Below are 71,033 nucleotides of genomic sequence, written 5' to 3' on the forward strand. Positions count from 1 at the left end.
CTCACACACTAAATTCTGCTTTATACACACACAAACTACAGCAACACTTCGGGGGATTTGTGTGTAGTGTGTATGTTTTTCGCCTAGCAAGCAAATGCAGGTGCAAATCTAGCCTCTGAATCACAGTTGCACGTGCATTTTTGAAAATAGCATCAGCTTAACTTTTTAGAAACCAACAAGCAATTCTCTAGCAACAATGAACACAATAGCCACACCCTAGCAACCTTCTACAACACACATCTTGGTGTGGACATCCACCTCAATTTTCTGTAAGAGTGGGCGTGGCCGTTTGTAAATTTTATGGGTCTGGCTTCCGGCCTCATCTGCATCCAGCTATTTTTAACTGTACAAAACAGCTGGTTTTGCTGCATAATATTGCATATTGGTGTGTCTTACCAAATTATTCTAATGTATTATCTTAATTATGAACACGCTGGTTTGTAGTGCAAACTGCTTTACCCTTTACTGCATGTTATTCTTCTCCATATTTTCCTCTAGCAGCTAATGAACCGGAAGTCTCGCCCATAGGCTTACTTCCGCGTTAAAGAATAAGGTAAATTCAAAAAACAGTAGGCAAAAACCACCTGGATGACCTACTAGCCTACTTCTGGAGTGTGCATCTGTTGGACACTTTATGGAGTCAAGCAATTTGGCGGAAGTATGCCCGAGTTTCATTCATATTGTTTATATTCACATTATATAAAACTATTTAACGGTTGCGACGTTTCAAAATAAATGTAGTACCTACAGGACAGTATGCGATTTTGGATGCAGATATTGTGTCCAAACAGCTGATAAAACGACTCTTTTTTTCCTCACTGCCAGGGCATAAATAAATAAATAAATAGTTTTGTGTGCGTGTATTGTTAAAAAAAAAAAAACAATATACATAAAATTTTATTTTTTTGCATTAAAAAAAAAACATGACCTCAGTTTATTAAATGAATTCAGCAAATGGTGCCCAGTTATCATATCAGACAAAGAGATTATTTAGCAGCGGGGAAAAAAAATCAACATCTGTTAGTCAGAACAAATAATGGGACTAGAATTTTTGACTTTTAATTTGATGTCGATATTACGTCTATTTCATTCATCACACTAGAAATGGAAAATCAAGTTGAGCGCACTGCATTACAGTACACAGGTTACATTTTTTTTTTTTTTTTTTTTTTTTTTTTTTTGCAGTTTGCAGTTTGCAGTTTTCATAGTATACTTACTTTACAGTTTAGGAAGTGCCAAAGGCTATTCCAATGTAAAGAACAGACCCATTTTGCATTGTTTTCCTGTTTCGATATGTGATCTGCTAAACTTAATATATTGTATTTAAGGAAAACAGAGAGCACTGCCGAGTTTAGCTGATTTTACGTGACAAGACTTTTGCAAACTTCTGAAAGAAGACTTAGCCTACATGTCATCCATATGTATGTTTTCTCTTAAGGAGAATATTTGCTGACTTACATGCGCATATGTTCTCAAAGCTATGCTTAATGTTTTTTTAATTACGTCTTAATGTTTTAATTCCAACATGTAACCCTGTAACCTCAGCTTTATATTCTCTTTCAACTGCATGCCTGTAGTCTCTCTCTCACACACATACGCGCACACACATTTTAGGCCTGGAAAATTAATGAGTTCTCATTCATAACCCAGACAGAGAGAGCTATATTCACCCTCCGATGCTTTATTGACTGATTTCATTTATTTGCAGGAGATGGATTGGAGGTAAGCAGGCGGCCTCCGCGCCACGTTCTCCGCTCGGCTCTGCCGCGCAATGCATTGTGGAGGGTCAGCGTTCGCCTCTCTCGTCAGCGTGTGACAAATTAGCTAACGAGGAACGGCCTTCGCATTTCCACAAACTAATTAACCCGGCAGGTACTGAGACAAATTATAATATTTATGTAATATCATCTCGCATCTGTTTGCAAGGAGCACATCCGTACGTATCACCTGATCTCTCTTTTAGATGCTAGCGCAACCTGCCTTCTCACTTATTACACGTTCAAACAAACGGTAAAACCATTTCTATTTTATAAATATGGTTCTTGATTTTTAAACAATGACAGGATGATTGCAGAGCTCAGGCAGTGTTGATAATAATGCATAATATGCAATGCCTCATGTCATCGCTTTTAACCTCATATAGGCTAATTTGGGCCACAAGGTAAGAAGATTTGGCATTTTTTTTCTGGTATAAACGCAACAGCACTCTAGCATTATGATTTAATGACCAAATGTAATCAAATTCATGCAGATAATTCCATAACAATTAAATATGCGTTTTTGCGAATTAAATCCTAATAATAATAACTATTATTATTGTTGTTGTTGTTATTATGCCTATTGTTGTTATTATAAAAGCTAAAATATATTTAAGTGAGCTTACACGTAAAAATCCTTTATTTTTGCGCTATAGATTTATGAATTATGAATATTATTCAGCAGTTATTACGCCGTATATACATGATTGTAGTATTATCGCGGTGGTCTGGACGACAGACAGTGATGGCGCGGTCTTGATATTGTATTTGGCTGAGTCCTGATTTCTCATCTATGAGGTCATAATGCCAAGAGCCCGAGAGCCAATCAGATAGCGAGTTAATGTCAACCCCTGCAACATCTCCAAACGAGAGGAAAAATGTAGTGTTGGGAGAGATAATGACTCGAATTAATAACACTTAATAGTAATTTTCAATAATAAGCCATTAGCAGACATTTATATATATATATATATATATATATATATATATATATATATATATATATATATATATATGATGATGATCGCCCGCAATATTCCCAAAAACAACAGAAGATGCGAGGTGTCAATAATGACATATTGAAAATGATTTTATTCGTTAATTTACATTCAATCGTTATAAACATGTTCAGGAAACAAAACAGCCGTTAAGAAGAAGATCAAACATTTAAGAAATTTATATTGGTATAAGCACATACATTAACTTAGAACATATCACAAACTGACCGAATGGGAACAAGTTAAGAATGCTTTATCTACACAAAACATCCTATATAACAGCATATAACAAAGTCATACTTTTCTTTTTAAATGACATTTCCCCGTTGTGGTGTTGTTGTTTACCTTGGTCGGCACATGCAGTCAAGTTTCTTAATTCTTTTTGAGATATTTTCCTTTCTTTCTTCCACCGTTTCATAAAACAGTCATAAAATTTGAACGAATTCTTCCGTGATAATAATGATAGTAATAATAATAAAAACGAGTGCACCGTCTCTCGCCTTGTTTCTCGAAAGCAAACGAATACATGTGCAGATTGTTTTCTGTCCATGTTGCTGACATTTTTTAATCTGCAAAACGAAAGTGCTAATAAATAAAAATAAATTATTAAATAAATAGGACATAAATAAATAAACTTTGTTTTTGTTTTTTTGTTTTTCAGCCTATGATGCTTTAGGTTTTATTTCCATCAGGTGCGCACAGTTCATGTTTACTACAGGACAGTCGTATCCTTAGACTTCCTTGTGCGTCACAGGGCCAGAAATGACGGGAGGACGAGAAACAGGAGGTGAACCACGTCAAAGTATTAGGTGAAACTCATGGACACTGTGTGCTCAAGCGCTTTGCGGCGCAGGGACGCGATGCTCGTCCCTCTCCAGACGTCAGTGTCCGGGGAGCTACACAGCTGAGGCGAGCCGGTCACGTTGGTGGGGCCAGAGAGCGACGCGGGCACCATACCGGGGAAGGTGGGTTGGTAGAGGTGGGACTGGAGGCCGGAGCCGTTGGAGGACATGTTGGACAGGCTCATGGAGTTGGGTGGTGGTCCGGCGCCCAGGCTGCACTGGGATAGAGACTGTGCCATGGCTTGTTGTCGGCCTAGGGCGGGCGGTAACTGCAGCTGTGACACTCCCGGCATCCCGGCCGCCGCCCAGCGGGTGTCATTAGCGTGAAAAGAGCACAGGCTGTCGCCCATGGCTGCCGCGGCCGCCGCGGCGGAGGGGAACTGCGGTAGCCCGTGGTGAGTGGGCAGCAAAGTGCCGGGAGCTCTGAACACGTTGGTGGTCTTCTTGCGCTTCTTCCATTTGGCGCGTCGGTTCTGAAACCAAACCTGCGCAAGAGGGAACAACAAGAGCTGTCAGAAATGCGTACACTGCACTAGAATAAAGTGTGCATTTAATAAGTGTAATCAACTATATGTGACCATGGACCACAAAACCAGTCATAAGGGAACGTTTTTGTGAAGTTGATATTTATACATCACCTGAAATCTGAATAATAAGCTTTACATTGATGCATGGCTTGTTAGGATAGAACAATATTTGGCCGAGATACAACAATTTCAGTATATGGAATCTGAGGTTGCAAAAAATCAAAATATTGAGAAAATTGCCTTTAAAGTTGAAAATGAATTTCTTAGCAATGCATAGTACTAATCAAAAATTACGTTTTGATATATTTACGGTAGGAAATTTACAAAATATCTTAATGGAACATGATCTTTACTTAATATCCTAATGATTTTTGGCATAAAAGAAAAATCTATATTTTTGACCCATACGATAATAATAATATATAATATATATAATAACATACCCGTGCTACTTATGACTGATGTTGTGGTCCAGGATCACATATAACATGGCGTCCAATATTGCTTAATGAGAAATTGTGTGTGTTTTTATCATTTATGTTCACTAAAATTAAACTAACATGCAATAAATAAATACTCGTTCTAAAATAAACACACACCTAAAGTTTTTGATGTCACATTATGGATTCTTAAGAATCAATCAATGTTTTGATTTCTTGGTTTTAAAACGAATTGTTCTAAGGATGCTAAAGAAATACAGATACACAAAAATATGTTGTATAAAATACAGATGCACAAAAATGTTGCACAGAAAATATAGATGCACAAAAATATAAGTTGCACAAAAAAATACAGATGCACAAAAATATAAGATGAGCAAAAAAAAAAAAACAAACAAAAAAAAAACAACAACAACAGAAAAATATTCAGATGCATTGTTTATTCGTTTGTTTGCATGCTATTAGTGACATCAAAACTTAAAATGTGTAACATCTCAATTAACACTAGTTTTATTCAAGTCAAAGATATTATTTAACCATTAAATCAACCTGAATTCATTAATTTATACTCTAAGGTTAGAAAAACCAAGAAACCAAAACATTGATTGAACCAAAAAAAAAAAAAAAAAAAAATGATTGGAGTACATTTAAAATACTTATTTCAGTGTTACTTGCTGTTTCTTTGTAATTAATTGTGTGCTAATTTTAAATGGTTAAATTAGGTAGAAATGGCAATTGCAGGTTGTCACTTTTGTCTCTATAGCCATCGTTGTTTTTATTTTAATATTTTTGTTTTTCTTCTTTTGCTTCTATCATTGATAAACGTCTGGACAACACAAAATGGCACTGTTAATGCTGCTTTAAATGATACGGAATCATAATATTTAGACTCTCCATTATTACGTGCTCGATTTTACAACAGCAGGGCGTAAAAAGGCCCACCCTGGGCCGTAAAAGGCTCACACGGTGTTTATTTCCCGAGGTCCTTCAGGTTTATAGAGATCTCAGGCGCGCTCACAATGATTAACGAGCAGATTTTGACCCAACGAAAAGGGGAGAAAAAATGTGGAGGGGTTCATATTAGATCCCCGAATCCCACTCCACGCAGCCAGCCGTGAAATCCGGCCTCAAATGCATTACACTTCAGAGGATAAAAGAAAATGCAATTTCTCATACCATTAAAAAAAGACAGAGCGCCATCCGCGCACTCGCCATTAAGACGTGCACGCTGACAGACCTATTTCACGAGAGCGCGAAACATTCACGCAAGATCACTGCGCGGTCAGCACGTCACTAATTTCGTTTTTATGTAAATAAAATAGTTAGGGCCTGCTAATTATGATGGTTATTATTTTACGCGGAACAGTCTTACGCATTGAGCTTAATAAGCCTGTTAAGTTATAAATAATTCTGAAATTGGTTAATAATAATGGTCTTGGTTTTATTGCACTAATAAACTCGAAAAGCTATACATATATAATGAGCCTCTATAGATCACGGAGAGAGCGCTGGAATGTCGCGCGTCCTACATTTATCTCGCGGGTTCATTTACCGCTGCATTTGCGACTGACCACCAATCACAAGAGCAGCGAGAGTCATAATCTTATAAAAGTGATTAAGAAATCGGTCTGCTCCGATGGCTGAGATAACAATAATGGTATTGTAAAAGGAAGATGACCTGAACAATCAAATAATCATGAGAAGCGCGCCGCGCTTTAAATGGACGCAGTTTCAAGAGCCAAGAAAATGTTGCTATAGAAACGTAACCCGAATCAAACACGAACAGGCCTAATAATCTGTAACAGCAATTTAATTGTAATGCTAAAAGAATATAAAATAAAACCTGTAAGACGGTGGTGCATAAAGCTATACGAAACACGATTTTACACAAATAAAGCGAGATTCGTGAGACTGGGATTAATATGTTTGTATTATTTTAAACCACAAACAAAATTAGAAACTATATGCTGCTACCACTATATTATTTAAAAATTTACTATTAAAATTAATTTTACAGTTATGACAGTTTTGTAGACATTATTTACAATTTATTTCTTTGTCTTTTTTATTGACAGAGCTTATTCGGAGATCACCACAACGAAGAGCGTTTTCATAAATAATTTTAGTATTTTTATGCAAGTATTTTTGTGCTCATGTTCCATCGACAAATTTTAAATCTCGACTCATTCTGTAAACTAACAGAAACGTGATTCTCATTACTTTAAATAAATAAAATATGCTGCATTTTGAAATAAAAAAATATAACGCGTTATCATTTCGTTCTTTTAGACTTCGTATTTTATAAACAGTATTTAGGCTATTCTAGCTAAATTATCTAAACGTGCATTTGACATGGAAAATATAATGCGGATAATAATAACATATATTGCTTTCAATTGATCGATTTGCCTTATTCGTTTCAAACATAATTGCAGCCTACAATAACGCATGATATTTAATGAAATCATCCCCCATATATACTGCACAGAAATAACACAATGTTAATGTCGATTTAACACCAATGACAATCTGAAACCTCAGCCGACCGGTCTCCACCGGACTCACCTGCACGCGTGATTCCGTCAAGCCGATCCGAAGCGCCAGCTCCTCCCGCATGAAGATGTCCGGATAGTGGGTTTTGGCGAAGCTGCGTTCCAGCTCGTTAAGCTGAGCCGGAGTAAAGCGAGTCCGGTGGCGTTTCTGTTTCTGACTCTGCTGGCTGCCGGACTGGGTGGGGTTCTGTTGCTGCTGCTGTTGCTTCTCCTGTTCCTTACTGTTCACCGCTACACCCGGCGGATTGGATCCAGCACTGTTGATATCGTCTCCCGGGAGAAGGGTGGCCCCTTCCACCGCGTCGGAGACCGGGGCGAGTTCTCCGGGGTGGCCCGGGTCAGTTCCGCCGCCACCCAGCCTGCATTTCAAAGCCTCCCTGTGACCCAGAAGCTCGGCCGCGGCATCCTTCATCCCTGAAGCAGAGAAAACAGGTGGAAACTGAGTGAGCTCAAAATCAACACCGAGCATCGCTGAAAAAGAGAGAAGCGTTAGTTCAGTTAGTGCAGTTCTTATGCAAAAACTACCATTGTCGCTAAAGTGCAAATAATGGTGAAAAACTAGCTCACAGCAATAACAACAACACAGCAGAATGTCATCTTTTAAAATAGCTAATTCCATTTGATTCCCCTCAATATCTTGGAAAACGACTAAATCAAATTACTGCGTAATATAATAATAATGATTACTTTTCCAATGAATTAGTTCGCTTAAATCGAATTAAGATAAAATAAGAGACAAATTGTCAATTTTCTCTGCTTGATTTAGATGAGAAGAGTCCTCCAGCTTACAGTAGAGTTGCAGACCGGAGTTTGGCGTTGATAACTCACCGAGGCGAGCATCCAGCAGGTCGGCGTGCGAAAGCATCGCGCACCGCTCCAGGGCGAAATGCTTTTCCAAAAAAATCTCTATGACTTTAAACTATTTAAAAAATATATATGGCCTAAATGAAAGCAAATTCGGTTTGTGGTTAAAAAGGAGGTTCCTTGCATTATAATGTCCTTTAGAGGAACTGGGAGGCGCTTAATAGTTGAATGAACCCATGAGCTCCTTCAAATGAGAGCCAATCAGCGTTGAAGCCTGGAGGTGTCAGAAACGCGAGAGCCTCTCTTGCTGCCCTCCCAAGTTCATTTCTCCTCGTTTTTGATCCCGACTCCCAAATTATAACCTTTAAAATGACCTCTTTCAGAAGAAACTCCCTCAGAATTGGTTTAATTGAGCGTGATGCCACAATCGTTGATGGGGCCCTGATTATTTGAGGAGAAACAGCGAATTAAAGTATTGTTATATAAACGTGTCATCCTTATCAGAGCCATATGCTTTAGTAATGGCTTCCCGAAGTTTATTACTGGACTCGACGATTAAACCGAACTCATTTGCTCGCGCTTTACGCGCGTCCGTTATAAAGTTGCCCGAGATTTTCCAGTTTTGTCACTTAATCGTTAGGGATAATTTCGCGTTTCCTCATAGACGAGGAAGAAAAAAAGGCCTTCGTGTCGTGCCATGTCCAACTCTCGCCTTTTGGAGACGAAGTGAACCTCTTCTAATGTTTCTAGTAGCCCGGGGCAGCCAACAACAAAGTTTAGATTAGCCATATATCTCAAACCAGGGTAATTTTCAACATCATTAGGCTTTTATGTAATTAGTGCCAAATCTATAAGCTTTTTATTACGATTATTAGCGAGATCAGTATAAATTAGGGCTGATTTAGTAGTGTTTAGGCCCGACTGTCACGGCGGGAGGAACTTGGAGTAAATGATATGTGAGCAAATTAGGTGCATAATTCGGTGGAAAGTCAGAGTCAGAAATGTGCTTCCAAGGCTGATGCGCGGAGACACAGGGAAACCCCCACGAAAGCAAAGGGGGAGTGCGAGGACTTTCGCACCGAAATAGATACATTTAGACTTTAAACACTCTGCGTTGACAAATTGTATTCGTTGCATTGATTTTTCATCCAATTGCCCCAAATTAACTTGATTTATTTCATGCAAAGAACACTCGAGTGCCAGGGCAGCCCGTCTAACCCGCCAATGAACGAACCTGCATTTACACCAATTAACACAATAGCTTTTGTCACACGCAGGAGCCGATGAAAAATATCAGCGCAAACAGACTCTAAGCAGATGTCAGTGGGATGCTTTAAAGAACTCCTTTATTTGCAGGAGTGAATGGTGTCCTTTCAGCGCGCACAAAGGACGCGTCCGAGCGAGAAACTTTCGACTCTTTTCTGACAAGCCACCAATCTGCTGGTAAGCACAAGAGCGCTCGCTTCCAGACGCCCGGTCAGACGCGACTCCTGACTCGCCGGGGAAATGTATATGCCTCGCTGAAAATGAGGAAAGGAAGAGAGTGCGGATTCAATTTGGAAACAATTGTTCTTGCGCTGCGTTTTGATATCCGAAATGTCAGAGAAGGCGAACGAGGCACCGGCCGCGTAATGGAAGATCTCGGGTTTGTGTTCATCTCACACTTTGCTTTTGGCCAGGAAATAGACTGGGGGGCTTTTTTTTTTTTTTTTTTTTGAATTGGGATGTGGATGTGGCTTTATATAAATCGAACGCTCTTGTGTTGTTTTATCTTGCCGGAGTTGTAATAATTTTATTCTACACGCTTAAAAACAAAGGTTCTTCGGTGGTTCTATTCGAACAACTCCAACTTGAGTTGAGTTCTAAGCGGAACCTTTATTTTTCTTTATTTCGTGTACGATATTTTTTTCACATGCATGAACTAACACTGCATCACCTCAACAATAACGATCATGCGAAATCATTACATTGTTCTGAAACAGTTGCCGCGTGATTGATAGCGCGCTTCATTTTATGACTTTTCAATAGCTCGATCCTTTTATAGCTGCACAAACAGAAGTGAATCACTCTTGTGGAGGCGCACGGTCATATTTAACGGACTAAAAGTGCGACAGACGCCTAACGATGCTTTCAGGGGACATATGAATGAAGGGCTGCCCTGCACTTCATAAAATATGAACAAATATAGCGTGCAAGCTGTGACCCTCAATTAAAACTCTTACATCGTCTTACTGCTTGCTTTTGTCTTTATTCGGTATTTTTGTGCGCCTCGGATCAAGTGTTTTTTCCCCTAATAAATAAGTTTTAGATTGTTGCACACAAACGGAGCAAGGGCTGAAAACTGGCTGGCTCGAAATACATTGGCTTGCTCTAATGCAATTCATTCCGTCTGTTTACCTCGTACAAAATGTACAGATTGAATTTCTGTACACCAATACCCGGCCTGCAGCCAGCAAGGGGATTTCAAGCTTTATTTGTGAAACGCGAAGCGAAGCAAAACATTTTATTAAATGCATTTGAGGGGGATACACAACTGTTTCCTGACCTCACCAGTAATGAAAAAGAAAAAAAAATCTCTAGGTCCTCTGAGCTGCAGCAAAAGGTGGCGATCACAACTAAAGTTCAGGAATCAACTCTATAAAAACCTATAAAACGAAACACGACCAGCACAGTACTGAAATTTAGCATTGAAGAAAACGTGCAACAATGCAAATAATAATGAAAACAATACAAATAACAACATTTATTATATATTTACACTGTGGTGTACACATGATGCACACAAAACATGTAAACATATAATATAAAACCAGTAATTATATTTGTTATTGTATCACTAAACAATTAGACCAACAGTCAGAGAATCTAAAAAAAATTTGCCAAATAATTAAACATTAAAAACTGATTTAACGCACTCAAAACTATAAGATCTGATTATAAATTCAAAGACGTTCAAAATTGATAAAGTAGTTTGAAGTTAAAACAAACATAGTCTTACTATGCATAACCTCGTAACAGTTTTAACAGTTAATACTGTTTTTATATTTAATATACATGGCAATGTCTTTGTGATAATAATTATAATAGTAGTAGTAGTAACTTATTTATAATATGTACTAATTTTCTAAGATAAAATGTATTTTATAAGTCCTTTGCGCGCCGGGATTACAGAAGTTATGCATCAGTGATACTGTGTGTGTCACGAGAGAGAGAGAAAGAGAGGAAGAGAGAGAAGGAGGGTAATTTGGGAGGTGATTCAGAAGCAAAGCTGAGTTGCATCTCTCTCTCCCACCAGATAGCGATAACAAGCTCGCATCAATCTTACACTGCATATAAATAAAAATAGACAAACAAACAAACTCGCGCCCTGCAAGTTAATGCGGCGCATCTGAGTGGAAAGTAGACATTTTCACGCGCTCTGGAGATGAGGAGTGACTTTTAATAAAATCACAAGAAAAACAAATGTAATTCTGAACGCGGTCTGGAGCTGAGAGAATTCGGCTCCCTCACTCCTCAATGCGGAGGGATTTGCAGCGAGGCTTTTGTTTGACTGTCACCATCTCAATGGCCTTCATATCCACCATCACATCTGGCCCACATGGTGCACTGACGCGAAAGACACATTTCCACACATAATACAAGATTTTCCCTTTTCCACCAACACACAATGACGCGTATCCCGGTGTTAATTAAAAATACTACAGATTAATAATCACTAACCCTAACCAACTGCGCATAAGAAAGACTATTACAGGCTACTATTATAGATTATATCATTATCTATATATTACAGATTACAATAAAGAAGTTATTTATTTTTCTGAATGATTTCTGATAACTCTAAAATAAAACAACCATATAAAATTAAACAATAAAACCACCATAAAGTCATTTTTTTGCATTGAAAATTAACTGGTGGACGAAAAAAAGTTTATATGGGCACTACTTTTCCCTTCAGGGACGGATAAAGGAGGTTTTGTCAGATTTATCCAACGTCTAGATACATTTTCAGCTATTTTGCCTCCAAAGTCGCATAATTGTTAATTGTTACAGCATTCCTGCTCTTAAAATACAGCTTTTTGGGTTACACCTTACCGGGGTCATTAGTTAACTACATGTCTTAACATGAACTAAGAAAAAACACTAATGTACAGCATAATAATGCATTATTAAAATCGCAAAAGTAGTTTATGTTAACATTAGTTAATGCACAGTGAACAACTGTATTTTTCATGAACTAATATTAACAAAGATTAATATACGGTGTAACAAATATATTGTTCATTGTTCGTTTATGTTAGTTAATACATTAACTAATGTTAACTAATGACACCATATTAGTAAGTGTTACCGCTTTTTTATTTTGGAAAAATTATGTCGTGTGTTTATAACTTACAAATACACGTCATATAATTTTTTCCAAAAGAGCAATACTCTAATAAAAATTGTAAACATGTCCCCAAAAATTAGGCACATTTTTCACCAATTTTGCCCCAAATGGCTAGGTTTGAAAAATAATAAAATGATATAAAAAGCATTATGTAGCATATTTATATTCCCACTGACTGCAATTATTATTAAATTAGAACATCAATAACATAAACTTTGGCATATTCGGTCATAATATGCAGTTTATTATTATTAATAATGTTATATATATAATTTAAAAAATATTATTATTATTAATTTTCGGGAAAATATTTTAAAACCACTTTTCAATCTGAGAACGTCCACAAAACGAGGTTTTGTGAAATTAGCCACTTTTTGAGTACATTTTCAGCGATTTTACTCCTAATGACACGCAAATACACACGTTTGTTGCTTCACTTCTCTTTTTATACTATATCTATAGCTCGCACTAACATTTCTGCTTTTTCAAATTTGAATGAAAACACACTTATTAGTGATTTTAGGTCTTACTGTCCTTTTGGGGACATTGGGTCCACACAACATAGACAAAACCTGCTAAACACCTATACACGTTCCCCATAACGCCTTCTTTCTCCGCACATGCAGTTCCACGGCGGAATGTGATTCACGGGGCGTCTATATTCACTCAATTAGAGAATTCTAAAGAGAAAATCGATCGTCCATCTGCAGAAATGCCAGTTTAACAAATTAGATTCTTGTTTCGTGCAGGTGATGCGGTGACAGTCGGGGGGATTAAAGGTAATAAGTTGTTGTGTTTTAGCCGAAGGAGGAGGAGGAGGAGGGGGGTGATGAAGAATCCCCACCTCTCTCCCCCCTATCCATCAGGTGCTCGGTTCCTCCGGTCGCGCGAGCAGGCTCAGGTAGCGCGCGCCCGCCGCCGCATCTCATGCTCCAATTAGAGGCGCTGCCCTCCGAACGGACTCGATTAGACCGTGATTTATCCGAAAGAAATATAATTATGGCTCCAAATAAAATAATCAGCATTGAAGAGCGATTTCCTTAACGAGATGGAGCGGTTGGGTGTCACGGAGTGGCGGCGCCTCATTAGCGCTATAATGAGGCTTCGGGGTGAACCCGATAATTATCGAAATCTGTAGAATGAAGACCAAGCCAAATGGAACCCGAATTCATCTGCTCGTTCGGCTTTCAAAAAAATCCCCGAAACACATTTTAAAACACGCCGAATTAGGCGGAACTATATAGACTTAACAGGAAACGCGATTGTGGGATGAACCTGACAGAAATCCGTTCAATTATTTGTGTCAGTGAGGAAACACCCATTGAAAAGGACAAACATTTAAACAACTCCTAACCACAACAGTGCAACGCTACTGGGGAATGCCCAGAGAAAAAGATGTCTGCGTTATACACAGCAAGATATGCATATATAAGGCTTCCTAAGGGAAGTTCTTCAGAGAGCCAAAATGGTGCCTCGTACATCTTTTTATTTTTACGTATGGACCAAAAAAAAAAAAAAAAAAAAAGATTTCAACCACACAAAAATGTAAAAATAAATAAATAAATAAACTAATAATAATAATAATAATAATAATAATAATAACATGCAATTAAAAGTCATGTGCAAATAAATAAAAAACAAATTATAATTAGAGCTGGAAAACGATGAATCACGATTAATCGCATTTAAAATAAAAGTTTATCTTTACATATTGTATATACATATATATGTGCGTGTGTGTGTACTGGGTATATTTATTATGCATATATAAATATACACACATACATATTTAAAAATATGTGTATGTATATATATTTATACTTATATATAATTTATACTATATTATTATTAAGGAAAAAATGTAACATTTTTCCTTAACATATACGTGTATTTATATAAAGGATACACAATACACACACATACAGTATGTAAACAAATTAACTTTTTGAACGCGATTAATCACGATTAATCGTTTTGCAGCCCTACAAAATAAACAAAATATATTTATTCGCGATGAATCCCATCCAAAATAAAAGTTTTGTTTGCATATGTGTGTACTGTATATATATATATATATATATATATATATATATATATATATATATATATGTGTGTTTTTTTTTCTAAAATATATACACGTGTATTTATATATACACATAAATACGTGTATATTTATTATGTATGAAACTCATACAGTATATGTTTTGGAAATATTTACATGTATATTTTTCTAGTCATAATTATATATATATATATATATGTATATGTTATATTAAATATTTTATATATAACCAATTCCAAAATAACCATTATTACTGGCTCAAAGATGATTTAAAAAATTCATATCCACCATAAAGTGTCCAAACATTTTAATCTTTATTTAAACAGTATATCTGTCATTTTACTAAAATTATAAAATATCTTGCTTGAAAACTGTGGTTATGCCATCTTAAAGATGAATGCCACTTGGTTTGATTAACTTATATATTATGTTTGATTTTGTTATTGAATGCAACAACATTCACCGACATTTAAGTTTAATTATCCGAATAGTTTTGGGCCACTTTAAATAGAAAATTCATAACCATACAGACTATTAAACAGTTGACCCCTGCATTTAATACTGCATATTTTGAGAAAAAAATATCAGACTTGTAAGATATCAAATGCATTAAAGAAAGCAGTAAGGACTTATTGAAAAGGAAATTTCTCCATTTACCTTGACAACGCTGATTGCAGTATCTAAAAGACTGGGAAAAGCTTGATGCAATCCCTACCAGAGGATCAAAAACAGGCCCTTCAATAATATCTAATATCCATAGCTAATACAAAATGAAAAAGACATTCACAGCCTACAAAATACACCCTGAATTCAAATCATTATGTTGCACTGCAGAATATGCAGTTGTTATTCCAGCAAATAGGTCAAAGCATGTGCAAGCCAACTGCAGCACGTGCTTGCATGAGAGAATCTGGCCAGCGGAGGTCAGTGTCCTTTCAGAAGAGCTGGAAATGTATTCTCATCATATATTAGCTTTTCATGCTATACCTGTCTCCCTCTGCATGCATGCAGCAAAGCAAAGCCTGTCCATGTGACTGACGTCCAGGTTCAAATTCTGCATTAATTACTGCAGTCCTAGGAGGAAGGGAAACATATGGTATCTTATATCAAAAGGCCAGTGTTTTAAATATGAATTCAGGTTTGTGTAGTCACACATACCTTCTGCAGGAAGAAGCTCTAATATACTGAAAATATAGAGCTGAACAAAAAACATCAATATTCAATAACTATATGCATGAAGGACTTCCTGTGTATCAATAAAGAAACAAGGGTTTGAAGTAGTAAAAAGAAACTTTATTTCATGATGGTGTCAATTTGATCACAGAAGGCTAGAAAGAAAACGGTGCCTTTAAAATAATGAATCAATACAAAAATCTATGAGATGCAAAGGTAAGCAACCAGTTAACACGTCGCATTGCTTCTGAAAGGCTAAACAAGTCAGAACAAATGGAATGGACACTTGGGATGTCAGTGTGTACGTTAGCGTCTGTGGGTGTTTATTCGCTTGTGTCCATCATCCTTCCAGCTTGACTGAATCTAAAACAGTTCTGGCCTCCTTGTATTCTTCTGTTTCAGCCAGTTCCTCTTCTGTTTCCTGAAAATAAAAATGGTTTGAAGTCATGTATCTGGAGTCTTAATGAGTACGAGTAATATTTGGTTAATTAAAAACCAAATATGAATAATGAACAAATAACATGAAGAAAATGATGCATTGGTTACAGAATTTAATGAACTGATCATAATTACTACAATACCTATTACGCATTTGCTTCTTATCCAAAATACTAATATATTTTAAGATCACAGTGTGTTTTTTAAAATCATGATTAAACCAAACCTCAGATTTCGAGATGCACTGCAACATTTAACAAAATACACTTGTATAAACAACCATCTCGTATATTTAACTGGCTTAAATGACATAAATTCGAACCTGAAGTCTACAGAGTGGGAGTTTTCCATCCACGAGTTAGTAAATCAGATCACAGTAACACAATGAAAGACTAACTACATCACCAAAAACAGCTAATCCACTCAGTGAACCTGTCAGATAATCACACACACACACTCACACACACAAGCACCTCAGACAAACAAATACACTCACACACGTAACACAGTGTGAAAATGTAATGGAGGCAGTGAGAGGAGTAGGTCATATCAATGCTAATCGATCGACGACGGTTTCTATGGAGGCCATTGCCGTGACAACATTACTAATGAACTGAAATGAGTGCGGTGTGTGTGAAGCCTCACTGAGCTGTTTCTGCTGCTGCGGCAGCTGATGGTAAGTTTTACTCTGACACAAAAAAGAAATGATTTTTATTGAAACACATAAATAGGAGCAATTGCAGTGAGTTTTGAAATGCACCTGTGCTATCACAGCTTCGTTTGCTGTTAATTAATGTGACTCCTGTAATCGTCTACTTCCTCTAAACGCCAACAAACAGGAAGCAGATGGCACACTGTCTTCCTTGTACTGATGTTTTTCTCTCACACATAAACCTGCAATGTCAAGGTGTCTTGTGGTTTGCACTGATCCACACGACTGTGCACAAAAATCCTCCTGTACTGCCAATATTTGGGGTATTAATGACTTTTCTAGACAAAATCACCCTCAGGCAATCCAAGATGTAGATGAGTTTGATCAGAAGAGATTTGGAGAAATGTAGCATTAGATCACTTGCTCACCAATGGAGTGAATGGGTGCCGTCAGAATCCAAACAGCTGATAAAAAAAATCTCAATAATTCACAAGTAATCCACACCACTCCAGTCCATCAACAAAAAAACTACATGTTTGTAACTTATTTGAACTTCAAACTCCAGTGAAAAATCATTTTGTCTGAACCAGGAGAGAAATATGCACAGATCAAGCACAGTTTACAAGTGAAAACAGCCCAAAACAGTTCTAAACAAATATGATGGCTCATTTTTATGTGAAAGGACAACAAGGGATAGACTTTGCCACTGGAGGAAGTGTTATAAGCATTATTATGGACACATGTTTTGGATAGAACAATAGATTTGTTTATTACAAACACGTAGCTTTTCACTTCATGGGACATTAACTGATGGACTGGAGTGGTGTGGATTAATTGTGGATTAGTGTGATGTTTTTATCAGCTGTTTGGACTCTCATTCTGACGGCACCCATTAACTGCAGAGGATCCATTACAGAGCAACGTCACAGTTCTGAGAAGTAAACTCACAATTCTAAGAAATAAAATAAATTCTGAGAAATAAAATAAATTGAGAAATAAAATCAGAACTGCAAAATATAAACTCACAATTCTGACTTTTTTCCTCAGAATTACAATACAAACTCTTATTATAAATTCTGACTTATTTCCCTCAAAACTGCGATATAAACTCACAACTGCAAATTATAACATCACAATTCTGAGAAATAAGCTCACAATTCAAAGTAAAACCAATTTTGAAAAAAAAAAAAAAAAAAAAAATTTCACAATTCTGAGAAATAAAGTCCGAATTGTGAGATTTTTTTTCCTCAGAATTGTGATATAAACTCGCAACTGCAAGTTATAAAGTCAGAATTGCAAGACAATTCGATTTATATGAAAAACTAGCAATTCTGAGAACATCAGATGAGAACACAGACTTTATAATTCACAATTGCAAGTTTATATCTCACAATTCTAAGAAATTTTTTTTTAAGATATAAACTCACATTTTCAAGAAAAAAGTCTGAATTGTGAATTTCTACCTAGCAACTCTGACTTCATTTCTCGCAATTGTGAGTTCATACCACGCAATTCTGAGAAGAAAAAAGTATTGAGTTTATATCTCACAATTCTGAGAGAAAAGTCAGAATTGTGCAATAAAAAGTCGAAATAACCTTTTTTATTTTTTATTCAGTGGTGGAACTTACTATGGGCTTCAATACCACTTCTTAAATAGTGCCAAACCTTTCAGGTAGGTCAACACCTGAAACACTGTGCGCGTTTGATATTCTCACCAACAGTTGCTGCAGGTCAGCGTGGGCCATGGCTAAACGACGATGGCAGTCAGGGATCATCATTCTTGACTCTTGCAACACCTCCATCTGTTAAAAACACGTTTATGAGATGTTACTGCCTCTGTACTGCTACAAAAGTCTTATTTCACATAAAAACAATCTAGAAATTCTCTCAACGTGCATTTTATATGTCTGTATTACTTCATTAAGTATTTAAAGGAGCTCACTGGACAATGCTAAACTACTTGACCACTACACCACCCTCAGTAACTGTCATCAGATATGAAGATGAGAAAATCATGACAGAATTGTAAATTGTGTGAAAACCAGTCCTTTAAAACACAGCTGTATATGCATTCACTCCAGACAGAAGGTGAAGAAGAGATAGAACATGGGCCACTACTCCTTGAGAACCTCTAAATTAGCAGCATGTGTTGTTAATTACAAAACTCCTCTAAAGTTACATAACGTCATTAATTTTGCATCAGCACATTAAAACTCATTAAACTCGCCCTGATTTCACCCACAGCGCTGCCATACTGAATCAGCTCTGTCTCTTTCACCGCTACCAAAGCAATTTCTTTTACACAGCAGAAAAACCGACCAGCGCCGGCAGTCTAGCGTTCAGATATTAACACTGATGACTTACTCTCTTTACAGTCTGAGAGTGTTCTACACGTAAGGCCCAAAATTAACTCTTGCCAAGTGCCAAATGTGACTAAAACTGATTTTTCAGTAACTGTATTATAATAAGCTCTAAATAAATGTAACCCTGGACCATAAAATCTCTTAAGTAGCACGGGTATATCTGTAGCAATAGCCAAAAAACACATTGTATGGGTCAAGATTATCGATTTTCCATTTTTCTTTTATATCAAAAATCATTAGGCTATTAAAGGAACACTGCACTTTTTTTGAAAATAGGCCTAATTTTCAAACTCCCCTAGAGTTAAACTTGAGTTTTACTGTTTCGAATCCATCCATCCGATTTCCGGGTCTGGCGGTAACACTTTTAGCATAGCTTAGCATAGATCACTGAATCAGATTAGACCGTTAGCATCTCGCTCAAAAATGACCAAATATTTTCGATATTTTTCCTATTTAAAACTTGACTCTTCTTCATCTACAAAAACAGACGAAAAATGACAAGTTGCGATTTTCTAGGTCGATACGGCTAGGAACTATACTCTCATTTCAGCGTAATAATCAAGGAACTTTGCTGCCGTACCATGGGTGCAGCAGGCGTCAACTCTGCTGGCTGCAACTCTGCATCTACACAAAGTTAGTGCCGGTCACTTTCAGGCACTGAATATCATTTCGCCTGCTGCACCCATTGTACGGCAGCAAAGTTCCATGATTACGCCGGAATAAGAGTATAGTTCGTAGTCATCTCAGCCTAGAAAATCACAACTTTTCATTTTCCGTCAGTCTTAGTACACGATGTAACTACAGAAGAGTCAAGTTTTAAATAGGAAGAATATCGTCATTATATATGGTCATTTTTGAGCGAGATTCTATCAGTCTAATCAGATTCAATGATCTATGCTAAGCTATTCTAAAAGTGCTACCGCCAGACCCGGAGAACGGCTGAATGGATTCGAAAACAGTAAACTCAACTGTTTAACTCTAGGGGAGTTGGACAATGAGCCTATTTTCAAAAAAAGTGGAGTGTTCCTTTAAGTAAAGATATTTTGTAAATTTCCTACTGTGAATATATATCAAAACTTACTTTTTTTAGTAATATGCATTGCTAAGAACTTGATTTGGACAACTTTAAAGGCAATTTTCTCAATATTTAGATTTTTCTGCACCCTCAGATTCCAGATTTTCAAATAGTTGCATCTCGGCCAAATATTGTCCTATCGTAACAAACCATACATCAATGAAAAGGTTCTTTATTCAGCTTTCAGGCATATAAATCTAAATAAATTAACCCTTATGACTGAGTTTTGGTCCAGGGTCACAAATGTATCATCATCGTCAATTTACTTCAGTGGAATTTTTACCATCATGAGTTTATCTAAGGTGGCAAATTTTTTTTGTTGTTGCTGTCATGTAGAATATTTCTCACAGAAAGCCACCAAAACAGAAGAATCAGTGTAATATTTTAAATTAAAAACAGATAAACAGGTCCCTGAATGGAATTGCCTACCAATGCATTTTCCATCAGTTCTGGGCCTCAAACATAGTAGTTTTATGGACTTTTAAATGAGTCAGTCTCATCAGGTTTCTCAACAGGGCAGGTGTTGTTTCAGGTAGTTTATTCTTCTTACCTGTTTCTTGATTAAATACTCGTCTCCTGCCTCTGCCTTGAGACGCTCAATCTTCTCTTCCTGCTGCTTCGCCTCCTTTATGTACAACACCTCCTCTTTGGCCAAACTGAGAGAGAGGGAAACAAGAATGAGAACGGATAACAAGAGGTGAGTTTTTCTCAAAAAATATTCAATACTTATTTATCCAACCGATGCTGTCAAGAATTTACCGCCATGAAGTCAAACAACTAGCTAACTTTAAGATCTCAGATTTAAATAAAAGACTTTTAAAGGAGTAGTTTACTTCCAGAACTAAAATTTACAGATAATGTACTCACCCCACTGTCATCCGAGATGTTCATGCCTTTCAGCTTCAAAGGGCTCTAAACGATCCCACCTGACGAATAAGGGTCTTTATATACTTATATACTTTAACCTCAAATGCTCATCTTGTCTAGCTCTGTCATGCACATGCGTACTCTGTGTAATCCGGGTCAATACAGTTAGGAAAACTCCCATCTCCTTCTCCCTCAATTTCTACATCACTGCAGAAGTACCAACCCAGTGGTTACAAAATGAACATGCATAGGTGGTCAAATGCCTTTTACAAAAAAAGGTAAAATAGCGGACTGTAGGACTATTTTGATGTTGGAGGAGAAAACGAGATGGGAGTTTTTCTACCTACCCTAACTGTACTGACCCGGATTACACAGAAAACGCATGCACATTGCAGAGCTAGACAAGATGAGCATTTGAGGTTAAGTAGTGCATACAATTTTTTTTTTTTTTTTAAATGACCGTTCATTTCGCTAGATAAGGCCCTTATTCCTTGTCTGGGATCGTTTTAGAGCCTTTTGAAGCTGGATTTAAACTGCATTTTGGATGTTCAAACTCACAGGCACCATTGAAGTCCACTATATGGAGATAATTCCTGAAATGTTTTTCTCAAAAAACATAATTTTTTTACGACTGAAGAAAGAAAGGCATGAACATCTTGGATGACAATGGGGTGATTACATTATCTGTAAATTTTTGTTCTGGAAGTGAACTACTCCTTTAAGGGCCTTTAAATATCTTTGACATCACTAATCTTTCTTTTTTAATTGTATTTTACACAAATAGTGCATAGTATAGGCTGATATACATAATACAACACAAAGATCATAACTAAGACACAGACAATACTGTGGAAATTAAATACACTGTCATTTATCAGTTTGGGGTCAGTAAGATTTTTTTTTTTAAGAAATTAATACGTTTATCAAGCAAGGATGCATTAAATTGCTTAAAAGTTTTTATTTAAACTGCTGTTCTTTTGAAAATTCTATTCATCCTAGGGAAAAATGTACCACTGTTTCTGCAAAAAATATTAATATACAAAATTGAAAATAAAAAGAAATGTTTCTTGAACACAAATCAGCATGTTAGAATTATTTCTGAAAGATCATATGAAACTGAAGACTGGAGTAATGGTGCTGATAATTCAGCTTTGCATCACAGAAATAAGTTACATTTTAAAATATATTTGAATAGAAAATGGTTATTTTAAACAATACTAATATTTTACAATAGTACTATTTTTACAGCATTTATGATCTAATATAAATGCTGCTTTGGGGAGCATAAAATATCAGTAAAAAAACATAAAAATTCGATTCCAAACTCTTGAACACTACACACTTATACAAAACAAAACATCTTTGAAAGATGTTAACATACGTCTTTAAAACTCCCTACAGAATTACAACCCATACTGTATCCTACTGTAAACACATCCTTCCTAGTTCTCTAGTCTCTTCCCCAATGATATCTACTGTCAATCTCAGAAAAGCTGCATGCTTGTTAGCCGCGGCGCTAAACTGCATCAGCTACTTCCTGATCGCTACGCTAATCTGTCTTTTAACTGCATCTGTCTCCGTCTCCGTCTCCCTCGCACACACTCACAAAGACACTGTACTGCCCCTACTAGGATTAATTGATCATCAATTTAGTCCCTAATTTGGACCAAGTCAGGTGGCAAATGGGCCACTTTTGCTTGATTGTTAGTGAAAACGCAGAGCGAGTACATTGATAAATTTTGATTATTTATCAATTATGGCCAAATGAACTAAACGCACTGAATAAATTCGCGGCCTGATTGCCGTAATGGAGTTTGAAAATATCACTATTGATAATGATTCTAGCTAATAGCCGCTTTCCGTCTGCGGCCTGCTCGCTTGTCGGGACGACATGGCGTTGCGGAATTCATTTTTCATAAAATCAGCCGTGTATGTGTGTGTGTGTTAGACAGAGAAAGAGAGAGAGCACGAGACACTTCTCCATTAATCAAACACACTGCCAGCCCGGGCCGCGTGCCGTAAGATTCGTCTCCGCCTGCGACAATATGTCATATTTTACGTCAATTACGCCGGTTTTAACAGGCTTCAATCACGACGCCCTGGTGCAATTCTCAACATATGCTCAAGGTAAGGCTTTCTCTGACACGCGTGCAAAAGGAAAAGGAGAGGGGGTGCGACCGGCGAGGAAGCCGGAGGGGTGGAAAGATCGGGGTGTAGCATAATTCTAATAAAAGTGAGGGACAGGCTAATGAAAAAGTGTCATGCTGATGTTAATTTCTTGTTTCTGCAGGGTGATGTGGGAGCTGCTTATAGCAGGGGCGGAGCTGGGCAGCTGTAAATGGGGCTGCCAGGGCTGCTTCCTTCAGCTTAATGGAAAAAGCATCTCTCTGGAAAATAGAGAAAAGAATTAGACTCGACACACACATTCTCTCCCCTCTAATACTGTATTTTTGAGGCGGCGGGCCGGCGGCGAGACCCGGTGACAAAAGCAAATTACGTCTGTCATTTTATTAAGTGCATCCGCTGAGCTAGGCCAGAAAACACTGACTGGAATACATCACCAAAAAGAAGAAGAAAAGAATAGGGTGGAACGGAGACGGTGGATGGAGAGGATGACGAGATGTGGGATTGGCAGGCGGTTCGTTTTGACCAACCAAAATTTTGTAAAAATATCGAATTTCTTAAAGGACGAATATATTGATATTTCACGAGACGTTTGGACTAAACGCTTCAGATTGAGCAGAAAACACTATTGAGTTGGCATGAGATCTTGACCACTTCATAGAGCATTTCAGGACCTCCCTTGAGGCGTTTGAAGACGTGAAGTTCAGGGATGTTGCAGTATGAGAGGAGCTTGACCTGAAAGTGTAATTAACTGACATTACAAGCACCCACATGTAGTACAGAACCAGGTCTTACAGCATGTTGACATGTCACCTCAGGATAACTCTTCATGGCCCTGCATCACCAAACAGGGCAGTAACAACAGCACCATTGGTGGAAAGGATGACCACTTTACAATATGTGATTTAAAAAGGTCTAGCAGCATCAATATTTGGTCTGGAATACAAAAACGTCCACAGGAAATAGCAGTGCCAGAAACACTGGCATAATTACGATAAAAATGGCACTTACATCACTAAAGCACTATATGCCACATTTATATCGTATATCGTAAATTTAAAAACCTGGATATTTAAAAAATAAAAACAAAAAAAAAACACAACAACAGCTGAGGCTGCCAGAAATAAACCTTACAAGACAATCCTTCAGGTATTACAAAACAACTGTATATTTTTCAACTTATCTGTATACATCATTAAGTTATATAATATATAAGTTAAATAGGAAATGTATATAAATTAAAATATAATAAAATAAAATATAATAAAATTTAAATTGAAAACCACATAAATATATAAAATACATGCAGCTGTAAAATAACACAATAAACATTAACTAAATAACAAAAAACTAATGTACATTATTGCTATCAAAATATCAAAATAAAACATGTAATTTGACAAGCAGACACTTCTTTGAATGTCCTTTTATTTTTATTTTTTTTACTTTTTTTTAAAACCACATTAAATTCGTTTTTTTTTTATTAAATTAAGTTTTTATTAGTAAAAATCATGAATTTGACAGTTTTAGTACAATAAAACTACATATAATATGATGTTTTATTGTGTTTCATTGTGTTGTAAACAGCTGAGTAGAATTTTTTCAGGGTTTTTTTTGATGAATATAAAGTTCAGAAGAACAGCATTTATCGGAAATAGAAATCTTTTGTAACATACATATATATATATATATATATAAATCAAAATCAAAATCATCACTTTTGATGATTCATTTTAAAGATTTCTATAATTTCCTTACCAAAAAAAAAAAAAAAAAAAAAATACTGACTCCATGCTTTTGAATGGTATAGCATATAATGTTACAAAAGCTTTTTATTTGTCTGATTTTTGGACAATATTTTTAACAATATTGCCTGATTATGTCAGTTCCTAGAATCTTCTGACAACCTTTTAATGAATAATGCACATGTACAGTTTTTATTGTCAGCATCTGGCAGAAGCTTTTATCTAAAGCGACTTAGATTGCATTCAAGGTACATCATTTCATGCATTCCTTGGGAATTGAACCTGAACTTGGAGTTGCTAGCGCAATGCTCTACAATTTGAACTCTGATCTGAATTCTGCAATTTTGTCAAAAGTCATATCGTTGGACGTTATATTCCCCCTGTTTACAATGTCCCAAGGAGCCTATAATGACAGTATCAGTCATCATGCTTTCTAGACTGAGAAAGAGTTATAGAGAAGACAAGAAGTGACCATACAGAACAAAAAAGATCACCCATGGATCAGAGCAGGTGAAGCTAGTGCAAACAGTCTAAAAATGTGTAAACCATGAGACGATCAAGCAGCCCACACCTCACGGGTCTGACAAATGAAGAAATGCAATTCAGCAATACAGCGTTCAAAGGTGGACAAAATCAATTATCTGACCTGAAGCCGAGAAGGCCCGGTCTGAGTGAACCGCAGAGGCCTGCGCTCACATGGGGAGAGAAATCTGAGACAAATCTATAGAACCTAAAGACCCAGCTGAAAGAAAACAAAGCAGCTCGCACTACTCTAATCGATACCCAGGCTGGACGGTCCACATGGAGAGCAAAAAACAGATGGGAAATCCAGAAGAAACATGTCTGAGAGACACGAACGACGTGTCTACCGTCGCTGGGCCTGACAGCGGGAATGTTCCATCATAAAACCATCAATCGACACCAACGGTGCCCACGCAATAAGCAAATTCAGCATAAATGAATTCAGACACCAAGACGTGATCGGTCCCTCATGCGAACATCAGCTGAGTTTGACAGGCCGAGCGTTCGCTTCTTATCGCGGTGCGCCTCATTACGATGTTGTCTCCTGTGTTGGCATGGTGTGCGAGTTGTTTCCTAACCCTCTCTCTTTCTCAATCCCACTGAGAATCATTCCCACACTTCCATTACCAGCCCTATCAAACAGGCCCATCTCAATCAGGCCCTCATCTGGTCAATCAATGCAAACAGCAGTCAGGTGGGGATTGAGAAGAGAAAAGGAGGGGTGAGGAGAGGATGAGGCTAGATCAGAGACACTCGCAGAACACAAATGACCAACTTTAATACCATTCGTTAAGCGCTTTTAAGGCCCTGGTCTAACTGGGGACTGTCGATTGTGTGTGTGTGTATATATATATATATATATATATATATACACACACACACATATATATACACATATATATGTGACCCTGGACCACAAAACCTGTCTTAAGTCGCTGGGGTTTATTTATAGCAATAGCCAAAAACACATTGTATGGGTCAAAATTATTGATTTTTCTTTTATGGCAAAAATCATTAGGATATTAAGTAAAGATCATGTTCCATGAAGATATTTTGTAAAATTCTTACTGTAAATGTATGAAAACTTAATTTTTGATTAGTCATATACAATGTTAAGAACATTATTTGAAGAACTTTAAAGACAATTTTCTCAATATTTTGGTTTTTTTTTGCACCCTCAGATTCCTGATTTTTAAATAGTTGTATCTTGGCCAAATATTGTCCTATCCTAACAAACTATACATCAATGAAAAGCTTATTTATCCAGCTTTCATGTGATGTATAAATCTCAATTTTGAAAAAATGACCCTTATGACTGGTTTTGTGATCCAGGGTCACATATTATGTTACACTTAATAACAATGGAACATTATTTCACCCATATTTTGACATATTATATTTGTATACATGCAAAACATACATAAATTATTCAATAATCAGCATCTTCTAAAGGACTCAGAAACCAGATTACGTCATTTTTGTTTAATTATAAGACAGACAAACACACCTACTGTCTGACAGGGTAAAAAAAAATATATCTATTACACATGGTACTGAGGTACACACCCTCAAAATCATTCATTCCCTCATTTCGACTTATTTCTAAACTTATGTTGGACTCATAAACTAAACACATATAAATGAACAAATATGAGTTAAATAACATCTGCTTTCACTGCACTGAAAGTGACCGAGGTATTCAGCATGACATCTGGACAATGCTGCAGCAGCTGTCAAAGCACCGGGCTGTATTTACAGCTTCCGCCTAATAAGGACACCCATCTGCGGCGTCTGCTCGTAGAGGGGCGCGGTGAAACCGCGGCCTTACCCTGCTGACATTAGCACACTAAAGAAATAAGATTATTCTGCATTCTTACCGTTTGACAACGCCGGTCTTGATTTTTATTTGTCGTATTCTTGGATCAGCCATTGTCCGTGTTGTTTGAAATAGTGCAGACGGAAGAAAAAAAAACGGATAAGTGTGTTTATAATAAGACAAGCGAGCAGCCGAGATTAGCTTGTTCGCACAGTCACACCAACGCAGCAGAAAATAAACACGCATGCGTAGAGGAAGCAGAGCGCGTGACCGTTCAAAGATCAACTCAAAAGGGATTTGAGTTTCTTTATTTTTTTTTAGTTACATTTCATAATGTAATTTACCGCGATATATAGCCTGTTTACCTATAATAAGTGATAATAAAAAATACGTTTGCAACAACAACAACACAGTAGGCCTATCGGTTTTTAATTGTAACGTGGTAATTCTTTTAAGTACCTGGGAGTGTCATGTAAATGCCACAGTATATGAATACAGTCATCATTCAATACCATGGTATCACACGGTATAATGTCTTCCTTAATATTTTTTTCTTTAACTGCTAATTATCAATGAGTCTGGTTTAATGTAAATCACATGTAGCTATTACTAATAATTAAATGTAACATTTAACAGACCTATTATTAAACAGACCCATTAATTATAGCATAAATTATATTATAGGCCTACAGCTGTTTTAACAGTTTATAGGAACAGCTTAATAATAGGTTTTGTGGGTTAAAGGCTGTAAAAAGAGAAAGTAAAAGTAATAATATACAACTATTTTCAGTATAATAGTAATGATATTAATAATTATTATTATTTATTATATATATTTAATTATATTATAATTATTGTATAATAATTTTATATTAAATATATTATTTTATATTCTATTTTAAATATTATAATAATATAATCATTTTAGATTATTTTTATTAGTAAACAGTTCTCTATTAGTTAATAATAATGAAATATTATAATTACCTATGAATAATTAATTATTAGTAAAAAGAAAGTAAAAGTAATAATATACAACTATTTTCAGTATAATAGTAATAATATTAAGAATTATTATTATTTATTATATATATATTTATATTATAAATATTGTATAATAATTTTATATTAAATATATTATTTTATATTATTAGTAGCATTATAAGCAAACAGATACGTTCTCCATTAGTTAATAATAATAATTTTTATTATTATTATTAATTGAATTAACTATAAATATTTCATGTTAATTGTTTTAAATATTATAATAATATAATCATTTTAGATTATTTTTATTAGTAAACAGATTAGGTTCTCTATTAGTTAATAATAATGAAATATTATAATTACCTACCATAATTAATTAATGTAATTACATATTAATTATATCAAATAATAATAATGACATATTATAAACATTTTCTAACAATGTTTATATTATTTATTTATTTTAGATATTATTAAACATGTTATAATTATATTCTTATTATTTAGTGGACAAACAAGTTCTATGTTTGTTAATTAAAAATTATTATGAAAACATAATAATACTGTTATTATTTAATAATAAATGTTAATTTAATTATAATAATTATATTAGAAATCTTTTATAATAATGTTTATGTTATTATTATTTTAGATGTTATATTTTATAATCACATTATTATTAATGTTTCTGAAAATATTATTATTATGATTAATGTAACTATAAATATTTAATATTAACGCAATTATGTATAGTTTTATTTTTTATTAGTGAACATAAGTTTTCCATTAGTTAATAATAATAAAATATTATGTATTAATAATTACTCATTAATTTTAATGTATAATCATTTCATTAATTACTAATTAATTACATTTAATTAATGATAATGACATTATATTCTAAACATTTTCTAACAATGTTTATTTTTTTGATATTATTAAACATGTCATAATCATGTTATTATTATTAATAATAATAATATTTAGTGGACATTCAAGTTTTATGTTCGTTAATTAAAATAATTATGAAAACATAATACTATTATTATTTAATAACAATTGTTGATTTAATTATATGTAATTTTTAATCTATAAATCTATTGTAAATGATCATTTTAGATGTTATATTTTATAATCACATTATTATTGTTGTTTGTGAAAATGCTTCAGTGATGGGCTGCAATAGTTTTGGTCAGTGCTGTCGACTGCTCTTGTGTTGGGCTCTGTGTGATCTACTCCTCACAGCCACTGGAAGCAGAGTGGACATCATAGACACCTCGATTGCCGGAGGTAATGTTTTAGACTGGAGCAGGTAAAGTGAGATATGTCACACGTGTCAGGAGTTGTCAAACTGTAGACATCGCGCGGGGAATGATGAATGTCATCACCGCCGGAGCCCACGAGCAGAGATGCCGGTCCTCCGTCACCCGGGTAACCTAGAAAGACTGCGCGCCAAGCAGTACTGTCCGGTGAAGATTGAGACGCACATGATTCATGATCATATCGCTAAATCGACTCATTTACGGTTATTGATCATAAAAAGGGTCAGGTATAGCAAAAGGAGAGGATGCCATCAGGACAAAATGCCCTTGCATTCGCCTCGAGTCTATTAGAAACCAGACAGACGCATTTTTTTACCATAAAAAAGAAACAGAAAGATGATTATATAAATAAAAGTGTATGTGTATAGGTGAACTTATGTTCATGTAAATATATTCCACCTGTAGGAAACATACAGCACTATGTTTTGCTTCCGATTCATTAGCGGCTACGCTATATGGGTGAGACTTCCGGTCTATTAAATAACAACGTGCAGTAAATGGTAAAACTTTGCTACAACAGTGTGTTCATAATTAAGCCAATACATTAAAATAACATGGTAAGACACACCAATTTGCAATATCAAGCAGCACAACAAGCAGTTTTGTACGCCTAAAAATAGCTGGACACGGATGAGACCGGAAGCTTGACGAATAAAAAATTTACAAATGGCCACGCTGCTCTTGGGGCAAAACAAAGGTGGATGGATAATAACTAGGAGCGCTACAAAGCCGGTATGTTAATGATTATGTTAATAAATTGAAGTAACATGACAACAAATATAAGCTTATAATATTAAGCAGCACAACAAACTGTTTTTCTACAGCTAAAAATAACCGGAGACCGGAAGCTCTGTACATTCAAACTACAAATAGCCACGCCAGTATTTACTTTAAAAATAAGGTAGATTGCTCTGCTGTTCACACTATACAAACTACTATTCTATTCTATTCTATTTGAATAACCAAATGTAGATTAAAGAATTGGTCAATTCAAAGCCATACTGTTCAACCACATCAGTGGCGGCTATAGCTCTGTTTTATAAGGTTTTTAAGGTGTTTTATGCTATTTAAAAGCATCAAAAGCAATGTAAGCAAGTTACACTTAATTAAATATTGTTTTATGGAATACATATTGTTTCAAAGCAGTAATAAACAGCAAAATAAAGCATTATTTGTTCCCAAATGAATTATGAAACAACTTAAATTTCAATTGTGAGCCAGCTCTACTAAAGACAATAGCGTCATATGTGACCCTGTGAAATTGAGATGAATAAATAAGCTTTCCATTGATGTATGGTTTGTTAGGATAGGACAATATTTGGCTGAGATACAACTATTTGAAAATCTGCAATCTGATGGTGCAAATGAAGTTCTTAGCAATGCATATTACTATTAAAAAATTAAGTTTTGATATATTTATGGTAGGAAATGTACAAAATATATCCTAATTATTTTTGGAATAAAAGAAAAATAGATAATTTTGACCTATATATTGTATTTTTGGCTATTGCTACAAATATACCTGTGCTACTTAAGACTGGTTTTGTGGTCCAGGGTCACATTTAATGTTATAATATGTCTGCATTCTATCTGCTGCTATATGAGAAATATGTGGAAATATAATTTTAAAATGTGATTTATGCAGTAACATCTAAATTAACTGGTTTAATTTAAGGTCAAAGGCCAGGTAGAAATAGCTCCTCGAGATACAGCCGCACATTGTCACTATTTTAGTAGAGATTTAGTCTAGATAGCAGATCTTATTGAGTGGCAAAGAGCTGAAATGGTGTTCAGATTCTTTGATCAGAGGGGAATGGTGAATTAAATGCAATCCAATACACTGAAAATTTCCACAAAGCTGCTGCAATTGAGCCGTATACTCGGCATTGATATTGTTTACCGCAATAATCATTTACCGTGATTCCAGCTTCAACGGCGTTCATTCACAAATTACCGTGGCTAATGAGAAACCCAACCGCCGGGCTTCTGAATTCCCAGCATTTTATGTTCGCTTTCATCGCTTGGACACTTTTTACAAGGGACCAGAGGAAAATAATTGCGGGCTTATTAGATGATTTCTCTTTAATGAAATAAATAAATAAAATAAACCGTCATTAACTCCGGTTCCAGGAGGTTAGAAGGAGAGAAAAAATACTTATTCATTCGCACTGCTACCGGAACGACCTAATGATGTAGGATTTCAGATTTGTCACGCCTTAATGCGATTCATTATATCTAAAAGTGACTTCAAAAAGCCTAGATATTACCTTGTCTAATACATTTTTCTTCCCCGCTGACACCCTGATAAGGGGCCACCCGTGCTCCGGTCTGAGATGACAGCCGTTATTATCGTCCGGCCCTCGCGCGCACGCTCCTAAAACCGGCCCCCGAGCTGAAAGTCGCCATAAAAAAAAAGAAAAAAGAGCCGTTTCTCTTGCTTTCCCTTTTCTTCTTTCTTTGACTCGTTGATTATTGGTATTTTCCTAGTTTTCCAAACTAATAAGTGGCACTATCAAGCATTTGGAAGCGCCCAGAGAGCCGCAGACAAGCTGCTGGGCCTAATTGATATTGAGCGAGTCGCGGGTAGGCTGAACGGGGCCACTGCTGGCTAATTTGCAGTTTAATCAGCGTCAGTAATGAGAGCGGCTGATTAGCGCTGCCTGGAAATAAAAGAGAGTTACAAGGAACGTCTGTCAGAGTCCGGTGATAATTCAGGACTAATTGTGGTGATTAGAGCAAACTGGATGACTTTGGAGTTTTCAAAAGCAGTGTGTGTGTGTGTGTGTGTGTGTGTGTGAACTGCACTTGCTTTCAACAAAGGCCCCCCTTTCTAATATTCAATTAAACATTTAATAATGTAAATCAGTGTTCAAAAGCATGAAGAATGTCTGTCATACCAGACAGTATATTTGATCACATAAACCCAATAGTGGCTAATTCATTTACTGACGTACTCGCTCTTCCCCACGTTCGGATCTGAATTAGCCCACATAAAACAAAGCAGCGATGTGCATCTGTTTCCGAACGCCACCGCTGTCTCTCTCTCTCTCTCTCTCTCTCTCTCTCTTTCCTTCAGAAGGCTTTTCTCATGAATTTTATGTTTGTTTAACACAAAAGCACTCATTTATGTCAAAACATGCCATGGTTTTTCTTTTGTACCTTTAGTAATGATAAAATGCGAACTACAAAAGACATTAGGGAGTGTTGTAAACTATCATGCATAAGCATCACCATCTTGAGGTGATAGTAGAAGTCTCTGTGTGAAAATATAATGGGTTTACAAGATTAAAAACAGTCATTTAACTTAGTTTGTAATTTGATTTGCATTAATGCTAATGCATGTTATATTACAGAACTGGTATCTTCTAAATCAGCAGGTTCTTAGTTAATTTTATATAGAATATCACTGAAAACATAGACATATTGAGACTAAGCATGATGGCAAGGGTTGTAACAGCATCTTTTTTTTCATTTTCCTTTCCTGCTTTCTATTGGATTCATACAAATTGAACTAAATACAGTATGTATTAGCCACATTGAAGATTTATGTATTGTTTCCAACTTTTGTCATTTGAATTAAAATAAAAAGTGATGTTATTTCTATAAAAGTAATATTTTAATAAAATATATCAAATGCAAATTTACAAATACAAAGTGACCCTGGACCACAAGAACAGTCGTTGGTAGCACGAGTATATTTGTACACAGTATGGGTCAAAATGATCAATTTTTGTTTTATGCCAAAAATCATTAGGATGTTAAGTAAAGATCATGTTCCATGAAGATATTTTGTAAATTTCCTACCATAAATATATCAAATTTAATTTTTGATTAGTAATATGCATTGCTAAGAACTTCATTTGAACAACTTTAAAGGTGATATTCTCAATATTTTGATTTTTTTGCAACCTCAGATTCAAGATTCTTGGCCAAATAATGTCCTATACTAACAATCATACATCAACTGAAAGCTTATTTATTCAGCTTTCAAATGATGTATAAATCTCAATTTCAATTTCTTATGACAGCTTTTGCTGCTTAATATTTTTGTGGAAACCATGTATTTCAGAAGTGTTTTATAAATGGAGCGTTCAAAAGCACAGAATTTATTTGAAATGCTAATGTTTTATAACATTATAAATGTATTTACTGTCATTTCTGATCAATTTAATGTGTCCTAGTTGAATAAAAGTAGAAAAATCTTACTGTTTTCAACATTGATAATTGCATATTAGCATATTAAAATCAGCATATTAAAATAAAACATTGTAATACATGAATGTTTAAATTGGTGCGGCAACACTAATTTGCACTGTTGTAGAGTTTTAAATATGGGAATATTATACCAATGTTTAAGATATACTGCAATTCAACAGCAAAAAATGTTATAATCCTCCTCCAGTTCCCACAATAAACCAGAGATTCTGAATCATAAAAATATCAACACATGATTTTCTGTGTTGCAATTTTTCCATTTAAAAATTCTAGAAAAAGCAGACAAGGGAATTTACTTTCTGCTATGCGTTTGTGTGTGACACACACAGACTGCTCCAAAAACGAGTGTGAATCTTAGAGGCCCTATTATCAAACAAAGCTGCTAATTTCCTTCTCTTTTTTTAAAGACCGTCGATGGCCTGCACAGTAAGTGCAAATACTATGTATTCCTTGAGACGTGCCTGGTTACCCCTCCGGAATAGCAAATGTAAAATTAGTGAGAATGTGTGTATGAACGCTGTCGGTCAATTAGCGCTCGGGAGGCGAGAAGCCGCTGGCACCTGCTGCCATTCATCCAGAGCGCTCTCGCTCTCTCTGTCTCTCTCTCTCTCCACTTCAGAAGGAATAAAGTTGGAAATATGACAGATACATAACAGACATTTCTAATATCGACCTGCCATCTTCTCAATTCCACCCAGACCGGGTCTAGAAGAGAAAAAAATACACAGTGCACAATGTGAATTTAGGTTTTACATCTGTTTCAGTTGTATTTTATATCAGTCCTGGAAAACCCCAGAGATGCACATTTCGTGGTCTCCCTCATCTGAAAATCTTCAGATCTTCAGCATTACAGATTTTTTAATGTTTTCGAAAGATTATGCTCTTATGCTCATCAGGGATGCATTTATTTGAACAAAAATATGTGACCCTGGACCACAAAACCACTCTTAAGTAGCATGGGTATATTTGTAGCAATAGGTCAAAATTATAGATTTTTCTTTTATGCCAAAAATCATTAGGATATTAAGTAAAGATCATGTTCCATGACGATATTTTGTACATTTCCTACTGTAAATATATCAAAACTTAAATTTTTGATTAGTAATACGCACTGCTAAGAACTTAATTTGGACAACTTTAAAGGCGATTTTCTCAATATTTTGATTTTTTGCACCCTCAGATTCCAGATTTTTAAACACCTCAGCCAAATATTGTCTTATCATAACAAACCATCACATCAATCAATGGAAAGCTTATTTATTCAACTTTTAGATGATGCATAAATCTTAATTTAATAAAACTGACCCTTATGTGGTCCAGGGTCACATATAGTAATTTTGTGAAATATTATTACAATTCAATAGAATTGTTTACTATGTTAATATATTTTAAACATAATTTATTCCTGTGATTCAAAGCTGAATTTTCAGCATCATTACTCCAGTCTTCAGTGTCACATGATCCTTCAGAAATCATTCTAATATGCTGATTTGCTGCTTAGTTATTAACTTCGCCTAACTGCAATATAGTAATAATGCTTCTGATTATAATAATTGTTTTCTTTGATGAATAAAGTGTTCAAAAGAACAGCATTTTTGAAATAGAATCTTTTGTAACATTTTTAATGTCAATTTTGATCAATTTAATGCATATTTGCTGAATAAAGTTTTTTTTATCAGCATATTAGAATGATTTCTGAAGTACCATGTGACACTGGAGTAATGATGCTGAAAATTCACCTATGAAATCACAGGAATAAAGGACATTTTAAAATATATTACATTATGTAAAATTGTAATACTATATAACAATATTACTGTATAAATACAGAATTGTTTCAAAAACATTAAAAAACGTAGTTATTTCAAACTTTTAACCGGTAAATCAGTGTGTAAATAAGCAAAATGTGCAGCACTGGGGTCCTACAGAAGCATAAGTAGACTTTAGTGGGTTGTCTGTGTCACGGCGGTGTGATTTGGTTCATTGTTTTACTTAATAAACCCGAGCGGAGCGCTGGATATACCATGCTTTTATTCTTATTGTCCCGTATGACCCCTAGTCTTTGACGGCGGCCTGTGTAAGCCGCTGCCGGGCGGATCGATAATCCTCCGGGGCTTTATCCATACGCGCTATTCTAATGTCAGAGAGCAGGCCCCAATTGATAATGATAAATATTTTGCCGGAAGATTAGGTGAAGGGAGCGTGTCGTGGAGGAGCTCTATATTCCAGCCCCGCTAACCTCTGGCTCGGCACGGCGGATCGGGACTCATCCATCCGAGTGTCAATGGCTGTCTTGTCGAGAGCATCAGTGAGTAAACACGGCGGACGGGGACGGCGCACCAGCTCTCGACAGAGACCCCCAACGGACGGCCCCCTCCCATCCTCCGTCCTGCTGTTCCCACTTTGTCCTCCATCAATCACCGCCATTGTGTCCTGGATGTTAGATAGAGTCACTTAATATCCTCTTCTTCATCTGTCCGCTCCGCCGGCACATGATGCGCCTGCGAGAGCCGAAGGACGTTGTGTACGGATGGGGGACGGGGAACCAGGGACTGGTACCCTAAATATGTGTGCGTGTGAAACAGAGAGAGAGAGAGTCCAAACATAACCTGATGTAAACAATATATGACCAAACACATGCACATATGTTTTTGCTTTACTCTCTTAATAATAATACAAAACTTAAAAAAGGTTCTCCAACTATTCTTCTTGAGTTGATTTATGACTGTTTTACAGTCTGTAACAGACTGTTTTTACAAATAAATTAATTAATATAAAATAAAATAATAAAAATAAGTACAATTGTAAAAAGGTGGTTAAAAAAAAAAGTAATAATAATAATTTGTAAGTGTAAATTAAACATCTAAGCCTGCTTATTGACAGCAAATGTTTTGGGGCTCCAAATTAAAACGTAAAATGCTATGATAATAATAATAATAATAATAATAATGATAATTGCAAGTAAAATTGTAAAAAAAAAACAACATAAAAATAAAAAAACTAAAACAAAATAAACACCTAAGCCTCCTTATTGACTACAAATGTTTTGGGGCTACAAATAAAAAATAAAATAATAATAATAATAATAATAATAACAATAATAATAATAATAATAAAATAATAATAATAATAATAATAAAATGTTTATTTTAAATAATGCCGTTCTACAAACTCCATTTCTGTTTACAATATAAAAGAAAAAAATAAATTAATAAATAAATGTAAAATTATATCAAATTATAACAATAAAAATTTATAAAATCGTAAAAAGGTTTTTAATAATAATATAATAATAATAATAATAATCATAATAATAACAACAGTCAAATTTTCAATTGTAAGTAAACAAGCCTGGTCTTTGTGGACTACAAATGTTTTGGGACTCTAAATTAAAACCTAAAATGCAATAATAATAATAATAATAATAATAACAACAACAACAACATTTTTAATTGTAAGTAAATTAGACATAAGCCTCCTCTTTGTGCCCTAAAAATGTTTTGGGGATCTAAATTAAAACCTAAAATGCAAATAAATGCAATAATAATAATAATGTTTATTTTATATTGTGTTTTTCTACAAAGACATAACTGGTTTACAATTCAAAAATGCATTTTAAATTGGATTTTAAATAGCACTTTAATTGGACATTTATAGTCCACGAACAGTAAGCGTATATGTTTAATTTACTTGCAATTAAAAATTGCATGCAACACAATAAATGCAAAAGGCCTGTAAGATTTGTTAAAACATGTATGCATGTAAATGCATTAATTTAGCTGTATAAATGCATTATTTTTTTAGTTAATTGGCTGGAGTTGAATTAAACTGCCTGTTGTGTTGTTTTCTTAAAAACTTAAAAACACAAATAAAAGATGTAGACTTAACTGTCTCAATTTACAGCTATTTAAAACTTGCACAAAACAAATGCAAATAAAGAAATAAATCAACAGCGTGTGTAGGATCGCAGCGCAGACCTGACCCGACTGAGGTTTCCCGCTGCGCCTCAATATTGACTCTTACAATTAGCATCAATATCAAAGCCATTAGTGACCATATTATTGTGGGATTGAAATCAAAGTGAATTCATAATGACTACAGCAAACAGCACGACACGGTTAAAGGGCGGAGCGATTTGAAAAATAGCCCTTTCATTTCATAAAGCCTTCTTAACAAATAATAAATTGACCTCTTAATAAATGGTGCAATGTTCAAACCTTGAGCAGCCGCTTAACTAATTAGGATTAAATTCCAGTATATTAGAACTCGCTAATTTGTCAATTAAAAAATACTTAGCGACCATGGCATTGAATTAAACATTAGACATATCAGAAGACCTCCCTATCTTCATGCATTCTCTTGTAAAAATGACAAGACAAAAAAAAAAAAAACTACTTGTAGCAACAATTATTTCTTAATTAAATGTATACTGGCTCTAAAATACAGGCATGTACATTTATACATTCATTTTAATAAACGAAGAGGCTCTGTTTGAAAAGAAACGGTGTCATACATGTTCCCAGACCTCATCAGCGTGATTTATGGAGTTAAACAGTCACCTCTGAATGATGGTCTTTCATGTGCCCTCCGAGTTTAAGCCCCTGTTTAAAATGGAGACATCACCTATCCCGGCCCGGCCCAGTATTTATTTATGGAAGATTTTTTGACAAATAGGCAGCGCTGCCACGCGTGGATAGCCGCCCTCATTCCGCGCAAGGCTTGTTTACAGCGCCAACACCATTTCCACGGATTAAACAAATCACACACACACATACACCTAGAACAGGTGAGCAAGATAAACTGCCTTTTCCACAGACGACCTTTCTGGCCTCTAGCTATAAGATGACGACACTGAGTTTGAAAGTAAACAAGTAGTATTATAGTCCTTTTGAAATATTTTTATTAAAAATATTTTTTTTTATGTTTTATTGTTTTGAATAATGATGACTCTTCTTATATAAATATAATACTATATCAGTCTTTTTGTGGAATATGTTAATATGCAATGTTACTTTTTAATTTTTTTTATATTAAAAATATAATGTTTTTTTGTTACCTTTTATTATTTTGAATAATCATCAAATTCTTATTATTATTTAAATGGTATACTATACAATTTTTTTTTTTTTGTAAAAATATCCTAATATTCAATATTGTTACTTATGCATCAACCACTATCATGATGTAAAAATATAAATATTTTAATATAAATAAATATTTTAATATAAATAATAATAATAATTATAATCTTCATATGTTAATATGCAATATGTTACTTATGTGTAGTCCTTTTTTAATATTTCTGTTCAAAATAATAATAATAATAAACTTCATATGTTAATATGCAATGTGTTACTTATGTGTAGTCCTTTTGTAATATTATATTAAAAATATTTTTTCAATTTTTTGGGGGCTTTTATTATTTGGAATAATAATCATCATTTTTATATTTTTCTTATGTTAATGACATGCTATATGAATATTGTTACATGCATTTTAATATGCAACTTCAATTATGTTTTAAACACTATCATGATATAAAAATATAAATATTTAAAATGTATTGGGTTGTATTTTGGGTTATGTGTATTACTAAAACATATTCATCATTATATTCATATTATGAATGGCATACCATATAAATATTTTTTGCACAACATTAATATGAAATACATTTGTTATGCATCTACATACTAAAAACATTTATTTATTTTTGAGAATAGGTTATGCATTTAATAATAATAACAACAACAATAACAATAAGTCTTGTTATACAAATTACATACTATATATATGTACAAAAATAATAATGTGCAATATGTTACTCATGCATTAACTACTATCATAATGTAAAAGACTAGGCTATGTTTTTTATAATTATTATGATAATAATAATCTACAAAAACAAATATTTTGTCTTGATTTAGGAGGACGGTCTATATGTTTTATTCTCCGTGCTCCTGATATCAATGGGCATCCTGTTGTTTCATTGGCATTTCACAGTAAATTTGGGCATGGCCTGTGCTGTGGGAGCTGCAATGAGTCTCTCTAAAGAGGGAAACGCATCCCATCAGCTTCCATCAGATTTCACGACAGTTAGAGGCGCGATTCATGACACATAATGTAATAGCAATGAAAGATTTCCTGTGAACGGCGGGAGCCTCTCGAAGTAGGCCTAGATCAGGAAAATATTGTATAAATTTCTCTCTAATTTATTTCATCATTCCACATTAGGGACATATGAATTGTTCAAATTCGATAACAAGTACTCAGTTCAGTTCATTATGTAAGATAAATTAGACTTCGATAAAAATGCAGCGGCGCACAGTGGTTCCTTGAATGAAATGTAATTTGCGCGAGAATTTGTTTTATCTGTCACAAATATTCCCAATTAGCGGGCGTAATTATTTGATAGTTTCTGCAATTATGGCCTGAACTGGTGGATTTGGAACAGTGTGGGACCGTAATTGGCCTAAATGCGATATTTTGCATATTTGCATAATGAGGAAATTGGTAGAAAATTGTGTTCACCCATTTGTGAAAAATCCTATGAATTTTATGAATTTGAAAGGTCTGTTCCTAGAGCCGGTGACTTTGCCTGCTGCTCCCGAAGGAGGAACTGCAGTGGAGCGGGCAGAAAGCCAAGAACAGAGGAGGAGAAAAGAGCAGGAGGAGAGAACAAGCAAAGGGGGTTGTCACCGAGAGAGAGAGAGAGAGAGAGAGGAAAATAGTAGCCCCAGTCCCTCAGACATTCATAGTCAGCTAGAATACTCCTTCAGTGATGAGAGCATACAGATTCATGATTAACAGCAATACACTAAATTGCTGCTAATCTGCTAACACTATAGACATATGAATGACAGATAGAACAACAGAAAGTACGATAGATAGAACGACAGAACGACAGACTGATAGATAATAGATAGATACTGTAGATAGATAAAACGATAGACAGAACAACCGATAGAATGATAGAACGCTAGAACGCTAGAACAATAGATAGATAGACAGACAGACAGACAGACAGATAGATAAATAGATAGGTAGATAGATAGATAGATAGATAGATAGATAGATAGATAGATAGATAGATAGATAGATAGATAGATAGATAGATAGATAGAACAAAAGATTATGAATAGATATAACCACAGAGTGGTAGAATAGAATTGTATAGATAGAACGATAGATAGAATGACAGATAGAATGATAGAACGACAGAATGCTAGACAGAACGATAGATAGAACGATAGATAGATAGATAGATAGATAATAAATAGACAGAATGATAGAAAGATGGATAGAATGATAGAACGATAGAACGATAGATAGATAGATAGATAGATAGAAGAATGACAGAGTGATAGAATAGAATTGTATAGATAGAACGATAGATTGATAGATAATAGATAGATACTGTAGATAGATAAAACGATAGACAGAAGGATAGACAGAACGATAGATAGATAGAACGACAGATAGAACGATAGATAGATAGATAGATAGATAGATAGATAGATAGATAGATAGATAGATAGATAGAACAAAAGATGATGAATAGATATAACGACAGAGTGGTAGAATAGAATTGTATAGATAGAATGATAGAACGACAGAACGATAGAACGATAGATAGATAGATAGATAGATAGATAGATAGATAGATAGATAGATAGATAGATAGATAGATAGATAGATAGATAGATAGATAGATAGATAGATAGATAGATAGATAGATAGATAGATAGATAATAAATAGACAGAATGATAGAAAGATGGATAGAATGATAGAACGATAGGACAATAGACAGAACGATAGAACGACAGATAGATAGATAGATAGATAGATAGATAGATAGATAGATAGATAGATAGATAGATAGATAGATAGATAGACAGAACAACAGAGTGATAGAATAGAATTGTATAAATAGTAGAATGATAGATTGGTAGATAATAGATAGATAGATAGATAGACAGAACAACAGAGTGATAGAATAGAATTGTATAAATAGTAGAATGATAGATTGGTAGATAATAGATAGATACTGTAGATAGATAAAATGATAGACAGAACGATAGATAGAACAATAGATAGAACGATAGAACGATAGATAGATAGATAGATAGATAGATAGATAGATAGATAGATAGATAGATAGAACGACAGATAGAATGATAGAACGACAGAATGCTAGACAGAACGATAGATAGAACGATAGATAGATAGATAGATAATAAATAGACAGAATGATAGAAAGATGGATAGAATGATAGAATGATAGGACAATAGATAGAACAATAGAACGATAGATATAGATAGATAGATAGATAGATAGATAGATAGATAGATAGATAGAATGACAGAGTGATAGAATAGAATTGTATAGATAGAACGATAGATTGATAGATAATAGATAGATACTGTAGATAGATAAAACGATAGACAGAACGATAGACAGAACGATAGATAGAACGACAGATAGAACGATAGATAGATAGATAGATAGATAGATAGATAGACAGATAGATAGATAGATAGATAGATAGATAGATAGATAGATAGATAGATAGAACAAAAGATGAATAGATATAACGACAGAGTGGTAGAATAGAATTGTATAGATAGAATGATAGAACGACAGAACGACAGAACGATAGACAGATAGATAGATAGACAGATAGATAGATAGATAGATAGATAGATAGATAGATAGATAGATAGATAGATAATAAACAGATACTGCAGATGGATAAAATGATAGAATGAAAGAACAAAAGATAGAATGATAAAATGATAGACAAAATAATAGAAAGATGAATGGAATGATAGATAGAGAGATAGATAGATAGATAGATAGATAGAATGATAGATAACAGATAATAGATAGATACTGTAGATAGATAAAACACTAGACAGATGATAGATAGACAGATAGATAGACAGATAGATAGAACGATAGATAATAGATACTGTAGATAGATAAAACAATAGACAGATGATAGATAGATAGATAGATAGATAGATAGATAGATAGATAGATAGATAGATAGATAGAATGAAAGATAATGAATAGATAGAATGACAGAGTAATAGAATAGAATTGTATAGATAGATAGATATATAGATAGATGGAACGATAGAGAAAACGATAGATAGAACAAAAGATGATAAATAGAATGACAGTGACAAAATAGAATTGTATAGATCGAGAGATAGATAGACAAAGCTACAGATCTGTCAGGAATATCAGTGTGACTTCAAACTTCCCAATCTAAATATGTAAATGACATGCAAATGATTCCTCTCTATAAAAACATTTCCATTAACTTTAACAGCAAAAATCCTGAGTGTAATTGCACTTATGATAATGCATGAATTAGTTCAAAATAATATTCAATATCTGATGGAAGGCATTACTGTTATTGTTATTATTGCCTGTGCTGTCATGGCTGTTGTTGTAAAACTGTGATTAAGCGTGTGAGTGTTTGTGTGAAAGACACATGTTGATGGGCCGTCATAACTTCATGATGCTTTAACGCCGCTGCTCACACCAGCAGCACTTGACGTGTGACAGGACTGCTGCTCACATTTTGATTTATCAGTGAAATTAATTTCTCCTGACATTTCCTGTAAACCTCTATCCTCCTGATTTCTCTGCCATTTGGCGGTTTATCCACTTCATTAAAAAGAGCAATAATTAAAAAAATAAAAAACACCACACAATAACTTGCACTGTTAGTAATAATGTTAATAGTATTAATATAAAACATTATATTACATTATTCAATATTATTAATTTTAAATATAAAATTAATCTTTTACAGTAATGTGAAATAATATTTTTTTAAAAAGTGACGTTACTTTAATATTTATAAATATTATTATAAATTAATATATAAATATTATACATTTATTTTTATGTATGTGTGAATTTTCACAACTATATTTTTAAGTATTTTTTAAAGGGAGGGTTGCTTAAAAGTTCTCTAATTACATTATACACAATGCATTTCCATATGCATCATCTACATCTGTTAGGCATTATATAACGCCTCCTCATGACTTATTAATGCCAGTTATAATAAAATACCACCAAACCATGTCATATTCACGACGTGTACGGATCACCACCCGAGACAAGCGACCAAAGCAAACACCGTCGCTTCAATAATAGCCCGAAAGAGGAGGATAAAGCTCATATATACAGACTCTCATATAAAATATCGCTCAGCGTTGGCCCATCCACTCAGCGCCGGCCATAAAGTGCTTGCAGTAATGATCCCCGCCATTTCATGGGGTATTACACCATAATGATGATGGCGCTGCCATTTGCATCCGAACCATCAGCCACCTTCATCTTTACCTCGCGCCACCGAATTTATAGAGCGACGATATCGAAAAAAAGCAGCCTGGAATAATATAACCCGCGCTTAGTGTCACCGAGGGAGATTTATATATAAAAGACAGAGCACACCGTCATAACCAAACAGTGTGTGTTTGAAACAGAAGAGAAAAACTAAGAGGTAAAACAAAAAGATGGAGGCCGAGAAAGAGAAAAAGAGGGGGGGGGGGATAAGCAGATGAAGATGTACACTAAAATCCTCCAATGACAGCCCATAAAAGATGATAGGGGTTAGGATAGGGATTGGGGGAGGAGGAGGAGGTGTTGTCGAAACGTAAAAATGTCCCTCAAAAACAACACGCGCGCTCCATAAAAGTGTTCCTCGGCAGATAATTCGCAACAAGCAACCTGTGCAAACAGCGTATACACACACGAGCGCAAACACAAACAGACACACAACGCTCTCTTCCCTCCTTCGCACACAAACCCTCAGTGTATTTTACCATGGGAGTTAATGGGAATGAAATACCTCAGTGGATGAGTGCAGATGTGTTTGATACAAATAGTCATTTTCCTATTTGCTGGCTCATTGACTTTGATGAATGATGGGAGTTTGGGAGGACGCATGATGAATGGCAGCACCTTGGCTCCATTGCATGCCCTATTGATTCTCTTTCTTTATTACTGCTGCAACCCAGCTGCCTGATGCCGCTCTCTCTTTCTCCCTCTCTCTCTCTCTGGAAGAGAGGGGAGATGGGAGGTTTGGCTTTCTTTAGGGAGTGAGAGGGGGCAGAGGTGCTGTGCGTATGTGTGTGTGTGAGTGTGTGTGATAGGCTGGCACCGTGGGAGGCTGCTTTTGAGCAGGTATGTGGGTAGTGTTTAATCAGGCCACTCGCAACTTATAGTGAGTTGCAGGTGTGCATGATCGTCCATTCTGGGTGCTTTAGTGAAAACTACCAAAGAACTTTGACTCACTGATGCTTATCATCAACTACTGTATATTTTAGTTACAGTAGTACATTAAGTTTCAAGTTGGAAGTTGGCATTCTATTGTACTTTTTTCAAGAAAGAAATTCCGACTTCCTGAATTGAATGTATTGCAACTAAAAACAAGCAATCTGTGAAGCTATTTATTAAAGTGCACCAATATCCAAACGGTTATTTGGAGAATATTTTATGAAATTTGTGTGCTCAGTGCCATCTTACCAAAACAGTAGCTAACATATTAATAATTTTTATGGTTATCGGTATCTCTCAAAAGTTCAAAAGAATAGCATTTATTTGAAATATGAATCTTTTATATTATATATTATATAGAAAGGAAGAAAAAAAGAAAGAAAAAGCTGGATTACCATCAGATTTAGGGGTTGACCAATTATCGGTGCTGATATTATGCATTTTTATGGTTATCGGTATCTCTCAAAAGTTCAAAAGAACAGCATTTATTTGAAATATGAATCTTTTATATTATATATTATATAGAAAGAAAAAAGAAAAGAAAGAAAGAAAGAAAGAAAAAGCTGGATTACCATCAGATTTATGGGTCGACCGATTATCGGTGCCAATATTATGCATTTTTATGGTTATCGGTATCTCTCAAAAGTTCAAAAGTACAGCATTTATTTGAAATATGAATCTTTTATATTATATATTATATAGAAAGAAAGAAAAAAAACTGGATTACCATCAGATTTAGGGGTCGACCGATTATCAGTGCCAATATTATGCATTTTTATGGTTATCGGTATCACTCAAAAGTTCAAAAGAACAGCATTTATTTGAAATATGAATCTTTTATATTATATATTATATAGAAAGAAAAAAGAAAAGAAAGAAAGAAAGAAAGAAAGAAAGAAAGAAAGAAAGAAAAAGCTGGATTACCATCAGATTTATGGGTCGACCGATTATCGGTGCCGATATTATGCATTTTTATGGTTATCGGTATCTCTCAAAAGTACAGCATTTATTTGAAATATGAATCTTTTATATTATATATTATATAGAAAGAAAGAAAAAAAAACTGGATTACCATCGGATTTAGGGGTCGACCAATTATCAGTGCCAATATTATGCATTTTTATGGTTATTAGTATCAGTCATAAACGTTCAAAAGAACAGCATTTATTTGAATAAATATAAATCTTTTACATCATATATTATATAGGAAGAAAGAAAGAAAGAAAGAAATGAAAGAAAGAAAGAAAGAAAGAAAGAAAGAAAGAAAGAAAGAAAGAAATGAAAGAAAGAAAGAAAAAGCTGGATTACCATCAGATTTAGGGGTCAACCAATTATCGGTGCCGATATTATGCATTTTTATGGTTATCGGTATCACTCAAAAGTTCAAAAGAACAGCATTTATTTGAAATATGAATCTTTTATATTATATATTATATAGAAAGAAAAAAGAAAAGAAAGAAAGAAAGAAAAAGAAAAAAGAAAGAAAGAAAAAGCTGGATTACCATCAGATTTAGGGGTCAACCAATTATCGGTGCCGATATTATGCATTTTTATGGTTATCAGTAAAAAGATCAAAAGAATAGCAATATTACTGTAATATTACTTGAAATCTTAATCTTTTATATCATTACTTCAAAAGTTCAATAGAATTACATTTACGTGAAATAGAAATCTTTTGCAAAATTGCATTACTGCTTTTTTCTCAATTTAATGCATCAGTGCAGAATAAAAGTAGTAATTTCTTCACAAAAAAAAACTCTAGCGTAATAGCACATAACAAAATGTAAAGGAAAAAAGAAAGGAAAGAAAAAAAAGAAAGAAAGAAAGAAAGAAGAAAGAAAGAAAGAAAGAAAGAAAGAAAGAAAGAAAGAAAGAAAGAAAGAAAGAAAAAGAAAAAGCTGGGTTACAATCAGAATTAGAGTTTGACCTATTATCGGCCTGGCCAATTATCAGTGCCAATATTAAGCATTTTTATGGTTTTAGTTATTGGTGTCAGTCATTTTAAAAACGGACTTGCCAATAAAATAATTTAAAAACCTTTTAAAAACTTTTTGTCAGAGCCCTTGTTATTCTTAATTTTGACATTCATTTTTATTTTTAATTTTACCAGACATACTGTATATATCGGTTCAAAATATCAGTTATCGGCCTACTTGACCTGTAATAATCCGTATCAGGATCTGCCCTGAAGAATATATATCAGTCAACCCCTAATCCGAACATGTTAAAATGGTCTAGATGCAGAACTTGACTTTTAGCCTCCATATAATGTAATTTATTCCTGTAATGCAGTAAAGTTGAATTTCCAGCACCATTACCTTAGGCCTCAGCATCACATGATCCAGGAATCAAACTAATATGCTAATTTGATGCTTAATAAACATTTCTTATTATTATCAACTTTGAAAACAATTGTGCTTCTTAATGTCTTTGTGGAAAACATCTCACTTTTGTTTTTCAAAAGTTCAAAAGAACGGCATTTATTTGAAATAGAAATCTTTTGCGACATTGTATTACTGTTTTTTTTCTCAATTTAATGCATGCTTGCTGAATAAAATAATTAATTTAAGAAAAAATCTAACAGATCCTAAACTTTTGAATGATAGCGTAATAGCAAATAACATAATTAAAATAAAAAAAGAAAGAAAGAAAAAGCTGGGTTACCATCAAAATTAGAGGTCGGATGATTATCGGCACCGATATTAAACATAGTTATGGTTATCGTATTGGGGTTGACTGATTATCGGTGCCGAGCATTTTTATGGTTATCGTATCAGCTGTTTTCAAAACCGATTTGCCGATTAAACCACTAAAAAAAGTATTTAAAGAAAGTTTCTGTCAGAGCCCTTGTTATACTTAATTTTATGATAATACTTAATTTTCATATCTACACCAGTCATATATATCAGATCAAAATATCAGTTATCGATCTACTTGACCTATAATAATCGGCATCGGTCCTGAAAAACACATATCGGTCAGCCTCTAATTAGAATGTGTCAAGGTGACCTGGAAGCAGAACTTGACCCTTACCTTGCACATCTTCTCGTTAAATATGCTCTGAAATATATCACAATACAGAAGTAAATGGGTTTTGAATGCAGTTTCATTCTCAAAAAATGCTATACGTTTCTAAAGAGCTTAAGAACATCCATGCTAGTTTACTGCACAACATATATTGTATAAATTTAAAAAAAAAAATTAAATGACTTTATGCTTAATTTATTTTACACATTCTGTGGTTCTCTCACACAAATCGGTCATTTCAGGCTAAATGTTAATTATCACAAAGGAACATTTCTCTTCTTCCATCCCAAATTTTCACATTCACATATACCATCATGTCCACATGTCATCACACATATTTGCTCTTCATTCTTTGTGAAATTATATTTTGATTGAAGGTAATTTGAGGCATGACTGAAAGTGTTGTGTAGGAGTGAGAGATTGAACAACTTCTCATTTTGATGGACAGTACATTTCGAGGCAGGCATGTTTATGTGAAGAGACGACGAAAAAACATAATTGTTCTGCATGTACAAGCTTTGCTGAAGTTAATGAATTTGTGCAATATTTTTCAAATGACAAACATGGATGCTTGTGTGTGCTAAGGTAATGGTTCCTAAAATGGAAACACATTAACTATACAATATAAAAAGGCAACATAGTGGTTTTACGCTTTGCTCACACTCCATATAATGTTATGACAACACTCTGTATAAATCACTCAAGAGTCACTGTATGAAAATATGAGGCCAGGTGTGTGATATCAACCTCATACCAGCACACAGATAGATGTGGAAGATCTGCATAATTATGGCTACTGAATCTGACTAAATATAATCTCCAGATTTACACTGAAGGAGGGACTTGTGCCATTAGAAACCAGATTATCAGAGAGACTTGAGTGGGCTTCTTTGACTTAAGAAACCACTGAGCAACAACTTCGAGCACCCTAGCAACTAGGGTTATGCTCATTCAGAAATAAACTGTGCCTTTTAAAATCCAATTTAATTGCCAATTATAAGTTGAATTTGAATTGAAGTATCAAACATAATGCTGAATTCTGAAATCTGAGTTCAAGGAAATGAAATTAAAATGATCATAATTCATATAATTTTAGAATGAATGTTTAAAAAGAAAGGTTGAATACTATAACAACAGAATAGAACTATCTATAGATAGAACGATAGACAGAACGATAAACCGATAGATAGAATGACAGATAGATAGAACAATTAATAAGTAGAATGACAGAATGATAAATGGAACAATAGATAAAACGATGTGTACTCGTGTATTAAATAAATTCAGTGCAAACAGACTGAAGTAGTTTAAGTCTTTGGTTCTTTTAACTGTGATGATTTTGGCTCACATTTAACAAAAACCCACCAATTCACTATCCTGAGCTTTCAAAATGGTCTCTCAGTTTGGTTCACTAGGCTACACAATCATGGGGAAGACTGCTGATCTGACAGTTGTCCAGAAGACAATCATTGACACCCTTCACAAGGAGGGTAAGCCACACACATCCATTGCCAAAGAAGCTGGCTGTTCACAGAGTGCTGCATCCAAGCATGCTAAAAGAAAGTTGAGTGGAAGGAAAAAGTGTTAAAGAAAAATATGCACAACCAACCGAGAGAACCGCAGCCTTGAGAGGCTTGTCAAGCAAAATCGATTCAAGAATTTGGGTGAACTTCACAAGGAATGGACTGAGGCTGGGGTCAAGGCATCAAGAGCCACCACACACGGACGTGTCAAGGAATTTGGCTACAGTTGACGTATTCCTCTTGTTAAGCCACTCCTGAACCACAGACAACGTCAGAGGCGTCTTACCTGGGCTAAGGAGAAGAAGAAATGGACTGTTGCCCTGTGGTCCAAAGTCATCTTTTCAGATGAGAGCAAGTTTTGTATTTCATTTGGAAACCAAGGTCCTAGAGTCTGGAGGAAGGGTGGAGAAGCTCATAGCCCAAGTTGCTTGAAGTCCAGTGTTAAGTTTTCACAGTCTGTGATTATTTGGGGTGCAATGTCATCTGCTGGTGTTGGTCCACTGTGTTTTTTGAAAACCAGTCACTGCACCTGTTTAAATTTTAGAGCACTTCATGCTTCTTTCTGCTGACCAGCTTTTTAAAGATGTTGATTTAATTTTCCAGCAGGATTTGGCACCTGCCCACACTGCCAAAAGCACCAAAAGTTGGTTAAATGACCATGGTGTTGGTGTGCTTGACTGGCCAGCAAACTCACCAGACCTAAACCCCATAGAGAATCTATGGGGTATTGTCAAGAGGAAAATGAGAAACAAGAGACCAAAAAATGCAGATGAGATGAAGGCCACTGTCAAAGAAATCTGGGCTTCCATACCACCTCAGCAGTGCCACAGACTGATCACCTCCATGCCACGCCGAATTGAGGCAAAAGGAGCCCCTACCAAGTATTGAGTACATATACAGTAAATGAACATACTTTCCAGAAGGCCAACAATTCACTAAAAATGCTTTTTTTATTGCTCTTATGAAGTATTCTAATTTGCTGAGATAGTGAATTGGTGGGTTTTTGATAAATGTGAGCCAAAATCATCACAATTAAAAGAACCAAAGACTTAAACTACTTCAGTCTGTTTGCATTGAATTTATTTAATACACAAGTTTCACAATTTGAGTTGAATTACTGAAATAAATGAACTTTTCCACGACATTCTAATTTATTGAGATGCACCTGTAGATAGACAGATAGATAGATAGATAGATAGATAGATAGATAGATAGATAGATAGATAGATAGATAGATAGATAGATAGATAGAAAGAATGGCCAAATGATAGAACGACAGAGTGATAAATAGAACGATAGAACGATAGATAGAACGATAGATAGAACGATAGAACGATAGAACGATAGAACGATAGATAGATAGATAGATAGATAGATAGATAGATAGATAGATAGAATGACCAAATGATATAACAATAGAATGATAAAAAGAATGATAGAACAATAGAATGATAGAACGCTAGATAGAACAATAGATAGATATAAATAGAATGACCAAATGATAGAACGACAGAATGATAAAAAGAATGATAGATAGATAGATAGATAGATAGATAGATAGATAGATAGATAGATAGATAGAATGACCAAATGATAGAACAATAGAATGATAAAAAGAATGATAGAACAATAGAATGATAGATAGATAGATAGATAGATAGATAGATAGAACTTGGAACTTTGGAAGCTTGGCGATCACTCACAATACCCTAGCAACTGCAGAGCAATTTGTTTTAAAAACAAAACCACCCTAGCAACCACATATCACACTGGCAAGCACTGGTATCTTCACTGCTAAATCATGGCTCCATCAAGTGCAAATGTGGTCAGATTCTAGCAGTCAACCAAATACATCTTGTGTGTGTCTGTAGTCCACGCGGTCCAAATCTGACGAGACTCAACACAAACTCGGTAAGGCTCCATCACACACTCTGCTCGGGTCACTGCTGTTGCCCACAGCAACGACAGGCAGCAAAACGCACCCCGCACTGTCAAACAGACACATCTGAAAGCCGAGGGGTGGACTGACAAACAGGCCTATTCCACAGCTCAGTGCTCCAACACACACACTCACTTGCTTTCTCAGACACAAGTCCAGTGTACATGTGACATCTAATCTAATTACACATCCTCAGGCAGGATATTTCTGTACATCATATTGTCATTCCTTCAATAAAGACTATCTTTTTATTAACAATCATCACATTTTCATGGAAGCAAGGTTCATCTTCAGAGTACACAAATAAAAAGGTAATTGTGGCTTTATGTATGTTAACATTTATTCATTTAGCATTGTTTTATGCAAAGCAACTTGCAAATGAGAAATACAACAATGCAACCTCATAATTTCAACTTTCTCACAAGGGCAACTTTAATTCTCGTAATTGTGACATTATATCCCTTGATCTCACAAGTACAACTTCATTTCTAATTTTAATCTCACAATTATGGTTTATTTTTAAACTCTGAAGTGGAAAGTGCTTCCATACTGCAAAAGGTGAGCTATTACCTGATGGACATAAAAACACAAAATCTCACGTGTGGATTATTGTGATTATTTTATCACCCGTTTGGACTCCCATTCTGACGGCACCCATTCACTGCAGAGGACCCATTGGTGAGAAACTGATGTAATGCTACATTTCTCCAAATCTGATGAAGAGACAAACTCATCTACATCTTGGATGGCCTGAGGGTACATTTTCAGCAATTTTTCATTTTTTGGGTGAACCTTTTTAAACAGCCTACAAGCAAATAGGAACATGGATGTGACTGATAGTCTTAAATGTTATTATGGCAATAACACTATTACTAATGTAATTCTATATTTGCATATACAAGTGTTCAAAAGCTCAGGCCAAATGACTCCAAGTTGTTGTCCATTTTGCAGACACCTGCTGGTTCACATGGCTGTCAATCACTCTCTGACCCCCAGGAGTGGCTGACAGCGGGAGAGGGGTGGGATCGATGACTTGAGCTGATACAGAGTAATTAGCTAAATCACTGGAATCAAAATGACTATTGAACGAGCGCGCATCTGTCTGACCACAGAAAGAGCATGAGAGTCTTTAAAACACCTCGCACCGAGAGACAGGCTGTCAGATGTAATCGGTCAGTCGCTAGTTTTCATGTTTGATTTGATTTCTATGGAGAACTAAGTTATGAATTGAAGAGCTCATTCTGTTGTTGGTCTCAGGACGCCTAATGAACCGTGCTTGAATTCTGATGATTTCATCAAGCTAATCTACTCTTTACAGCTACTCTGTACTGATTGTTTAATGTATTTCACATGTTCTGTACTTACTTAGTATATCCTGGTAAATAAATATATTATTATTATTTATTAGTAAATAAAAATATATTTTTGAAACAAGACACCAAATGAGAATCACTGCCAGTTACCGATATTTATGTAATGTACACACACTTCTATATATAGCATATTATGGGGATAGCATATTATCTCTTGTTTTATATATATATACCCTCAATAATCTATAGGTTCTGTAAGTTTTTTTTGGTTTGTTTGTTTTAAATTATTACTTTTATTCAGCAATGATGCATTGCATAATTTTATTTACTAATAAAATAAATAATAATAATATTTAGTGTATTTTTAATTAAATTAATGCAAATAAATAATAAAATGATGCAAATAAATAATGATAATATTTAATAATAGTAAAAGAAATAGTATTTTTAATATAAATGCTGTTTATTTGAATTATCTACTCATCCAAAAATCTTGTTTAAAAAAAAAAAATGTTTTCAATTAATAATAATAACAATATGATGCTGACATTTCAGCTTTGCATCACAGGAATAAATAACATTTTAACATACATTCAAATAGAAAACAGTTTTCACTGTTTTCAATAATATTTCACAATTTTACTGTTTTTTTTTTTTTAAAACTGTTTTTAAAAATCAAATTAATGCAATTAAAAAAATAAATCAAATAATGCAAATAAATGATAATAATATTTATTGTACTTTTCTTTAAATTAATGCAAATAAATAATAAAATAATACAAATAAATACTAATATTTAGTAATAGTAAAAAAAAAAAAAATCAAATAAATGCTGTTCGTTTGAATTTTCTATTCATCCAAAAATCTTGTTAAAAAAAAAAATTCAACATTCAGCTTTGCATCACAGGAATAAACTACATTTCAACATATATTCAAAAAGAAAACTGTTATTATAAATTGTAATAATATTTCACAATTTTACTGTTTTCACTGTATTTTCAATCAAATTAATGCAGTCTTGGTGAGCAACACCTTTTAAAAAACTACAACAATATCCTTGCATAAAATAAACAAGCCTTTCTATATTGTATAGATAGATAGATAATCTTTATACAAAGCCATTATACCATAACAGACACATAAAGCATCATTTAAAAAGTCATTTTAAAAAAACAACATCTAACATGTAGTCTCAGACTCATTATATCTTCCACAAACACAACCCAGGCCTGTTAGTACTCTGTCCATCAAATTTCCTTCGGTCCACTCCAGCAGTTAACGCAGTGGTACATAAAAATTACCCTCACCCACCGAGAGGCCGTGTGTAGTCAGCCATCACTGTTTAACTAAAAAAAAACCAGCCTCCATCTCCGTACCCCCTGCGTACCCCATCTCTAAACTACAGCAGCGGCGGTGAGCAAGACACACAGGCAGTAATGAAGCGCCGTGTCATGTGGAGATGTAATTACCTCACTCTCCTGCTGGGTGTGCACTTCCTGGGTGAGAGGAAAGATGAATCGCCAAAGTGGGAAAGCGCTGAACCCTCAAAAGTTTAATTCACCCAGCGCAGCGCCTCTCTGCTCGCCTCCCCTCCCCGTCCTGCTGGCTGCTTTGGGGAGGGTAATGGTTTGGGCAGGCATTTAGCTAGCTGATAAATGATGAGTGTAGTTTTTGGTGCTCAGGATCCAGGAGATGTGTTTGTTCTGTACTCCTCCGGTTATGTGTGTGTGCGCGCGCTCAAACGGCATGCTGGGAGTTATTGAGTCACAGCACATGGAAAGACACAAAAAGGAGGTGGAGGTGGGGGAATATAGAGGGGTGGATGAAGGGAACAGGGGTCAATGAAGAGCAAAAATTAGAAAAGGACAACTGAAATAGAGGAAACGAAGGGAAAAATGTGAGATTTACCACTTTTCCATCAAAATGGTGCGAGTGACGGCAAAAGTCTCTCAAAACTGGCCCACTTCCCTTTGACTTGAGATCCAAGTGATGACGGAACTGACACTCCATGACCTGACCAAAAACAAACATAGCACATCATTTTTTATATATTAAGTCTATCATACTGTATGACATCAATTATAATTAGAATTTTTTTTTAAAACATGAACCTCTTTAGGTTTTTTTTTTTTTTTTTTTTTTTTTTTTTTTTATCTTTGTACCTAATATAAAGACAAAATACATAAGGATGCATGTTTAAGGGAACTGCTTCAGTGACTAGCAAACAGTATAATTTTTGCCCATTTTTAAATTAAATTAAAATGATATTACATTAAATAACAATTAAATTAAAATATAACCTACAATTAAAAATCTATATTAATTATATGAATTCATTTTAGGTATTTATGAATTTTAATTTGTTTTAATGATTTAAAACTTTATTTAATATTATTACATTAAAAGGTAAAAACATCATTATACAAAAATTACATATACATATAATGTTTAATGACCATTTTATATATAGCCTCTATATACATATACATATATATATATATATATATATATATATATATATAAAATATTATAATACATATAATATTTTTATTTTATATTTCATTTTACATATTTGTTTTATTTATATTTTTATTTTAGTTCTATTTCTTTAATTTAAATTTAATTTAAATATTTTAAATATATAAAATTCAAAGGTATATATATATATATATGTGTGTGTGTGTGTGTGTGTGTAAATATATATAAAAATGCACATACATGTATTTTAAAGACCTACAATTTATATTTTTATAATTTTTTATTTAAAAGCATATTAGAAATATATACATATAATTTTTAATGTCCATTTTATATATAGACTGTATACATATACACACATATGTATATATAGACATAGAGAGAGAGAAATATATAAAAAAATGCACATACATGTATTTTAAACATGTCTTTTAGTTTTTTATTTGCAGTAGTGAACTTAAAATTCATATAATAAATACATTTTAAAAAGTTAATAATTGTGTCTTTTGCTTATCCTTTTTACCCTACTAATATAAAAATAATTATATGTACATTTATTTTTAAATAATTAAAAAAGGTCAATTTTTTATTATTATTTAAAACTTAAAATATCATTACATTAAAATGTAAAAACTTCATTATTCAAAAATTACACATACATATAATTTTTAATTGTCCATTTAAATATATATGTTTATTTAAATATAAAAGTCTTAAATATATAATATTCAAAATTCTAAATATAATTTTATATTATTTAAAGAAATATAATTATATAAAAAAATACATATACAAATATCATCTTACATATCTTTATTTTTAATTTAAAAGTATATTTGAAATCTAAAAAATTCATATAACAAATACATTTAAAATGTAATAATTGTATGTAGAAAAGGTCTCACGATGTACCTTTTCTACCATACTAGTAAATGTACATTTAATCTTAAAAATCTTAAAAAATCTATTACAAAAATTATCTTTAAAAGTCATATAATGCATAAAACTCACAGCAAGTGCATGTGCTATTTGTAAACAAATGCAAAGATAAATTAAAGAAATGGGCTGGATGGCAACTAAATGCATGTTGCACTGGCCACTTGAAGTGTTAATCGTCAAAAAGTTTTCTATTTTCATTTGCATTTGGCGAGGACATCGGGTTGAAGACCAGAAAGTTTAAGTGTCAGGTGCACAACCAGAACCAGCATTTTTGTGCCAGCAATGCACAGAATAGCTTCAGATTGAGTGCTGGCGCCTGCAAAAAGAGGTAAAAGAGAAAAAAGACAGATAAAAGAGAAGAGGGCAGGTGGGGGGTTATCGGGCCAGTGGGTGGAGATCAATTTCCCAACAGCCTATCAGTCAAACAGCTCTGCCCTATTCTGCTGATTGCACACTTTCAGCTCAAGTCAACCCATTTCCAACTTCCAAGTGTGTGTGTGCGTGTGTGTGCCGGCCACTCATAACTACAGGTCTGCAGCGAGCGAGGATCTGTCACGATGCTTTATTTCCTGAGCCGGTTAGCCAAGAAAGGGACAGCGAGAGAGAAAGAGAGAGAGAGGGAGCTCTCAGGTGAGGGGAACCCGGTCGGTCGGCCGACGTTCGCTCTGGGAGAGGGAGGTGGCAGAAAGCCGGTTGTGTCAATGCATTATGCATTAGAGTCTGCGCTCGACTGACAGCCCCTCTGCCGCCCTCGGCTCTAACAGGGCCGCCGCTAATCAAAGACGACACATCCGAATGTCCAGACACACACACACAGAAATTTACTAATCAAAAAGTGTATTTCCTAGAGGCTGTCTCCCAGGAGAAATCCGGCAGGGAGAAATTGGAATAATTTATTAGCTTACAAGTTTTGGTTGACAGTTAGCCCGGGGCTATTTATCTCAGTAATAGAGAACGTCTCCAATGTGGCAAAATTGACCAAATCAAACAGCTTTGATCAGAAAATGAATCTGGCAAGCTTGTCTGTCTTCACGCACCCCTCGAGGAAAGCGGGAAACAAACAAATCCAAAAAAAAAAAAACCTAGGTAGACAGGGAGCGAGAGAGAGACAGAGAGAGGCTGTATAAATCAGATTCACACATTTTCAAGTGAAAAAAATAACTATCTTCGGTGATAAACAATGAGTTAAACACATATTATGACAACAACGAATATAACACCGGGCCACGGTGGTGTCGTGACCCGGCTATATTTATTTTAACCTGTCATTTAGTTTGATTTGCTGAATCTCTAATAAGTCTCATCAGAGGACTATTTTTGCACTTAACTGATGACTTTAATGAACATAAAAACGCTTTAGTCAGGACTGCGTTAAAGGATTTTTGTGTAGAAACAATTTTCAGGCTTTCTGTAGGTTTTATTAAGATAAATACAAGATTGTATTTTAAGGCAAAGTAAAGAAAATGTAAGGAATAAACTGAACATAAAATGTCAATATGTTCTCTAAGTGTACTTATTAATTAATTTTACAAAAAAATAGCTTAAGGCTTGAATACCTATGCTCTTAACCGCTAGAATATATAAATAATTTTAAATGTACCTTCTTACCATACTGCAAAAAAGTAATGTTGTTGAGTTTCTCAGAAAATAAATTCATGTTGCAACTTTTTGCATTGGTAAACAAGACAAAAATACTGAGGAAGATATGCATTTGTTCATGCAATATTTCATTACTTTATGAATTTTCTGTTCTGATTTAATTTGTGTTCTTTATATGTTCATGTTGCAACTCAAGTAACTCTTTGCATTGGAAAACAAGACAAAATACTGAGGAAAATATGCATTTGTGCATGCAACATTTAATGCCTTAATAACTTTGTTCTGATTTAAGACCTTTTTAAGGGTTTAATTTGTGGGAGAGTAAATTAAGACCTGCAGAAACCCTGCATTTGTTACTCAGAAATTGCTTGGAAATTTTACAATTAAGTAAAAAGAAACTGCAAGTAACACTGAATCAACTATTCAATTTTAAAGTAGAAAGACTAAAAGTGTATGTTCTTGTAAAATGTCCTTTGAAAAGTCATTTTTTACAGCATATGCATGCTTTTCTATAGCCTGTTGATTGCAAATCTCTCACTAGTAAGTATACAATTTGATGTTTTGACTAAATAAAAATACTGAGGAAGATATGCGTTTGTGCATGCAACATTTATACTTTGTGTTCTGATTTAAGACCTTTTAAGGCTTTAATTTGTAGGTGTCATTTTTACAGCATATGTATGCTTTTTATAGCCTGTTGATTGCAAAACTCTCACTAATAAGTCTATGTTTTGAGGTTTTGAGTAAATAAAAATACTCAGGAAAATATGTATTTGTGCATGCAACATTTAATGTCACTACGTTTTATTCTGATTTAAGACCTTTTAAGCCTTTAGTTTGTGGAAGAGTAAATTAAGACCTGCAGAGACCCTCCATTTTTACTCCAGTAACAGCAAGTAACACTGAATGAACTTAAATTTTGAAGTAGAAAGACTGAAATTGTATATTCTCATAAAATGCGTTTTGAAAAATATTTTTTACAGTATATGCATGCTTTTTTATAGCGTGTTGATTGCAAAACTCTCACTACGAAGTATTCATTTTGAGGTTTTGAATATATAAAAATACTGTGAAAATATGCATTTGTGCACGCACCATTTAATGTCAGTATTTTTTATTCTGATTTAAGACCTTTTAAGGCTTTAATTTTTGGAAGAGTAAATTAAAACCTGTAATTTTCATAATTAAGTACAGAGAAACAGCAAGTAACACTGAATGAACTTAAAGTATAAAGACTAAAATGGTATATTCTTGTAAAATGTTCTTCGAAAAGTATTTTTTACAGCATATGCATGCTTTTTTTTATAGCCTTTTGACTGCAGATCTCCCACTACAAAGTATGTTTTGAAGTTTTAACTAAAAATAAACATACTGAGGAAGATATGCATTTGTGCATGCCACATTTAGACTTTCTGTTCTGATTTAAGACCTTTTTAAAGGCTGTTGTTTGTGGAAGAGTAAATTAAGACCTGCAGAAACCCTGCATTTTCACTCAGAAATTGCTAATAAATTTCACAATTAAGTACAAAGAAATGGCAAGTAACACTGAATGAACTGTAGAAAGACTGAAATTGTATATTCTTGTCAAATGTCCTTCAAAAGTATTTTTTCATAGCATATGCATGCTTTTTTATAGCCTGTTGATTGCAAGACTCTCACTATGAAGTGGTCATTTGGAATAAATAAACACAGTGAGGAAGATATGCATTTGTGCATGCAACTTTTAGACTTTTTGTTCTGATTTAAGAGCTTTTTTAAGGCATTAATTTGTGGAAAACCTGCCATTTTTACTCAGAAATTGCTAGTAAATTTCATTAAGTACAAAGAAACGGCAAGTAACATTGAATGAACTGTGGAAAGACTGAAATTGTATATTCTTGTCAAATGTCGAAAAATTATGTTTTTTAATTTTTTTTACAGCACACACTCTTAAAAATAAAGGTGCTTCAAAAGGTTCTTCACAGCAATGCCATAGAAGAACCAATTTGGTTCCACAAAGAATCATCCAGTCCAAGTTTCTTTAAAGTACCATCTCTTCTGACCTTTTTATAATCTGAAGAACCTTTTTTCGGCACAAAGAACTTTTTGTGAAACAGAAAGGTTCTTCAGATGTGAAAGGTTCTTTATGGAACCATTTAAACAAAAAAGGTTCTTCTATGGCATCGTGAAGCACCTTTATTTTTAAGAGTGTATGCTTTTTTATTGCTTGTTGATTACAAATCACTGACTAGTATACGTTTTGAATAAATAAAAATCCTAATGCACTGATACTGATGCATTTGTGCATGCAACATTTAGACTTTCTGTTCTGATTTAAGAGCTTTTTGAGGCTTTAATTTGTGGAAGAGTAAATTAAGACCTGCAGAAACCCTCCAATTTTACTCAAATTGCTAGTAATTTGCCAAATTTTGACGTACAAAGACTGAAAGCGTATTTTCTTGTAAAATGTCCTTCGAAAGTAATTTTTTACAGCACATGCATGCTTTTTCATAGCCTGTTGATTGCGAATCTCCCACTACAAAGTACTCGTTTTGAAGCTCTGACTAAAAATAAAAAAAACTGAGGAAGATATGCATTTGTGCATGCAACATTTAGACTTTTTGTTCTGATTTAAGACCTTTTTAAGGCTTTATTTGTGGAATAGTAGATTAAGACCTGCAGAAACCATGCTTTTTTCTACTCAGAAATTGCCAGGAAATTTCACAATTAAGTACATAGAAACAGTAACACTCAATGAGCTGTTAATTTTTTAAATACAAAGACTAAAATTGTTTATTCTTGTAAAATGTCTTTTTTTACAGCATATGCATGCTTTTTTATAGCCCGCTGATTGGAAATCTCTCCCTACGAAAGTATACGTTTTGAATAAATAAACATACTGAGGAAGATATGCATTTGTGCATGCAACATTTAGACTTTCTGTTCTGATTTAAGACTTTTTTAAGGCTTTAATTGTGAAAGAGTAAATTAAGACCTGCAGAAACATTCCATTTTTACTTAGAAATTGCAGGTAAATTTTACAGTTAAGTCCAAAGAAATGGCAAGTAACACTGAATGAACTGTAGAAAGACTGAAACTGTATATTCTTGTAAAATGTCCTTCGAAAATTAATTTTTTACAGCATATGCATGCTTTTTTATAGCCTGCTGATTGCAAATCTCCCACTACGAAGTATTCGTTTTGAAGTTCTGAATAAATATTAATACAGCCACTCATTTTAAAGGATGTCCATGAACCGTTCGGACAGAAAACAGCATGTGACAACCTTCAGACACGCGCCACAGGCTTTACTCGTGAGGGACGCGCGGAGCAAAGGGGAACAAATTCGGGTCGAGCACCACAACAAACCGCCATGGCAACGGCTTTTGACAACATCACACCCAGCCTCTATACACGGCAAGACAGACACGCTCATTTGCGCGGGAGATTGATGGTTCAAAGGGTCTTGATTTTGACACTGAAAAGGAACAAATATTCTCACATGTTGATCTAGTTTAATTAGAGCTGCGCGCTTTGATGCATGCTTGTCAGGGGCTGCTTGATGTTGCATCAAGTGAAGTTAAATGCGTCTCACTCAAGATGACCATGCACGCATCGACAGAAGAGAAGTTTGTGGGGGCCTACTGGTGGAATGCAACATTCAAACAACCTTCATGCAAGGACGCTTCAACTGCGTTTCAGCTAACCTGCTCCTAACATGCTTTGAATTTTGGATACTACAAACTAATTTCCAATATTCATGTTTCAAAATAAAGGTTCTTGAATGGTTTTTAGCTGTAGCCATTATTGATTATATGCTGTATTATATATTCTTTTATGCTATTTTGTGTTGTTTTTTAAAGAAGACTCTTCTGCTCACCAAGCCTGCATTTATTTGATCCTAAGTACAGTAAAAATGTGAAATAATTTTTTCTATTTAAAATAACTTTCTATTGTAATATATTCTAAAATGTAATTTATTCCTGTGATTTCAAAGCTGAATTTTCAGCATCATTACTCCAGCCTTCAGTGTCAGTATTATTATTATCAATATTTAAAACATCTGAGGTTTTTATTTTTTTGGATTCTTTGATGAATAGAAAGATCCAAAGATCAGCATTTATCTGAAAAAATAAGCTTTTGTAACATTATACACTAATTATTTAAAATTTGACTATTTAAAAGCTAGGGAAAGAAATTATAGAAATTAATACTTTTGAATTTGAATTAAAAATGATAAATGATGATAAAGACATTTATAATGTTACAAACTATTTCTATTTTAAATACATGCTGTTTGTCCGAATTCTCTATTCATCAAAGAAACCTAAAAAAAAGTTTATTCAGCTGTTTTCAACATAATAATAATAATAATAATAATAATAATAATAAATGTTTTTTTGAGCAGCAAATCAGAATATTAGATCTGTTTGTGAAAAATCATGTGACACTGAAGACTGGGGTAATGATGCTAAAATTTCAGCTTTGAAATCACAGGAATAAATTCGATTTTAAAATATATTTAAATATAAACCAGCTATTTTAAATAGTGAAAATATTTCTAAATTTTACAGTTTTTGCTGTTCTGTGGATCAAATAAATGCAGGCTTAAGATTGAAAATCTTACAGTTCAAAAACTTCTGACTGGTAGCTTATGTTTTTGAAAAAATATGCTTGCCAAGGCTGCATTTATTTGATCAGAAATACTGTAAAAACAGTAATATTGTGAAATATTATTACAATTTATAATAACTGTGTTCTACTTGAATATGTTTTAAAATAAAATTTATTTCTGTGATGCTAAGCTGAAATTTCAGCATCATTACTCCAGCCTTAAATGTCACATGATCCTTCAGAATCATTCTAATATGCTGATTTGCTATTCAAAATCATGTATTATTATCAATGCTGTAAACAGTTGAAAACATGATTCTTGGATGTTCAATAGAACAGCATTTAGTTAAACAGAAATCTTTTATAACTTCATTAATGCCTTTACTCTCTCTTTTGATCAAATTAATATGTTGTTACTGAAAAAAAGTATTCATTTCTTTAAAAACTTTTTAATGCTACATGTGCACGAAACCTGTTTATGAGCGCAGTTCATTACAGGCCCCTCACGCCGCCAGCCGAGTGAAATTTTTCACCTCGTGCAGACTGCTTTTTAAACTACATTTGGACTCGTGCCGACAATTACCTCCTCAAAGTCTCTAAAGTACCAAAGCTCTGCCTAATTAGTATGCATTATCAATTAACGGCCTTAATAGGCGGCAGATTGATCACATCCCCCTGTTTCAGAGGCCGAACAGAGGCGAAAGCTGGAATGAAAATTCCCTCGCTTACTCTCGCTCACGAAGAGCAACTAAAACAGCCATGATATAGAACAACTCGACTGTTGCTGTAACACTTTTGCAATAAAGTACAACAGGAATAACAACAGCAGGCCTACTACTATTAAAATTGCTGTTATAAAGGATAACAAACTTAAACTTGCCTAAAGTGGTTTGCTGGTCTTTCAGCCTGGACAAACGGGTGCTCAGCTGGTTTTGCTGGTCTAACAGATGGTGTTACTGCCTGACCAGCTGAGATGTGCTCAAACCCCCTCTTAAAGCATCAAAAACAGACCAGGTAGACTAGTGAAAACTGCTAAAACGGCAAACCACCTATTATAGGCAGGTTTGAATGACAGAAAATCTAAAAATAAATAAAGCTAATAAATAAATTCAACAAATGAAATTCAGTCTGAAATACTTCAATGAGAGCCATATTAAACGCACACTCAACTAAAATCGCGTTTGATCCAAAGTGCGGCCATTCATCAGCCAAATGAGCCTCATGTTTCCAGCATACATTCATTTTCAGGACATTGTTTAATTGCGCTGTTTTACATAAAAGTCGCTGAGTGGAGGAAGAGAGTGTGATTTTCACTTACTCTCACCAAACTGTGTCCTCGTTCATCACTCGAACTCATCAGAACTCTCATGGAGAGCCGTTTTCATTAGAAGAAACAACAAAACGGAGTTGCTGATGGCGTGCGGTGTTGGTGAAGATTGATTGACTGATGCGTTGATGGAATTGATTCATCTGAAGGAAAAAGACAATAGAAATGTGACATTAAACATCCTAAAATTAAGCATGTCTGCAGAAAATATAAGAAATGGCTCTTTATTCATTGCTTTGGTTGCAAAACATACATATGGCAGCATAATGCCAATGTGCCCACTATAGAAATAATTTTAATTTAAAAAATAAAATGCCTACGTATCGCACTTTATTTGCACGGGCATCAAATCATAACTAAGTCTTCATAACCTATTTATATTTGATTAATTTTGGACTTATTTTTCATCTACACTCTGTGGCCTACATTATGCCACATAATATGCAGGTCAATATTGTGAGTTACTGAGATTGTCACTGGTCATTAAATTAAAGTTAGACAAATGATGCTCTTAGTGAACAAATTTTCAGCAAAACAACTTTGGTCACCAGTTTAATATTTTTCACCAAAAACGTGGATGCATTTTAAGCTCATTTTTTATCATATCAAGCATCTTTATTTGTCACCCTGGACCACAAAACCAGTCATAAGGGTCATTTTTTTGAGATTTCTACATCATCTGAAAGCTGATGAATAAGCTTTCCACTGATGTATGGTTTATTAGAATAGGACAATATTTGGTCACAATACAACTATTTGAAAATCTGACATCTGAGTGTGCAAAAAAATCTAAATATTGAGAAAATCACCTTTAAAGTTGTTCAAATGAAGTTCTTAGCAATGCATATTACAGCATTTTGATATATTTACAGTAGGAAGTTTACAAAATGTCTTCATGGAACATGATCTTAATATCCTAATGATTTTTGGCATTTAAACAAAATCAATAATTTTAAACCATACAAATATACCTGTTGTGGTCCAGGGTAACATTTGTCATTAACCCATCATATTTTGTCTTCTGTACAGGTTTAAAGGCTATTCGAAGGTGCTGAAATGTAAAAGAGCCTTGCAGGTTTACCTCCGCTGCCCTGTTTGAGCTTGCAAAGTTTTAATCGGTATAAATTAATGCATTAAATTGTTTGCTTATTTGAATAAACACCGATACAAATCATTAGATGAATTACTTGGCCTGCTGATTACAACTTATGCATCAAAATGCACTTAATTTTCATTAGGAGGTATAAAATTAGATGATTATTATATTAATTAAGATGATTACAAACAATTATCCTTCGCAAGCACCCGCGGTCCTGCAAACTAGGTCAGTCTGATGATGTATTATTTCTGCACCGAGCCGATGGAAATCCGGAATAAAAGTCTGTAGGGGCAAAACAAAACGACGGTCAGATATTTTCTTTGTTTCAGCGGTCGTAGGGCCACCGATGTTGGGTTGTTTCCAAACACGAGAACAGGGTGCTGAATCCATTATGTGCCTATAGGCCCACAGACACGCGTCTGATGTCCGAGTAGTTCACGGCGCGTAATACACTGGGCAGAATGTGCTGAGAATTCGGGGAAACTGTGGAATTGAAGAGTCACAAATAATAAGCGTCACCGGGACAGTGACCGGAGAGAATGGCCTTCCTTTATGTCTGTCTGAGAGCAAGCAATCTAGCGCCAGAGAAAACAATAGCAGCATATAGGCCTCGCTGGCTGTGATTTAAATGACAAAAGAGCATGCAAATTAAGTTAGGATTTATCAAACGCATATACTCACCTCATACCTTACAAACGTCAGATGCCTTGCAGAAGCAAACTCGGATTTTAAGATCTAGGGTAAAAGAAAGTAAACAATTATAGGTCTGTATTCAGAGATTTGAGCACAAATATCTTGAGTGAGAAGAAAAAATAACCCTGTTTTTGCCAAACTACCAGTTATTGTAAATTCTGTTAAACAAAAAAATTATAATCTCTTTTAAAAGTTTCCTTTCTTGTCTTAATTCTCATCAGTAAAACACTTTTAGGCAATTTGAAAAAAATTTTTTTAGCTCATATATGCCCTATTAAACCATTAAATTGAAATCACTTTAATCAGATTCAAATGTACTGTTTAGAAAATTATGAATTAAGTTGTCATTAGATCATTCCTGATTTTAGGTTTATATGACTCTTAATATTAAAAAATAAACTTTTCAGTGCAGTCTTTGTAAGAAAAATAAGTGCAATAGTTTTATAAAGACACATATCTTTAATCTTTTAACACACAATCTTAAATAATACAAAACTAACCTTCATAGAAATAATAATAAAATTGCACTTTTAGCATCACCACACAACAAATAACTAATAGCAATGGCAAAAACAACTACACTTCATAAATAAAGCAAAACAATAATCCAATAATCACATTATAGTTCATGCTTTTTGAACATTATTAAATTATGTGCAAATATTTCTTAGTTGGGACAACATACTGTTGTTCTTACCAATTTCTTATTAGGCCTGTGTGTGACTTTGAAGTCACTATAAATGTGACCCTGGACCACAAAACCAGTCTTAAGTAGCACAGGTATATTTGAAGCAATAGCCAAAAATACATTGTATGGGTCAACATTATTGATTTTTCTTTTACGCCAAAAATCATAAGGATATTAAGTAAAGATCATGCTCCATGAAGATAATTTGTAAATTTCCTGCTGCAATATGCATTGCTAAGAACTTAATTTGGACAACTTTAAAGGGGTTTTTCTTAATGTTTTTTTGTTGTTGTTGTTGTTGTTGTTTTTGCACCCTCAGATTCCAGATTTTCAAATATTTGTATCTCTGCCAAATATTGTCCTATCCTAACAAAAAATAAATCAATGAAACTTTTGAAAAAAAAATTACCCTTTTGATTGGTTCTGTGGTCCAGGGTCACAAATGCAATGGATGCAGTTGCTTATTTGTTTTATAGTGCAGTTACAACCGTTGCATTATAGTATGGTATTTCAGCATAGGCACAGAATTGGGCTCTATAGCATGTCTGATGTTTCATCTAGCAGGACCACAAACCCCACTGCAAACCCCGCACCTATGCAGGCGCTGGAGCCTGTAGCTGCATTTCAAGCCTGTTCTCAGCACGCTGATGTATATTTCATTGTCCACGGCTTAATTTTGATTTATCGTCCGTCCATAAATTAGAAAAATATGTTTTAGAATTCCATCTTGCGGAAAAGCTGCGCGTGATGCCGGGGGATTGGACGATATTTAAGATGTCAGAGATACATATTGGATTAGCGCGCTTTGTTCGCGCGCCATAGCAGGTGTTTAATCACGGCTGATGCGCGCGCTGAAATGCGTTAGGACAGGAACGGGAGCCGCGTTCCCCGGGACTGCGATAAATCACAGCCGAAAGCAACTAACATGCCCCCTCCCCATCTACCCAAACACACACACACACACACACACACACATATATATATAAGCCTTCCAAAAAGCATAAATCTAATCCTAAAGGCGCGCGTTCACAAAAGTTAGGTGACAACAGTCACCTAAAGGAATAATTTAAACTGTTAATCGATCTTTAAAGTGTTTTTAATATTTTACCGTACATTCATTTGATAAGTTAAAAGTTATTTAATACCTCTCAGACGACCCACTTTAAAAAAAAATCCTGTCAGTATTTTTCTTTTGATATTCGTCTCACGCAACCAAACTGTAATTGGCGCCAATCGACAATTTAAAATACTTTAGATATAAATCTTTCTATATACCTGTAATATATCGAAGTAATATTGTGTTTAACAACGACAGTATTGGTGTATTGCTGATGTATGTACGATATCGATCCTAACGAAAAGCGCTTGAGCGGTTACTTCCGCAGGTGAACGCGACTTCCGGTTAAACGTTTGCGCACGCGGTTGAAATGTAATGCCGCGAGGGAATATCCGCGCTGAAATGTTCCACTTCCAACTTCAGTGAATTCCAGTCAATCACACGTTTACATAGTTATTTCTGTTAATTACGGAAAAAACAAGAAGAAAATGCTACCCTTCGTTTTGAAAACAGCTGACGAAAAACTAAAATTAAGGTATCATGTTATAAGCGTAATGTCTGATGTTTGTTTAATTTGACAAAAGGTCAACACTATGCTCGTGACGTCAAATGACGCGTCCTGCCGAGGGTAGATTAACTTCACAGATGGTATATCAAACTTCAAGCAGTCTTCCAGGCATTTTCAAGTAGGAGGTGGGAAAAATCCTGTTTTTGAGTTGTCTAGAGTTCAAGCTAAAGATATCCACCTTATTCTTTATTGGGTAAGTAAGCTTATGGGCGAGACTTCCGGTTCATTATCCATAATAGGGAAATAATCACAATAAAACGTGTAGCAAACTGTAAAATTGTTCGAGCTACAAACCAGTGTGCTCATAATTAAGATAATACATTAAATAACATGGTAAGACACACCAATTTTCAAAATCAAGCAGAAAAATGAGCTGGCTGTTGATGAGAACGGAAGCCAGATCCACTTATACGGGAGGAAAAAATGGAAACGTACTTATATGTAAAATCAGATAATTGTAAATTTAATTAAACAGAGTTTGTTTAGCCAAATGTAATAAAAAAAAAATTATACCTACATTTTAGGAAATACTACTTAAATGTCATGTTACTTGTAATTTCTAATTGCCTACACTATATTTTTTTCAGTATACATAAATGTGACACAAATAGATGTTTATTAGAAAGACAAATACTGTACAAAGCCTGACAGTATAGTCTATATGGAAACAAAGATCATTTTCACTGAATGACCCATAATCTCTACGCACAGTTGTGGGCTGCAAAAAAGCAGTTAACGTGTCTACCTTAAATTTTAGTTTAATTGCAGCATTTAATTGGTAGGCTAAGTAATATAAAAGTTACAACCTGCAGTGATAAGTTCATTTCACTTTTTGACCACTTTGAATATAATTGTGATGATGAAAATCAAGTTGATATTCTGGAAAGCTCATGTAATCAGGTCGAAATGAGAGAAATTACTGTGACAATTTAAAAAGTGAAATGGATTGAAACAAGGATATTATAACAATGAAAACATTGCATGGGTGCGTGTGAAAGAGAGAGAGAGAGAGCGAAAGAGGGGGAGAGAGAGAGAGAGACGAAAACGTTTAGGAGAGCAAACATTTTCAAGGTCATCCGGTGAACTGGAACGAGCTCAGAGAGATGCATGGCGAAAACGGCGCGTTTTGACACGAGCGCGAGGTTTGATTAAAAGGTAAAGTAATGGGTTTAAACACACGCCACGCGCATGGCGCGCCAGACTCTGTTGGCTTTTCGCAAATTACTTAACGGTGCAGTGATGGAAATAAGATTGTAATGTTTGGTAATGGAAAAGAAAGCCCCATATTCTTTTTCTGGCCTTCTTGTTTTCTGACATACACAAAATAAATTACCCAGGCTAATAGGCATGGCGCGTGGAATTTTTCCCTGCACCTTCTGAGGGAATTCAAACGTGTTCCTAGCGGTTTCATTTTACATTCGTTATCTCACGCAATATTGGTTGAAATGATGAAACATCAAACACCTAATGTAACATTAACAGTACTGACTGCTGAGACAAATAGCTCACACAAAAAAAGCCCCAAAAGTAACTCAACCTTGAACATAGTGCCTCTGCTGCCTGCATGCGAGTGCCTGGCCTTAAATATGCCTAATAGTGAAAAGCAGGGGCAAAAAAACAGCCATCACAAACTAGAACAAATGGGGGATTGCAAAACACAAACAAAGATGATTTCAAGTGGTACACAAAAACGTGCACGTATTAGTTAACGCAAACCACAACTAATCATGCATCTCTGCGCAAGGGAACGGCGTCATGCAGACCGGCAAAACCTCCCAAGCCCGCACACTATCAACCTTCTGCTCCAGCCCTGCTGGAACAGGCATGCAAAAGATGCAAATGCATGACTTTGCATGCATTTTTCCTATTTACTAGACTACTGGGCGGAGAACATTGCATACAGTAGGGGAGACCGGGGCTAGTTGTCACACCTTTCACTCCAGTAATTATTTCTCAGGCTGGGTTTATTTTTGATGTCAGTATGTACTAAACATTTCCATTTCCATCATCGTTGCCCTGGGAAAAAAATACAGATCATTAAACACTTGCTGACCTACTACAATTAATATGACTTTGGCTTTGACATAAGATGTCAAAATATGTTCTTAAATAGATTTCTAAATGAATTTTAATGTTTTAAGCTCAAAATGATACAAAGATAATGAGAGTAACAAAAATATGAAGTAATCGTTTTGTTCAACATACTGTTCTATGAAAGTTTCTTTTTTTACAATATAACTTCATAATATAGCTGTTTTTTTCCTTCTTTCTCTGAAAGAATGTTTTATAGTGTGGTTTTACACAATGGCTGTTTCTCTTAAAGTTATGAGCAAAACATTCTTCCTGTGACATTAACAACTTTATTTTTGTTCAAAGTTTTCTTGTCTTTAATAATGTTCTCAAAACATTAGCACAAAAACACTATTCATACATCATTCATAGAATGCTTTTTAAATCTTTTACATTTTTTAAATGTTACTACTTGTTTTAGAATGTTAGATGGCATTCAAAAGTAACGTTCCTGCAATGTTTGCAAAATTCTAAAACGAAATAGCCTAGGCATGTTTTATAATTTCTTATCTCACCGTTATGTTACCTTCCATAACCAAGTAAAAATTGTTTTAAACATTTAATTAACATTCAGAGAGAACGTTTTCATAACTTAACGGAAAAGTAAGCAAAACCTTCTTATATTTTTGCTAGTTGGGTAAGTCATTACAAAAAATATGGCGGAAATCATGAATAATATTATGCATTAAAATTATAAGACACGACACGGACTGGACTTTTGATGCAAAACTCTAGGCCTAGTTCGATTTTTTTTTTTTTACCTAGTCACCACACTGACCAGAACAGCCATCAAGTGCTTCCGCACAGCGTTCGAGGCTTCAGCGGGTGATAGCGCCATTAAAGAGCGATCAGAATATAGCAATTAAGCTGACATTACACTCGCCAGCGCTGTCCATAGGTGTCCACCGTTTACCCGGGAACCACCTCTTCTTAATTGCCTCCTAATTCCGCGTGTCAGATCCGTGTTTCCCCGCTGTCCCGCCCGGTGGTCGCGTGTGTGTCTTACCGTTCTCAACTCCGAGGCGTTACTCAAGTCAATGACACAAGGCAAATTGCGTTTAATAAATGAGCTTAATGGATCACGCGATTGGATTGTGAGCGCAATGCTTCCTCTGGTTAGGCAAAACATTTATATCCAGTTCTAAG

The 71,033-nt window shown here is 34.5% G+C and overlaps 2 protein-coding genes and 1 long non-coding RNA gene across 7 annotated transcripts; all 3 read right to left on the minus strand.

The window, feature by feature from the left end:
- Nucleotides 1-2,851: 2,851 nt before the first annotated feature.
- otpa (orthopedia homeobox a) lies at nt 2,852-15,569 on the minus strand. Of its 5 annotated transcripts, none has more exons than XM_051093312.1 (3): nt 15,360-15,569; nt 7,130-7,530; nt 2,852-4,082 (listed from the first exon to the last, which is right to left on the minus strand). In XM_051093312.1, the coding sequence occupies exons 1-3, from the start codon at nt 15,430-15,432 to the stop codon at nt 3,561-3,563; spliced, it is 996 nt and encodes a 331-aa protein (XP_050949269.1). In that variant the 5' UTR covers nt 15,433-15,569; the 3' UTR covers nt 2,852-3,560. The 5 variants fall into 5 exon arrangements, with proteins under 5 accessions (XP_050949269.1, XP_050949270.1, XP_050949267.1 ...); XM_051093313.1 differs by lacking the exon at nt 15,360-15,569 and adding an exon at nt 7,945-8,150; XM_051093310.1 differs by lacking the exon at nt 15,360-15,569 and adding an exon at nt 7,945-8,150 and having other exon boundaries at nt 7,130-7,587.
- Nucleotides 15,570-15,643: 74 nt separating this feature from the next.
- tbca (tubulin cofactor a) lies at nt 15,644-27,383 on the minus strand. Its single transcript, XM_051093314.1, has 4 exons — nt 27,209-27,383; nt 20,624-20,729; nt 18,351-18,437; nt 15,644-15,966 (listed from the first exon to the last, which is right to left on the minus strand). Exons 1-4 carry the CDS (start codon nt 27,259-27,261, stop codon nt 15,886-15,888), a joined length of 327 nt encoding a protein of 108 aa, XP_050949271.1. The 5' UTR covers nt 27,262-27,383; the 3' UTR covers nt 15,644-15,885.
- Nucleotides 27,384-54,264: 26,881 nt separating this feature from the next.
- LOC127152578 (uncharacterized) lies at nt 54,265-65,538 on the minus strand. The gene is made up of 4 exons (XR_007825095.1): nt 65,493-65,538; nt 63,704-63,855; nt 54,685-54,789; nt 54,265-54,525 (listed from the first exon to the last, which is right to left on the minus strand). It is a non-coding gene; the product is annotated as an uncharacterized LOC127152578 (long non-coding RNA).
- Nucleotides 65,539-71,033: the final 5,495 nt, after the last annotated feature.

Source organism: Labeo rohita, chromosome 21 (genome assembly GCF_022985175.1).
Source record: "Labeo rohita strain BAU-BD-2019 chromosome 21, IGBB_LRoh.1.0, whole genome shotgun sequence".
Lineage (NCBI taxonomy): Eukaryota > Metazoa > Chordata > Actinopteri > Cypriniformes > Cyprinidae > Labeo > Labeo rohita.

Excerpts from the sequence above, each read along its gene's own strand:
- otpa (XM_051093309.1), bottom strand. The coding sequence starts at position 7,981 with ATGCTTTCGCACGCCGACCTGCTGGATGCTCGCCTCGGTGAGTTATCA. Across the intron at positions 7,588-7,905 it reads CTCCGGTCTGCAACTCTACT|CGATGCTCGGTGTTGATTTT; the intron begins GTAAGCTGGAGG and ends TCTCTTTTTCAG. Across the intron at positions 4,083-7,129 it reads TGACGGAATCACGCGTGCAG|GTTTGGTTTCAGAACCGACG; the intron begins GTGAGTCCGGTG and ends CCTCTTGCGCAG.
- tbca (XM_051093314.1), bottom strand. The coding sequence starts at position 27,261 with ATGGCTGATCCAAGAATACGACAAATAAAAATCAAGACCGGCGTTGTC. Across the intron at positions 20,730-27,208 it reads AAGACCGGCGTTGTCAAACG|TTTGGCCAAAGAGGAGGTGT; the intron begins GTAAGAATGCAG and ends CCTCTCTCTCAG. Across the intron at positions 18,438-20,623 it reads AGTATTTAATCAAGAAACAG|ATGGAGGTGTTGCAAGAGTC; the intron begins GTAAGAAGAATA and ends TGTTTTTAACAG.